We start from the raw sequence: 72,089 nt of genomic DNA on the forward strand, positions 1-72,089 counted from the left end.
ATTAGCATTTCGGCGTTACACAAACCGCACAATAAAATAGAAAACAGTCATTACCTTTCACCATCTTCTTTGTTGGCACTCCTAGATGTCCCATAAACACTATTGGGTCTTTATTTCGATTAAATCGGGCCATATAAAGCCAAGATATCGTTATATGTAGACTGTGTGATAAACGAAAAAAACAGCGATTTCACAACGTAACGTCATTTTTTAAAATTCAAAAAGTAGACGATAAACTTTCACAAAACACTTCGAAATACGTTTGTAATGCTACTTTAGGTATTAGTAAACGTTAATAAGCGATAAAAATCATCCATAGGCGATGTAGAAATCATTAGCTGTCGTCTTGGAAAAAATTTCAGGAGAGAGCTCTTCCGGAATGATCTGGGCGGAGACCGGAGGTAAGTGGTGCCCCTCTTTCGGTTCAACCAAGAATCAAAGATGATTCAATTCACAAGACTCTAGACAACATGGGGATGCTGTGGGAGTTGAATGCTCGGTCTTATCTAATTCGGCTCACTGTTAACAATTGCTGGAAGTGGCGCAAGGATATTTATTTCCATTTTCTGTGATCAGGTTTTCCTGCGCTTTCCGATGTAACGCACGTTATGTAATAGCCACAGTCGTGATTTAACCAGTTTTAAAAACGTCCGAGGGTTTCCTATCCACACATTCTAACCATATGAACGTACTATATTCCTGGCATGAGTAGCAGGGCGCTGAAATGTTGCGCGATTTTTAACAAAATGTTCAAAAAAGTAGAGGGTCGACTGAAGAGGTTAACAAGGACAACAGGTCTTTCCATCATTGTATGATTTTTTTGGTGTGCAAATTAACTCAAGCTTACGGACAAGGTCAAATGTGATATAGCGAAGCACCTGAGTGAGTTGGGTGCGCAATTATGCAGGTACTTTCCCGAAACGGACGACAAACTGGATTCGTTATCCCTTTCCTTTTCAAAGCGGATTCGTTATCCCTTTCATGCCCTGCCTCCAGTCCACATACCATTATCTGAATAAGAGAGCCTCATCGAAATTGCAACAAGCGGTTATGTGAAAATTGAATTTAATCAGAAGCCACTGCTAAATTTCTGGGTTGGGCTCAAAGTATCCTGCATTGGCAAATCGTGCTGTTAACTTCACTAGGGTAGGGGGCAGCATTCAGAATTTTGGATGAAAAGGGTGCCCAAATTAAACTGCCTGCTACTCAGGCCCATAAGCTAGGATATGCATTTAATTAATGGATTTGGATAGAACTCTAAAGTTTCCAAAACTGTTAAAATAATGACTGAGGACTAATATGGCAGGCAAAAACCTGAGGTAAGTCCAACCAGGAAGTACTATTATTTTGAAAGGCTGTTTTTCCATTGAAAGCCTATCCACCATTCAAAGACTTAAAACCCAGTTCACAATCTCTATGGCTTCCTCAACATGTGACCAGTCTTTAGGCATTGTTTCAGGCTTTTACTCTGAAAAATGAGGGAGATACACCGCTTTCAATGAGAGGACAGTGGACATTTCCATCCATGAACCAAGCACGTGATCGGGAGCGCGCATTTCTTGTTTACCTTTTCCATTGACGAAGCTTTTGTCCGGTTGAAATATTATTCAATATTTATGACAAAAACAACCTGAGGATTGATTTTAAACATCATTTGACATGTTTCCACTATCTTTTATTGTACTTTGACTTTTCGTCTTGGGTTTTGAGAGCGCGCATTGTGCCTTTGGATTTCTGAACAAAACGCACCAACGGAGGTATTTGGACATGAAGATTAACTTTATCGAACAAAACAAACATTTGTTGTCTAACATGGAGACCTGGGAGTGCCACCAGATGAAGATCAAAGGTAAGTGATTAATTTTAATGCAATTTACTGGCTGCAGTCGAGGTGGGACGCTCTCTGTACCAGAGAGGTTAAGACACTGATGCCCTTTGCAACCACTTACCTACGTGAGAGTGGATTCTCGGCCCTCACTAACATGAAAAATAAATACAGGCACAAACTGTGTGGAAAATTATTTAAGACTGACTCTCTCCAATACAACATTGCAAAGATATTTGTTCATCAAAAATGAAAGGATGGACATAAGGTTTTATATGTAAGATGGTTAAATAAAGAGCCAAATTATTTTATTATTACTACATTATTATTTGTGCCTTGGTCCTATAAGAGCTCTTTGTCACTTCCCACGAGACGGGTTTTTGTTTAATAAATGTATTGTATAGTGTGTTCGGTAGGCTTACAATGATGGCAAAAAAAAAAAAACACTTGAGAGGGTGCTGACCCTGGTGCTAGTGGGGGTACGCAGCTGGAAATTGAATATTTGACAGGGTACGGGATTATAAAAAGTTTGGGAACCACTGGTACAAACCAATCAATTATGAGACTGGTGAAATCCAGCCATTTACTAGACACTGAGTACTAAAACATTAGGTGTTAATGTTTTGTTTGGTATATTCATTGGCTTTGTCATAGGTATATTTTAAAGAAAAATATTGATACGTTAAGCTCTAACACTTTTTATCTGCAAAAATGACAAATTAATTAGTGGGTGACGGGGATTTTAGTTAGTGGGGCAGTAGATGCCCAGTTACCCTTATGACTCAGCTCAGTAGTCTACATACACCATATACATAATTTACACAGTGATGTCAGGTCAGACAGTTCCAGCTCAGAGAGGCACAGATCATGATTTAGAATGTAAATTGAATGCGTTTATACAACAAATGTTAGTGCAGCGAATATCATTGAACAGTTTCAAACTAAAACATATTAATGTATCATATCGAAGCCCATGTACAGTGGGGCAAAAAAGTATTTAGTCAGCCACCAATTGTGCAAGTTCTCCCACTTAAAAATATGAGAGAGAAAAGCCTGTAATTTATCGTAGGTACACTTCAACTATGACCGACAAAATGAGGAATTTTTTTTTCCTGAAAATTACATTTTAGGATTGAATGAATTTGCAAATGGATGGTGGAAAATAAGTATTTGGTCAACAAAAGTTTCTCAATACTTTGTTATATACCCTTTGTTGGCAATGACCGAGGTCAAACATTATCTGTAAGTCTTCACACTGTTGCTGGTATTTTGGCCCATTCCTCCATGCAGATCTCTAGAACAGTGATGTTTTGGGGCGGTTGCTGGGCAACACGGACTTTCAACTCCCTCCAAAGATTTTTTATGGGGTTGAGATCTGGAGACTGGCTAGGCCACTCCAGGACCTTGAAATGCTTCTAACAAAGCCACTCCTTCGTTGCCCGGGCGGTGTGTTTGGGATCATTGTCATGCTGAAAGACCCAGCCATGTTTCATCTTCAATGCTCTTGCTGATGGAAGGAGGTTCACTCAAAATGTCACGATACATGGCCCCATTCATTCTTTCCTTTACACGGATCAGTCGTACTGGTCCCTTTGCAGAAAAACAGCCCCAAAGCACGATGTTTCCACCCCCATGCTTCACAGTAGGTATGGTGTTCTTTGGATGCAACTCAGCATTCTTTGTCCTCCAAACACGAGTTGAGTTACCAAAAAGTTATATTTAGGTTTCATCTGACATTCTCCCAATCTTCTTCTGGATCATCCAAATACTCTCTAGCAAACTTCAGACGGCCTGGACATGTACTGGCTTAAGCAGGGGGACACGTCTGGCACTGCAGGATTTGAGTCCCTGGTGGCGTAGTGTGTTACTGATGGTAGGCTTTGTTTTTATTTTATTTATTTTATTTCACCTTTATTTAACCAGGTAAGCAAGTTGAGAACAAGTTCTCATTTACAATTGCGACCTGGCCAAGATAAAGCAAAGCAGTTCGACACATACAACGACACAGAGTTACACATGGAGTAAAACAAACATACAGTCAATAATACAGTAAAAAAAAACAAGTCTATATACAATGTGAGCAAATTAGGTGAGAAGGGAGGTAAAGGCAAAAAAGGCCATGGTGGCAAAGTAAATACAATATAGCAAGTAAAACACTGGAATGGTAGTATTGCAATGGAAGAATGTGCAAAGTAGAAATAAAAATAATGGGGTGCAAAGGAGCAAAATAAATAAATAAATTAAATACAGTTAGGAAAGAGGTAGTTGTTTGGGCTAAATTATAGGTGGGCTATGTACAGGTGCAGTAATCTGTAAGATGCTCTGACAGTTGGTGTTTAAAGCTAGTGAGGGAGATAAGTGTTTCCAATTTAAGAGATTTTTGTAGTTCGTTCCAGTCATTGGCAGCAGAGAACTGGAAGGAGAGGCGGCCAAAGAAAGAATTGGTTTTGGGGGTGACTAGAGAGATATACCTGCTGGAGCGTGTGCTACAGGTGGGAGATGCTATGGTGACCAGCGAGCTGAGATAAGGGGGACTTTACCTAGCAGGGTCTTGTAGATGACATGGAGCCAGTGGGTTTGGCGACGAGTATGAAGCGAGGGCCAGCCAACGAGAGCGTACAGGTCGCAATGGTGGGTAGTATATGGGGCTTTGGTGACAAAACGGATAGCACTGTGATAGACTGCATCCAATTTGTTGAGTAGGGTATTGGAGGCTATTTTGTAAATGACATCGCCAAAGTCGAGGATTGGTAGGATGGTCAATTTTACAAGGGTATGTTTGGCAGCATGAGTGAAGGATGCTTTGTTGCGAAATAGGAAGCCAATTCTAGATTTAACTTTGGATTGGAGATGTTTGATATGGGTCTGGAAGGAGAGTTTACAGTCTAACCAGACACCTAAGTATTTGTAGTTGTCCACGTATTCTAAGTCAGAGCCGTCCAGAGTAGTGATGTTGGACAGGCGGGTAGGTGCAGGTAGCGATCGGTTGAAGAGCATGCATTTAGTTTTACTTGTATTTAAGAGCAATTGGAGGCCACGGAAGGAGAGTTGTATGGCATTGAAGCTTGCCTGGAGGGTTGTTAACACAGTGTCCAAAGAAGGGCCGGAAGTATACAGAATGGTGTCGTCTGCGTAGAGGTGGATCAGAGACTCACCAGCAGCAAGAGCAACATCATTGATGTATACAGAGAAGAGAGTCGGTCCAAGAATTGAACCCTGTGGCACCCCCATAGAGACTGCCAGAGGTCCGGACAGCAGACCCTCCGATTTGACACACTGAACTCTATCAGAGAAGTAGTTGGTGAACCAGGCGAGGCAATCATTTGAGAAACCAAGGCTGTCGAGTCTGCCGATAAGGATGTGGTGGTTGACAGAGTCGAAAGCCTTGGCCAGATCAATGAATACGGCTGCACAGTAATGTTTCTTATCGATGGCGGTTAAGATATCGTTTAGGACCTTGAGCGTGGCTGAGGTGCACCCATGACCAGCTCTGAAACCAGATTGCATAGCAGAGAAGGTATGGTGAGATTGAAATGGTCGGTAATCTGTTTGTTGACTTGGCTTTCAAGACCTTAGAAAGGCATGGTAGGATAGATATAGGTCTGTAGCAGTTTGGGTCAAGAGTGTCCCCCTTTGAAGAGGGGGATGACCGCAGCTGCTTTCCAATCTTTGGGAATCTCAGATGACAAGAAAGAGAGGTTGAACAGGCTAGTAATAGGGGTGGCAACAATTTCGGCAGATAATTTTAGAAAGAAAGGGTCCAGATTGTCTAGCCCGGCTGATTTGTAGGGGTCCAGATTTTTCAGCTCTTTCAGAACTTCAGCTGAATGGATTTGGGAGAAGGAGAAATGGGGAAGGCTTGGGCGAGTTGCTGTTGGGGGTGCAGTGCTGTTGACCGGGGTAGGAGTTGCCAGGTGGAAAGCATGGCCAGCCGTAGAAAAATGCTTATTGAAATTCTCAATTATGGTGGATTTATCAGTGGTGACAGTGTTTCCTATCTTCAGTGCAGTGGGCAGCTGGGAGGAGGTGTTCTTATTCTCCATGGACTTTACAGTGTCCCAGAACTTTTTAGAGTTAGTGTTGCAGGAAGCAAATTTCTGCTTGAAAAAGCTAGCCTTGGCTTTTCTAACTGCCTGTGTATAACGGTTTCTAGCTTCCCTGAACAGCTGCATATCACGGGGCTGTTCGATGCTAATGCAGAACGCCGTAGGATGTTTTTGTGTTGGTTAAGGGCAGTCAGGTCTGGGGAGAACCAAGGGCTATATCTGTTCCTGGTTCTAATTTTCTTGAATGGGGCATGTTTATTTAACATTGTTAGGAAGGCATTTTTAAAAATATCCAGGCATCCTCTACTGACGGGATGAGATCAATATCCTTCCAGGATACCCCGGCCAGGTCGATTAGAAAGGCCTGCTCGCTGAAGTGTTTCAGGGAGCGTTTTACAGTGATGAGTGGAGGTCGTTTGACCGCTGACCCATTACGGATGCAGGCAATGAGGCAGTGATCGCTGAGATCTTGGTTGAAGACAGCAGAGGTGTATTTAGAGGGGAAGTTGGTTAGGATGATATCTATGAGGGTGCCCGTGTTTAAGGCTTTGGGGGTACCTGGTAGGTTCATTGATAATTTGTGTGAGATTGAGGGCATCAAGTTTAGATTGTAGGATGGCTGGGGTGTTAAGCATGTTCCAGTTTAGGTCGCCTAGCAGCACGAGCTCTGAAGATAGATGGGGGCAATCAGTTCACATATGGTGTCCAGAGCACAGCTGGGAGCAGAGGGTGGTCTATAGCAGGCGGCAACGGTGAGAGACTTGTTTTTAGAGAGGTGGATTTTTAAAAGTAGAAGTTCAAATTGTTTGGGTATAGACCTGGATAGTAGGACAGAACTCTGCAGGCTATCTTTGCAGTAGATTGCAACACCGCCCCTTTAGCAGTTCTATCTTGTCTGAAAATGTTGTAGTTTGGAATTAAAATTTCTGAATTTTTGGTGGTCTTCCTAAGCCAGGATTCAGACACAGCTAGAACATCCGGGTTGGCAGAGTGTGCTAAAGCAGTGAAAAGAACAAACTTAGGGAGGAGGCTTCTAATGTTAACATGCATGAAACCAAGGCTATTACGGTTACAGAAGTCATCAAAAGAGAGCGCCTGGGGAATAGGAGTGGAGCTAGGCACTGCAGGGCCTGGATTCACCTCTACATCGCCAGAGGAACATAGGAGGAGAAGAATAAGGGTACGGCTAAAAGCAATAAGAATTGGTCGTCTAGAACGTCTGGAACAGAGAGTAAAAAGGAGGTTTCTGGGGGCGATAAAATAGCATCAAGGTATAATGTACAGACAAAGGTATGGTAGGATGTGAGTACAGTGGAGGTAAACCTAGGTATTGAGTGATGAAGAGAGAGATATTGTCTCTAGAAACATCATTGAAACCAGGAGATGTCATTGCATGTGTGGGTGGTGGAAATAATAAGTTGGATAAGGTATAGTGAGCAGGACTAGAGGCTCTACAGTGAAATAAGCCAATAAACACTAACCAGAACAGCAATGGACAAGACATATTGACATTAAGGAGAGGCATCCTTAGTCGAGTGATCAAAAGGGTCCAGGGAGTGGAGAGGTTGGTTTGGGGTCACGGCGATTTAGACAGCTAGCCAGGACATCGGTAGCAAGCTAGCATAGGATGGAGGTCTGTTGTTAGCCACCTCTTGCGTTCCGTCAGTAGATTAGTGGAGTTCCGTGTTGTAGAGGGGATTAGTCCAAATCACACAACAACAAAAAAATAAAAACAATAGATATAGTTATAGAGGCCCAAGAAGAAACATGTTAATAATAAAAATAAATAAATTGTCCGATTGTCTATTCTGAGAGCATCCGGTAAGACAGCTAACGGTTAGCAGGCCGCAGATGGGCATTCAGGTAACGTCGCGACGGAGGAGCCAGCCGGATCTCCTTCGGGTAGATAACGTCGGCAGTCCAGTTGTGAGGGCCCGGAGGGGCTCCGGTAGGCAGTAAAACGGGTCCGGATAGGTGACTGCAGCCCAGGAGTGATTGACGGAGCTCAGGAGTGGTTGACGGAGCTCGCTAGCTCCGGAGTAATTGATGTTTGCTCCGGAATCGACGAAAGCAGATAGACACACGGATAGCAGCCAGCTAGCTGTGAGATCCGGGAGTGAATGTCCAGAGAGCAGTTGAAGTCCAGGGACATGGAGAGAAAAAAAATCGGTCCGGTATGTTCCGTTCCGAGCCGCGCTGCGCCGTACAAAACTGGCGATAGATTTTCGAGTTAAAGGATAGCTAATGACCACAAACCGTGGTTAGCTGAATACGAACGAGTTGCCAGTAAAGAAGCTAACTAGCTTCTGGCTAGCTTCTTGGAGGATTGCAGATTTGATTGCAGATTTGAGGTAAATAATACGTATTTGTACATATCAATTGGTGAGGCAGGTTGCAGGAGAGTGTATTGAAGATGAGTTGATGGAAAATAAAAATAAAATGTATGTGAAAAAAAGTTGTAAATATATATATATACACGACACGACAAGACGAGGACAAAAGACGTCTGAACTGCTATGCCATCTTGTTACTTTGGTCCCAGCTCTCTGCAGGTCATTCACTAGGTCCCCCCGTGTGGTTCTGGGATTTTTGCTCACCGCTCATCATTTTGACCCCACAGGTTGCATGGAGCCCCAGATAGAGGGAGATTATCAGTGGTCTTGTATGTCTTCCATTTCCTAATAATTGCTCCCACAGTTGATTTCTTCAAACCAAGCTGCTTACTTATTGCAGATTCAGTCTTCCCAGCCTGGTGCAGGTCTACAATTTTGTTTCTGGTGTCCTTTGACAGCTCTTTGGTCTTGGCCATAGTGGAGTTTGGAGTGTGACTGTTTGAGGTTTTGGACAAGTGTCTTTTATACTGATAACAAGTTCAAATAGGTGCCATTAATACAGGTAACGAGTGGAGGACAGAGGAGCCTCTTAAAGAAGAAGTTACAGGTCTGTGAGAGCCAGAAATCTTGCTTGTTTGTAGGTGACCAAATACTTATTTTCCACCATAATTTGCAAATAAATTCATTAAAAATCCTACAATGTGATTTCCTGGATATTTTTCTCATTTGGTCTGTCATAGTTGAAGTGTACCTACGATGAAAATGACAGGCCTCTCATCTTTTTAAGTGGGAGAACTTGCACAATTGGTGGCTGACTAAATACTTTTTTGCCCAACTGTATCTAGATATGTGTTGAATTGTCTTGAAAGGAAAAGATGCACATCCCTAATGTTTCACTTCCCTATTGCACTGGATAATACCAAGGCCTCAAACTGTGGTTTTCAAGTCTTTCAGACAGCTTAGGTTTTGGTGCCGTCAAAGTGACAACTCAGCATACATTGAGAAAGGGTACAATAGAAGATTTAAAGCTGGAATATTACAACGAAGAAGTTACTTCAAACAAACTATTTCTTTCCCCTCCGACATCATTTTATGCTTTTGTTATTTTTTTTTTTAACCATGATGCTGGACCTGGACCTTCCTCCGCATCCTCAACTAAATAAAAACAATAACAAAGGCGCTGGGGCCTAAACAGTGGCACTGTTTCACCTTATGCAGATTCCTGCATTAAAGGTATGGTTTATTTCAAAAAGTGAACTATCCCTTTAAGTCAGGTGTGATGTAACATTCTCCCAGCTGTCAGTGCATACAGTACAGTACGCAACTGACCTCTTACATGTGTTCATGAGAATGAGTGTTCATTTCGACAAGTGGTCTTTACACAGTTGAACACAAAGTGATACGTCAGAGGAATAGAGGGTAAACTCAAGTCAACACAATTAACACAGCTGTTATGCAACAAGATACAATTATATTTTTATTTGTGGAAAACTTTAGTATGACTCAGCGTTAGCTTAGCATCAATGTTCAAAAGAAGACGAGAGCTCATTTCAATGCAGGGCTAGTCTGCTATGTATCCCTGTACACTTGAAGGCATAGTGTGTGTACTCCAGAATGATTGAGTGTTGATTCAGGTAAAGACTTAGTTGAGACTGACTGCTCTTTTTTGTCTGCAGGGACTCTATGGTTCCGCCGGCTTCCTTTTGGCCGAGAGACACGTCGGCCATGGTACTCATTAAACGAAAAAGCCAAATCATTATGGATCACTTGTTCCCCATCCACCAGTGGAGGCTGGGGCTTCATCCCATACGGCATTCTATCCCCTACATTGTGCATTACTTTTGACCAGTGCCCTATGGGCATTGGTCAAAAGTAGTGCACGAATAGACTAAATAGGGTATGATTTCGAACGCAGCCTGGGTGATGAGTGTCAAAGGGAGACCCCCGCCCTTCCCGATCCTACCGAGCCAGTGTGCAGCAGCCGTGGGCTATCATTAGCAGATGACAAAGGCCATTAGGAGTCTTACTCTACAGGCCCGGAGTGGATCTGACAAGCTCACTTTAGCCTTGGCCCACATCGCCAGCACTAGCAAACCACTCATATATATATATATATATATAGCCACCAGGACTAAACCAGTCAGTACTAGGCCAGTCTGGTAGTAACCTAGCTTAACATCTGAAAACACACTGTCCAATATACACACACACGGCCACACAGACTACACCAGCCATTAAGTATAGTTGCCGTATTGCCTTGATATATTAGTATTTTCTTATGCTAATTTCAACATGTTTAAGTCCTATGGAGAACCACTAAAATGCATGAGAAACAAGAGCTTCAAACAATCAGATGACAACCAATTTACAACTCAACCCACACACATGTCTGCAGTCAACCATATATATAGCTGTTTTTATATTGAATAATCAGTACTATTTTAGTTCCCTACGATGAAATAGTAATCAACTGAAATTACAAATGTTAAACAAGCATATCCCCTGTCCCGTTTGAGCTTAAATTGTTGTCACTAATTGGCCCAAATGGGGGGACTGCATCATTCCTGGGGGACAGAGTATGTGAGAGAAGCAGAGCTGTAGTGGAGCAAGATTCCCCAAAGGCTGGAGCGTCGGCCTTTCTCGCCCACTCCAATTTTACTCCAGTAGCACTCACTTCAGAAGCTTAGGGCCTGCCTGCCCCAGTATGCATTTGAAGTCTACTTGTGTGCTGCTAATAGTCCCTTGCTTTAGCTACTGTCAGAGTTCGCTAAATAGTTTCATAAAAAAATGAATAAACAGGGGCTAAGTCAAGGTGACTTACAAAAATCCGGACCAAGAGCAAGAGAGGGAGTGCAGTAAGGTAGTGTCCACTGTTGTGTAAGGCTTGGATGCCACCTGCTGGTATGGTGCTAAACTGTTAGGTTATAGACCGGATGCCATTGTTCTATGCGTGGGATATAGCAGTTGTTACATGCTAGCTATATGAAACTAAAGAACTTTGTGGAATCTGAAAAGACACTTATCCCAAAAGTATGGTGTACTTACTACACATGCACATGCTAAAATAAAGAAATTAGGTGGGTAAAAAAAACAAAGTGTGTCATTGTAGCAAAGCATTTATAAACTAAAACTGGTCTCTTAAAATGTTTTGTTAATTTTTCTATTTTTTCTATATTTTTCTATTATCTATGCAATAGGCTATAATTTATTTAGGCTCAATAGGCCTGGCATATTCCCACGTTCAAGGAGCTTTCCATTTTGATTGGGTTATTTTACCTAAAAACCTTAAGGCCTACCTATGGAAAAATGAAAAAATACACAACTCTGCATCTCTGCCCAGTCTGGCATAAAGGGTGTTTAGGAATCCCCAGTTGCTCTGTAAGCGTGGAGAGGATATTCTCCGCAGCTAGCGGCTCTCCAGGCACCATAGTATGAGCCTGAAGCCACAGACTGGCCATACTTGGGTTTTTAAAAATGAATTCAAAGGCACTAAGTAATTTGTATTTACTTCTAAGTAAGCCACAGCCTATATGCACAATTTATAGACTATAATGATTTAATACAACGAAACATTTTAAATCAAATCAAATGTATTTGTCACATACACATGGTTAGCAGATGTTAATGCGAGTGTAGCGAAATGCTTCTGCTTCTAGTTCCGACAATGCAGTAATAACCAACGAGTAATCTAACCTAATAATTCCAAAACTACTACCTTATACACACACAAGTGTAAAGGGATAAAGAATATGTACATAAAGATATATGAATGAGTGATGGTACAGAACAGCATAGGCAAGATGCAGTAGATGGTATCGAGTACAGTATATACATATGAGATGAGTAATGTAGGGTATGTAAACAAAGTAGCTTAGTTTAAAGTGGCTTTGTCCCTACCAGCCTATTGTGTGACCCTCACAAATGCTTTACAATGTATTTGTAGGCTATAGCCTTGAAATATTTGAAATAATATAACTTAAGTAATTACTTTGTTCTTTAAGGCTCCTGACCTATTTAGGGTGTTTTTATGCTGTTTAATATGACATGTAGCCTATTTGAAATTATGTTCTTACATTTACCTTTTCATGTCTATTCAAATACTTTTCGCTCAAATCCATATGGTTTGGTTTCAATACTACAGAAATAGATTGGTGTGGGTTAAATTGTGATGTTAATGAATTTGGAGCAGGAGTTTTTTTTTCTGTGAGCCTGGAGCGGTGTTTAGCTGAGCGGTAGGAAAAGACATGGAGTACCACTCCATGAGCGATGAGCGGGATTCCCAACTGCTCAACTCTGCTCACATACTCTGGTGGGGGAGGACATATTTACCGTTGCCTTGTTCTCACTGCCTTTTAGCGTCTCTTTCTAGCTAATTTGATTAATTATACCAGTGCAAAAAATGTTTTATTATTGCCATATTTTTATATGCCGCCTTTAGAACTTCGTTTGATGACAGTCGTTGAATTCAATCATACAGAACAGGTCTGTTTTATATGATTCAATTCCATTTGAATGGGGACAGCTTTTGCAATGACTAGCTGTCATTCAGACATAAATTGTACGCTTGTCAATCTTTGTCAAACATGTTTCTACCACAGTAATTACATTACTGATCTGTATATCTACAGTAGGATTTCTAGCGCCAACGAATAGGGAGAAACTTTAAAGGGTGCGTAGCTCTGGCCCTGTCATTGTTGGAATATACGGACTGGAGTAACAGGGAAGCGCACAGTTTAACTATTTTACACTGGAATCGTGATTTTAATGAACAAATTTTGGAGTTTAAGTTTAAGGAATAGACTTTGGTTTATTGTAAGCATATATTCAAAGACAATTGTGTGGCATTGTATTGCTCAACATTTTTGTGCCTCAGGCCTAACTCAGCAGGAGGTGGATCTGGAGGGGACTGCGCAGAAGGGAAACCATGAACAGACAACCCCACCCCTTAAACTGGAGAAAGACCTTCTCTTTTTGAGAATAAAATTCCACATTAGTGGGTGTCATAAATGTTTTCCGATTTCTATTCCAAAAAAATGTTCATACTTTATACTGTGAGGCTGCCTGAGAGACAGGCCCTTTTCAACATCAACAGCTGTCATCATAGGCAGCTCTATGGTGAGACACATCTTGGTCCCCAAGGCAAAAACCCTGTGTTACCCAGGAGCACGAGTACAGGACATAACAAGGCTGCTTCCGACTGTTCTACCACAGATTCCGGGAGCTGAAACTGTCGTAGTCCATGTGGGGTCCAACGACATCAGGAGGGCTAGCTTGGAACATTTGAAAATGGATTTTAAAATAACAGATTTTAGCATTAAAAAGACTCAACAAAATAAAACAGCCAATTATTTCAGGTCCAGGACAATTGTTGGGTCGCAGGTGTGAAAGATTCAGTAGATTGCTGGCCTTACACATCTGGCTAAAATATTACAATAGCTCTGCTGGAGTCACTTTTATTGATAACTTTGACCCCTTCTGGAAACAGAAGATACTCTGTGAATGACGGAGTCCATCCAAATCATCTTGGCTCCTGGACTCTGTCCACGCAACTTCAAGGCTGTGTTGAAACAATGACTGGTAAATGTTCCAAGACCAGCCCAGTTAATCCCTACCATTGTGACAATGAGTCGTCATAATGCTGCATGAAAAATACATGATCTTAGGAGCATTGACAAACACAATGTAAGTAATTTAATTTAAGTATCCCTAATTGCACCGAATACATCTATTTATCCTACAGTAAGCAGGAGTCGGAAGTAGGAATACCACTTCATGCAGCTCACCCTGCACCATCAGTCAGCTCCAGTGTAGATAACATGAGTAAGTCTACATCTGAAAAGCCTCCCAGTAAGGCATTAAAAACAATCAAGCAACAAGTGCTAAAAATAGCCCATATTAACATATGTAGCCTAAGAAACAAAGTCCATGAAGTAAATACTTGCTTGTAACAGATGACATTCATATTCTGACTCTCTAAAACTCACTTAGAAATTACTTTAGACAAGTGGTAGCAATACATGGTTATAACATCTACCGAAAATACAAAAATGCCAACAGAGGTGTTGCTGTCGATATTCTGAACCCCATTCCTGTAAAGCTTAGACATGATCTAATGTTAAATACTGTTTAAGTAATATGGCTACAGGTTCATCTGCCTCACCAAAAGCCCATTCTTGTGGAAAGCTGCTATAGACCACCAAGTGCTAACAGTCAGTCTCTCGATAATATGTGTGAAATGAAATGCATGTGATATCAACAGAGAAGTATATTTTCTGGGTGATTTAAATATTGACTGGTTATCAAGCTATCCACTCAGGAAAAAAATTATAACTGTCACCAGTGCCTGCACCCTGGATCAGGGTGCTGGCACCATTTTCTGGTCTGTGGTGTGTAATGAGGAGCAACCAGATGCTGCACTTGACGTATTTATGAAACTACTTATTCCAGTTACTAATAAGCACCCGTTAAGAAAATGACTAAAAACGTTAATTCACTTGGATTGATGAGGAATTGAAAAATTGTATGGTTGAGGGATTGGGCAAAAGGTGTGGCAATTAAATCTGGCAGCCCAACTGATTGGCAAATGTACTGCAAATTAAGAAATCATGTGACTAAACTAAATAAAAATAAACCACACTATGAAACAAATACATTATATAAAGAATTATAGTAAAAAGCTTTTGGGCACCTTAAATTACATTTTGAAAAAAATCCAACTCAGCTCCTTCATTCATTGAATCAGAAGGCTATATTATCACAAATCCCACTGATATTGCAAACTACTTTAATGAATTTTCATTGGCAAGATAAGCAAACTTAGGGATGACATGCCAGCAACAAACGCTGACACTACACATCCAAGTATATTGGACCAAATTATGAAAGACAAGAATTGTACATTTGAATTCTGTAAAGTCAGTGTGGAAGAGGTGAACAAATTATTGTTGTCTATCAACAATGACAAGCCACCGGGGTCTGACAATCTGGATGGAAAATTACTGAGGATAAAAGCAGATGATATTGCCACTCCTATTTGCCACATCTTCAATTTAAGCCTACTAGAGAGCATGTGCCCTCAGGCCTTGAGGGAAGCTAAAGTCATTCCGCTACCCAAGAATAGTAAAGCCCCCTTTACTGGCTCAAATAGCCGACCAATCAGCTTGTTATCAACCCTTAATAAACATCTGGAAAAAATTGTGTTTCACCAGATACAATGCTATTTTACAATAAACAAATTGACAGAATTTCAGCATGCTTATAGGAAAGGACACTAAACAAGCACAGCACTTACACAAATGACTGATGGGCTGAGAGAAATTGATGATAAAATTATTTTGGGGGCTGTCTTGTTCGACTTCAGTGCAGCTTTTGACATTATCGATCATAGTCTGCTGCTGGAAAAACGTATATAGTATGTCTTTACACCCTCTGCTATAATGTGGATGAAGAGTTACTTGTCTAAAAGAACACAGAGTGTTCTTTAATTGAAGCCTCTCAATATAATCCAGTTCGAATCAGGAATTCCCCAGGGTAGCTGTTTAGGCCCCTTGCTTTTTAAATTTTTTACTAACGACTTTAAATAAAGCCAGAGTGTCAATGATTGAGGATGACTCAACACCATACGTCAGCTACTACAATGACGGAAATGACTGCAACACTCAAAGAGCTGCAGTTAGTTTCAGAGTGGGTGGCAAGGAATAAGTTAGCCCAAATATTTCTAAAACTAAAAGCATTGTATTCGGAATGAAACTCACTAAACCCTAAACCTCAACTAAATCTTGTAATAGAAATGGAAATATAGCAAGTTGAGATGAATAAACTGCTTGGGGTTTCACTAGATTGTGGTCAAAACATATTGATGCAGTAGTGGCTAAGATAGGGAGAAGTCTGTCTATAACAAAGCGATGCTCTGCCTTAACACTATCAACAAGGCAGGTCCTACAGGCCCTAGTTTTGTCACGCCTTGACTACTGTTCAGTCGTGTGGTCAGGATCCACAAATAAAAGGACTTAGGGAAATTTCAATTGGCTCAGAACAGGGCAGCATGGCTGGCCCTGGGATGTACACAGAGAGCTAAAATTAATATTATGCATGTCAATCTTTCCTGGCTGAATGTGGAGGAGAGATTGACTTCATGACTACTTTTATGAGAGGTATTGACATCTTGAATTCACCGAGCTGTCTGTCTAAACTTCTGGCAAACAGCTCAGACACCCATGCATACCCCACAAGACATGTCACAAGAGGTCTCTTCGCAGTCCAAGTCCAGGACAGACTATGGGAGGAACAATGTACTCCATGACTACATGGAACTCTATTCCACATCAAGTAACTGACGCAAGCAGTAAAAAAATGTTTTTTTTAAAAGATAGGAAAAAAACACCTTATTGGCACACACACACGATAACATACACATGGATTTACTACTGTAGATGTGGCAGTGGTGGAGTAGGGGCCTGAGGGCACATAGTGTGTTGTGAAATCTGTGAATGTACTGTAATGTTCTTAATTTTATAAACTGCCTTAATGTTGCTGGACCCCAGAAAGAGTTACCATTGCTTTGGCAGCAGATAATGAGGATCCATAATAAATACCTACTGTAAAATATGGTGGTGTATCTGATGTAATGGGGCTATTTAGCTTACACTGGTCCTGGTACCTTGTTAAGGTGAACGACATCATGAACTTTACCCAGTACCAGGATCTTTAGCCAAAAACCTGGTTGCCTCTGCCAGGAGGCTGAAACTTGGTCGGATACAATAACCCCTAGCTAGCAAGCGAAGGGACTGTACGTTACTTATGAGGGATACCTGGAGAAAATTTGACCTCTAAAATGAAAATGGATGGCCGTCCTTACAGTAAAATATATTTTCCCGACCTTCCCTGAACGTAAAAAAAAAAAAAACTATACCCAAAATAATTATTAAAACATCAAGTGGATAGCAGAGGACATGCCTACCATTTACCCTCACTCCTAGGACAGATCAGGGCTGGGTTTCCCAAAAGCATCGTAACTCATCTTAATTCATTGACACTAAATGGACAGAAGATTATTTTAGTGCTACGATGCTTTCGGAAAACCCAACCCAGAGCCTTAGATATGCAGTTTTAGTAACTGTTCTTCGTTTTGTAAGCATTACATGGCAAAATAGCCAGAAGGTTGTTGACTCGCAGACAACCGTGGTACAAGGGTTGGGGTGAAAAGATATCCATTATAATAAGAGCACTGCACGCATCTTACTTGCGTTGAGAAACAATTACCTTTTATTAAACACATTCCATGCAATCCTACTTGACTTGAGACAAGCAGAATCTTTTTGAATATCACAACAGTGCATGACAACGAATGAACACATGTAGCAACAGAGACATTTTGATATCTATACAGGCTATTGTTAAAAAGGATAGTCTACATTTGGAACAGTGCTAAAGTGGTCTAGGAACTGTAAAATGTAGCGCACCAGAACCAGTTACAACTGAAGTATCTGATCAACTATGAATTAGAGAAAAATTACTTTGTTGTTTAACACAGCAGCCACATATCATCTGTAAGTCCTATATGCACTTGTAGCTCCTCATTTGGGAATCTAATTTTTATATTTATTGTATTTTATTTTATTCTATGATATTGTTGTTAAAAAACAGATTTGTGTTGACTGTTAATAGGGCACAGGAAATTAAGAGCATCTGCTTGGCTAAACTAACAAACTAGGCATGCATAGCTCACCGCATTATCCTCAAACCAAAGATTGGCCAAACTCATGTTTCTAAAAGTTACTGGCATTGTAGAATGACTATTGCCTAAAGGAATTTTGTGTTTCATGATTTAATTCATTTTATACAGCCTAAATGGGAAATGTATAGGCATGTTGTTGAAGTGGTGGTGCTGATGTGTTGTTAAAATGCTGAGCGCTCTTGCTAGCCTGTAGCGTGTCACAAATGATTCACAATTTATTTCTTAAATGGCAGGTTATAGCCTTGAAATAATATAGCCTAAATAATTCATTTTGTTCCTTCTTAGGCTACCTGGCTTGCTCCTAACTGATTTAGTGTCAGTATTTGGTTAAATTTTTTATTTAACTAGGCAAGTCAGTTAAGAACAAATTCCTATTTACAATGATGGCCTACCCCAGCCAAACCCGGACAACGCTATAGCCTGTTAAAATAGCCTGTTGAAATGTCGATCGACAATTGATAGTTAGAATAACACACTCGCCATGCAAAGTCATTTTTTTGTCTCAGCTATAGAAGTTTGAAACGTAGCCTCTGAATGTCCGAAACAAACCAAAGATATCCCATATGCATCAGAGTCGCGTCTTTCCCCTGCATTTTACAGCTTGTTTCTAGCATAAAATCTGGGTGCTACACATTGGTAGTGAGGAGGAGTTGCTTGCCAGCTACCTACAGAGTCCATAAGGAGAGGCTGAGGACGTCAGGGACAACGAGGTGTGCTGATAGCTGCAGACCTGACATCCCTGGCTGTGACCTAGATGTTCCCACCTCCCTAACCACTCAAATAATTTTACCTCCAGTCTTGCCTCAACTCCCAGATGTTTTGATTTCATAAAAATGTTTGTGTCTCAATTTAAATGTGTTTCTTGTGTGTTACTGTAATCGAGCTTGTCGCTGCCATAGCACACATGAAACAAAATTAAATAAACCATTATCATCGTCATAAAGTGGATTACTTTTGACTGCTCAAAAGTATTGCACTATAAGGAAAAAGGCACCTTTTCAGACACATTGTAGTTTTTACCCTGGTGTGGTTCCCATGTGCATTAGAATTTATTTTCACAATAACTGAAAATAACCTTGATGCTCAGATGGAGTGAAATGTGGGTGGGTGGGTGGCCTTTCCTTATGGGCCCTGGTCAAAAGAAGTAGGGAAAAGGTGGCCAACTGAGACACACCCTAGGTCTCTGGACCTGGGAGATTAATAGTGGAGTCCCGTCATGGCAGGCTAGCCAGGTCATTCACTTACAGTTACAGCTTGGTAAAGGAAACCGTGCTCCAGCAACACAATACTGTAGCCTTGGATTCAAATGTCAATGAGGGGTAAAGTACTGTTTACTTACATAGGCTGTAAATACACAATATGCACTACCGTTCAAAAGTTTCGGGTCACTTAGAAACACCAGTCTCAACGTCAACAGCGAAGAGGAGACTCCGGAATGCTGGCCTTCTATGCAGAGTTCCTCTGTCCAGCGTCTGTTCTATGGCCCATCTTTTATTGGCCAGTCTGATATATGGCTTTTTATTTGCAACTCCGCCTAGAAGGCCAGCATCCCGGAATCGCCTATTCACTGTTGACGTTGAGACGGGTATTTTGAAGAGGACTATTTAATGAAGCTGCTAGTTGAGGACTTGTGAGGTGTCTGTTTCTCATTTTTACACCGGGGCCTCCCGCCGCTCTTTCTATTCTGATTAGTCCGTTTGCACTGTTCTGTGAAGGGAGTAGTACAGAGCGTTGTATGAGTTTTGGCAATTTCTCGCATGGAATAGCCTTAATTTTTCAGAACACGAATAGACTGATGAGTTTCAGAAGAAAATTTTGTTTCTGGCCATTTTGAGCCTGTAATCGCATCCACAAATGCTGATGCTCCACCTACTCAACCTGTCTAAAGGCCAGTTGGGTTAATATAATTGCAAAGAGGTTCTCTAATGATCAATTAGACTTTTAAAATGATAGACTTGGATTAGCAAATACAATGTGCCATTGGAACACAGGAGTGATGGTTACTGATAATGGGCCTCTGTACACCGTTGTAGATATACAATAAATAAAATACATCTGCAGTTAAGCTACAATCGTAATTTACAACATTAACAATGTCTACACTGTATTTCTGATGTTATGTTAATGGACACATTTTTTTTGCTTTTCTTTCAAAACAAGGACATTTAACTGACCCCAAACATTTTAATGGTGTAGGTTTACTATAGGCTGAACTATTCACTTTTCAAAGAGGTAAACAGGGTTCATACCTGTCAGGGAGGTCTTCAGAATTAAAAGAATCCTAGTTGAAAATCAATGGCACATTGATTTCTTGAATTGGGATTTAAATTAATCTCCTAAATTGACTGCATTGAAAAGGAGTGAGTGCTTTTGTGAATTATGCAGCGAACTCTTGGTGTAAATGGTTTAGATATTTTGGTGTCTTTACACCAATTCAGTGCCTTTTGAGATGTGTAACTTGCTAAAAAAAAGAAAAGTAAAAAGATTTCACCCAACTGTAACATTGTCATAAAGAGCACATGTAATCTTCATAAACACATTTTTTACATCTCAAATGGTTAAATAAAACAAAAGGATATAGTAAGTGCCTATTAACCCTTTACACTCTTGGGAATTGGCCTATATGGATAGGGATAAATGTAGATGCAACATAAGATTTAAAAAATTACAAAGGTTTGAGTGGGAAGACTAACTTGTGTCTCCAAGCGGTCACACAGCTCTCCAAAGTGTCAAAATCAAACCGAATGTTATTTGTCACATGCGCCGAATGCAAATGGTGTAGACTACCATGAAATGCTTGCTTACGAGCCCATCCCAGAAATACAGTTTAAAAATAAAATAGTATTACGAGGAATAAAATACACAATGGAGCTATATACAGGGAGGACCAGATCAATGGGCAGAGGTACTTGAGGTAGATATGTACAAAAAGGCAGGGTAGAGTGACTAGGCATCAGGATGGATTATTTAAAATACTCTTTGAAGAGGTAGAGTTTCAGGTGCTTTTGGAAGATGGGCAGGGACTCTGCTGTCCTAGCATCAAAGTGAAGCTGATTCCACCATTGGGGTGTCAGGACAGAGAATAGTTTAGACTGGGCTGAGCGGGAGCTGCCATCCCATAGGGGCGGGAGGGCCAATAGACCAGAGATGGCAGAACGGATTGCTCAGGTTGGGGTGTAGGGTTTGAGCAAAGCCTGAAGGTAGGGAGGGGTAGTTCCTCTTGCTGCTCCATAGGAAAGCACAATGGTCTTGTAGTGGATGTGGGCTTCCACTACAAGAGGTGCAGGGTTAAATGTGAGAACTTGGGAAGGTTGAAAATCCGGCAAGCTGCAACATTCTGGAAAAGTTGCAAGAGTTTAAATGACAAGCAGGGAGCCCAGCCAAAAGCAAATTTAAAAAAGTCCAGATGAGAGATGACAAGTGCCTGGATTAGGACCTGAGCCACTTCCTTTGTGAGGTACTTTCATACTCTATGGCTGTTGTAGATCATAAACCTGCAGGAGTGAGTCACTGCTTTGATGTTTGCAGAGAACGAGCCCTGTTCTTTAAGCTCGCAATGAGTCACTCAGCCATGGAGCAGGAGGGGAGGGACAAGCCGTCCGGGAGGAAAGGGGACAGCACGAGTCACAGGATGCACGAGTCACAGTGCTAGTAAGGTTTTTTGCCTTAGAGGTTGCTCCTGCTGGGAAGTTATTTGTTTGTTTTTGGCAATTTTAATTGAAAACCATCACAGGTTCGAAGAGGCAGAATCAGGAGAAAGTAGGGAGGATTTAGCAGAAGGGAGAGATGATAGAATGGAAGAGGAGCGAGTAGTAGGAGAGAGAGCAAAGATAGGGTTAGCTATGGTTGGAGGAAAGGGAGAAAAAAAAGGAAAGAAAGTCGTGATCAGAGACCTGGAGGGGGTTGCCGTGAGAGTAGTAGGCGAACAGCCTCTAAAGATGAGGTCAAGCATATCGCCTGCCTTGTGAGTTGGAGGATTGGGAAAGGGTAGGTCAAAAGACGCATACCACTAGAGGGATATCTTCAGCCACCAACTTACCATCCTGAGACAAGGCCAAGTATAGCCCACAAAGATCTCCGCCATGGCACAACCAAAGAGGGGGTGCCAACCCAGACAGGAAGATCATGTCAGTGACTCAACCCACTCAAGTGATGCACCCCTCCTAGGGACGGGCATGAAAGAGCACCAGTAAGCCAGTAACTCAGCCCCTGTAATAGGGTTAGAGGAAGAGAGAGGGGAACCGGCCAGGCAGAGACAGCAAGGGCAGTTCGTTGCTCCAGAGCCATTCCGTTCACCTTCACACTCCTGGGCCAGACTACACTCAAATCATATGACCCACTGAAGAGATGAGTCTTCAGTAAAGACTTAAAGGTTGAGACCGAGTCTGCGTCTCTCACATGTGTAGGCAGACCATTCCATAATGATAAATCATTCGTGGCAGTTTGGTTTCTCCTCTGAAGCAAATGGAAAAATACACGCAGCTGGAGATTACGCAATAATTTCAACGGAGGACACCAAGCGAGCACCTGGTAAATGTAGTCTCTTATGGTCAATCTTCCAATGATATGCCTACAAATACGTCACAATTCTGCAGACACCTTGGGGAAACGACAGAAAGTGTAAGCTCATTCCTAGCGCATTCACAGCCTTATAAAGGAGACATTGGAACACAGCGCCTTCAGAATCTGGGGCATTTCCTGTTTGAAATTTCATCTTGGTTTCGCCTGTAGCATCAGTTCTGTGGCACTCACAGACAATATCTTTGCAGTTTTGGAAACGTCAGAGTGTTTTCTATCCAAGGCTGTCAATTATATGCATAGTCGAGCATCTTTTCGTGACAAAATATCTTATTTAAAACGGGAATGTTTTTTCATCCCAAAATGTTAATAGCGCCCCCTAATGCTTAACTTTAAATTACGATAGATAAATGGCTGGTTCTTTTTTCCTGACACCATAGTGTCATGTACTTTGACGTGAAGCAGTCAAATTAGCGCTCTATTTTTGTCTTTAAACCCAATCAAATGGCCTTAACTCAATAAGCGTTGAGGCCTCGATGCCATCTTTTTTGGGGCTAACAGCCCATTGGCCCAAACCTATGCTCAGCAAGTTTCGTCTTCGAAGTCTTTTCCCTCTAGGAGAAATGGCCATGTCTTGATTGGTGATGTTTTGTACATTTGCAATAAGATTCCATTCGCCATCTGGTGGAATTTACCGGGACAGTGGAAAAATGACCAACATCTGAACATTTTATAAAACGGAAACCGAATGTCCGAGAGACTTCATTCGATGACTTCCTGGAAGATCTGGCCCTGGTGCCTTCGACAAATTTTTACAAACATTCGCAGACGTCTAGTAAGGGACCATACATTTGCAATATGAAGTTTCTCATCGATCATAAGGTAAATGCCAAAATGAAAAATGAAATAAAAATATTAAAATAAATAAAATAAAATAACACTAACAAGGCTATATACAGGGGGTACCGGTACAGAGTCAATGTGCAGGGGCACAGGCACAGGCACAGGCACAGGTTAGTTGAGGTAATTTAGGTAATATGTACATGTAGGTACAGGTAAAGTGACTATGCATGGATAATAATTCTTCAGAAATTACTTTGTAAAAGCAACAAAATAACTAGGGCTTCCCAAAAGTTCGAGAAATGTTTATTGAATTCTCCATGTGCTCTTTGTTATTGTACGTATAACGTGATTTGACTTATTTTTATCTGTGGCCATTGACCTTGAGTCTTCTTGGATGGGCACTTCTAATATAACTCTTTGGCAGCACCCACAGAGCTTGAATATTCAAGCTCTCCCCATAGATTTTTCGGTGATGTGGTGTCCCCATGAGTGACAGAAAACTGTACCAATCACGGCGCAAGTAGGGAATATTATCAACCACTACATTCCGTATTTTATGCTGGCTGCCCCACCACCACAGAAAGCACTGAGCTAGGCTGAAACACCTGCATTTGGATGCTGCCTTACTCCTAAAATCAGAAGAGAGACATTGTTTGTATGTGGCTTCATTAACTATTTTGTTTTTTACATTGTTTGCAAACTGATATGTGACAGGTATTAATGACAAAATAACATGCAAAACAGTAGCGACCACCTGCCCTGAATTATTGGTCGACACTGCAAGTGTCCATGCTTTTATTAATAAATTACTTATTTTAAAACTGTGGTACACTGGGGATTGATTGCTGTATTCCCATCTCTGAAAACTCCTCCAGAACTCTCCCTCTATACCTGATTGCATCCCAAATGGCACCCTATTGTGCACTACTTTTGACCACAGACCAATATGGGTACTGGTCAAAAGCAGTGCACGACCAGTTGTGGATAAATGTGTCATACTTGAGTAAAAGTAAAGATACCTTAATAGAAAATGATTTAAGTAAAAGTGAAAGTTTTTGGTTTTTAAATATACTTAAGTATCAAAAGTAAAGGGATTTTCTGAATTGCACTTAGGTATCAAAGTAAAAGCAAAATTCCTTATTTTTAGCAAACCTGACGGTCCAATAATTTTTTTATTTTGACGGATAGCCAGGGGCACACGCCAACACTCAGAAATAATTTACAAATATTGGTGTTTAGTGGGTCCGCCAGATTAAAGGCAGTACGGATGACCAGGGATGTTCTCAAATGTTAGCTGAACCTGAACATAGACAAAGTTTAATTCAAGATTGAGACATCACCAAGTCAACAATAGGCTACTATTTCCTGTCTGTTTTACAAATCTGTGATTGTAATATTCAACATAGCAACATTGTCAATTGCCAACATCAATGCTTTCAGAAGCATCCTTAATAGGGAGCTTGTATTACCTATAAAGGAACCAAAACCACACGATCCAGCAGAAGTGGCCTCTGCTGCTCTAGCTGTCTACCTTGCAGTTTGAGCCTGCCTCGGCGCCTGACTTTCCAACTGTTAATGTAATTTAATTATGCCAATGTGCTTTCATTAATTGAAAATCCTTAATCTATTTTATGAGAATTTGTAAGATTCTTGTTTGCATAAAATAGACGCAGACCAGTCTTTCAATAATAGGTAACAGAATTTATTCTCGGAGCGCGCTCCCACTTAACCACGAACAACAGTTTATATACAGATCATGACGTCATTTCATTGCTTTAACAGAATCCCCTCCTCTCGACCGGGACAAAGTGAGGTGAAAAGTTCATTCTAACTTACTAACACACTCCCAGGTAACTTTTGACCCCTCAACATTATCGATCACCACTGAGCTGACCGTAGCTATTGTATTTGTAGTAGTGTATTACGTTGCAGTAGCTAATTAGTTGGTGACATTGTAGCTAGCTACATTTTTGGACTGGTCATGGTTGTTGTCAAAGTTTCTCCATTAATGTCAGCTAATGCTAATGTTAGCTAGCTTTCTTAGCTAACTGTTAGAGCAAAGGTAGCTAGCTAAGTCAATACGTTTAGGGTCTAGCCTATGTGATATTAGGTAGCTAATTGAGCTAGCTAGTGTTTTTGTTTGTAAAACATCAGTAGTCTAGCTAAGACTAGGGAAGAAAGTGCCAGCTAAGAGTCACAGTTAGCTAAGCTAGCTATTTAATGTTAGCTATCTGGCTATGTCCAGTGAGTCACAAAGGACTCAAGCGACCCCAACTAGTCTCGAGCGTAGATGGCAAAGAGAGCTCCAAGATTTAATGATGATGATAATGGTTTATTTCATTTCATGTGTACAATGGCAGCTAAATGCTGAATTACAGTAACACATACAATATTTATTTTTTGCATGGTCCCAGTGGTTCTGTGTAAAGTTAGCTACCTGAATTATTTGGATCTTTTGAGAAACGTTTTTTTGAGAAACTATTAATGGTTCACCCTGTACAGTCAATGGGTCAATCAGCTGCTGTCTTCATTGAAAAGTGCATCTATAAAAAAAGAAAATAAACTACACAGTAGGTATAATCACAGAAAATATAATAATGACCCGAGGTCTTTGTGGCCCGTCCCTGACTGAGAGTCTTGAAATTCTGTGCATGTCCTCTTCTCACAAGGAATACTCTGTGACAGGTTAAAGGAAATAGCCTGTTATACATTAAAAAGTATTAGTAAGTGCATAGTATGTGAGGATCTTAAAACATCTAAGGTTAAAAAGATCATGCATTCAGTATTAGTTGATAGAGATTGATAACATTCATATAATTGTGTTAAAAAGTCATAAATCCGTCAAGCGCACAAGGGGTACGAATTGTAAGAGGAATGTGTAAACGTTATATTGATTACTTTATTTTGTGGTGCCAAATGGAAGGGTAAAAATGTTAATCTGTGATCTACTAAATGCTCTTAATCAATGAGCCTAAAATCGATTGCTCTGGTCTCCACCCAAGTTCCCGGGGAAACCGCTGTCTTTCCTCATTGCACTAAAATGTCTCATTGAGGAAACAATACCGTATCACTCTCGTGATTATTTCTCCCCTTTTTCAGGTACGTTATTGATGATAAAGAGAGTAATTTAAATGTAATAATTGAGCAAGAGAACAAGTACATTAGAGTGTCTAGTTTGAGAAACAGACGCCTCACAAGTTCTCAACAGTTAATAGTACCCACAAAACACCAGTCTCAAAGTCAACAGTGATGAGGTGACTCCGGGATGCTGGCCTTCTAGGCATAGTTCCTCTGTCCAGTGTCTGTGTTTTTTTGCCCATCTTAATCTTTTATTTTTATTGGCCAGTCTGAGATATGGCTTTTTCTTTGCAACTCTGCCTAGAAGGCCAGCATCCTGTGTTTGTATATGGAATGTTTGGGTCTTTGGGTTTCAACCCTATTTATTTGATGCGTCAATTAGGACGTGAATATGACTGCAAGTCACAAGTTCATAATTTTTTGTTTTTACACATTGATTTCACTATCACTCTGTATGCAGAGCGGGCTCTAGCCTTTTGGGAATGGAGAGAATTTTAAGTTTTAAAGTTCATTTACACATTTTGCCATGGGGCGTAGAGAAAATGTTGCTGTTGTAAAAGCCCAGTGCGGTCAAAAATAAGATTTTTCTATGTTTTATATGTATTAGAAGTTGGAATAATACTGTGAAATTGAGAACTTTACGTGTAAGAGCTGTTTGAAAAGACCACCTGAAATTTCAGCCTGTTTGGTGGGATGGAGTTTTGGCCTTTTATGGTGACATCACCATGCTGTAAATTAGTTAATAGTCAAATAAGAGTTCCAAAACCTCTCTGCCAATAACAGCAAATTATCAGTTTTCCCCTTCCCACTCAGACCACTCCAAGACAGTCCTAGTGTAATTATCAGTTTTCCCCTTCCCACTCAGACCACTCCAAGACAGTCCTAGTGTAATTATCAGTTTTCCCCTTCCCATTCAGACCACTCCAAGACAGTCCTAGTGTAATTCTTGCTTGAGAAATGGTTCTTTACTAAGAATCTATATTTATTTGTTTGCCATTTTCATTTGAAACATTCACAATAAGGTAATTAATTAATTTAATTGTTACCTAGAAATTAATTGATATTGAGAAAAACAGTTGCATTGTGACCTTTTAAAGCAAGTTTTCTGCAATTCTCAAAATTTTACCATGGGGAGGAGAGAAAATTGTGAAATTTTAAAATACATTTCATGCAATTCAACCAATTTTGCTATGGGGTGGCGAGACATTTTTGCAGTTTTAAAGCTAATTTTCTGCAATTCTACACATTTTGTAATGACTTGTTAATATGATATCTGAGTGAGAATGACTAACAAAATCAATAAGGGCCCCATTGACGTCAGGGCCCCTGGACGGGTACCCTCCGTATCCAGTCGGTATTCGGCCATGATTGCTACTAGTTTAGATAGGTGGCTAGATCTAAAAATCTACAAATTGGTAGCTGACATAGCTGACTGAGTGACTGTCAGTGACTGACATAACAAGAGAAAAACTGCTGATGCATAACCAAATTTCGAAATTGCACCTGGTGTATTCTACTATTCTTACTGTCAATATTAAGTTGAGACCCTCGACAAATATATATATTTTTGGGGGCCGCTAGCAGCTGGGGGACTAAGGGACTGCTTATGTAGCTTATGCCCGGAACTGCCTGCAATATTCATATGTGTCAACATATTGAATTGTAGTTGGTTGCATTCTACCGTCATGTCATACTGCGCTATGATTGGTTAAGACCAACCAGGTCGTGAAGTGATTTCAGTTGATCATGGCCGGAGACACATTAACATACGAGTTATAGCTAGCAAATAAAGAGCTTTGTTTTATAAAGATTCTGTTGTACTGCATTTTATTATTTTGTACAAAGCGTGCAAAACAAGACACCACCCTATGTCATGTAAAAAATGTCCCAGCGTGAAAAATGTCCCAATCGTTCTGATTGTGTTGTGATTGTGACATCATGTTGTAAAAAATGTCACTGAGAGAAAATGTTCTCAGTCAATAATTGTACATGCATCTGTGTGGATGGCGAAGCTCTTGCAGATGTTTCTCTCACACCCCATAGCCCTTGATTTAGCTAACCAGTATAATTAGCTGTAAACTGGTCGAGGTGGCTTGTTCTCAGAGGTGTGCAGTTCTAACTTGTTTGTATAGCTAGATAACTAATTAACTAACAATTAAATATATGCACTCTCATTCGAAAACATTGCGCCCATGTCTTTGCCATCACAAAAAAAATCTCTCCTCACATCAATCATCAGCACTTTGACGAGCGAGTCAGGGTATTTACATTGTGTATTTATATGCTAACCTCACACCTCAATAAGATTCTGATTGGTCAGGCTCAATACTCCTGGCCACCATTGACTGGCGGATGTGTGAAGCAAATTCACATGCCCACAGAACAGTTTTTTGAGGTTGAGGAACATCAGAACAACAGAGAAACATCGACAAGAGCTCAGCCATGCACATAAAGAGATGCTTGTGCAATTATTGAATTGGGAGAAATTTTACAGCATTATGTCACAATCAGAACACAATCAGAACGACTGGGAACTATTTCATGCTGAGAAGATTTTGACATGACTCCCTGCTTGTATGTCATATGTCACAGCATTTCACAGTTGGACGGCATAGTGAAGGAAAAGCAGCCAACAAGTGTTCAGCATATGTGGGAACTCCTTTAAGACTGTTGGAAAGGTGAAGCTGGTTGAAGGAATGCCAAGAGTGTGCAAAGGGTGGCTACTTTGAAGAATCTCAAATATAAAATATATTTGATTTGTTTAACACTTTTCTGGTTACTACATGATTCCATATGTGTTATTTCATAGTTTTGATGTCTTCACTATTATTCTACAATGTAGAAAATAAAGGAAAACCCTTGAATGAGAAGATGTGTCCAAACATTTGACTGGTACTGTAGGTATGCTATATGATGCTTGTAAAGTTGTCTAGCTCACCTGCTGTTGCCGCACATGGCAGACACACTTCCCCAAGCTCAGGGACAGTGCTAGTTAGAAAGAAATCTAGCTAGTTGATGGATGCAAACAATGTCTCCCCAAAAAACAAAGCAAATTACATTATCCATTTCAGTAGCTATAGTTAGCTAGCTAACTATCTAGCTAGACGTCATCATTTAAAATACCCCTAATTTTGTATTTGGTTGATGGTTGGACCCGATCCAGTCAAGCCATACGAGCCAGAATAAGCTAGCTAGCTAGCGGTCTGCGAGCTAGCTAGCAGCTATAAAGTTAGCTTGGTTTGAAATGGAAAAGCGTTGTGGTAGCTATTGATTAAGAAGAATAGCAGCTGCTTTAAAAGTGGGATGCACTGGTGAGCATTACATCCCGAGGGGTTTGTGTTGATGGTACTGAGATTGTGACAGCCGGTTAAATGGCATCCCTTGACAAGGCAAGAACAAGATGTATGTCAGGAGAAGTGCAGTATTATCATAAGGAGACTTGTACTTGGAATACAAATCAGGAATGGAAGGAAAAAGAGAGGCAGTGGAGGTCTAAGAGAGAGAGAGGGATGAAGAGGGTGAGCTTGAGTTGGTTAAAAATGTCAGGAAAAGGGGAGATGGTTTGTTAAAGAAGAATGGTAGAAAGTGTAAGCCAGAGTGAGTTGAAGGCAGGAGGAGAAATGGAAGTGAATGAGGGCGAAGTATCGGAGATGGTAGGTGTGGTGAAGCTCTCGGAGCCCGAGGCCTGCGCCGAGGTTCAGAATAAAGATGAGCCTGTGACAGTAGGAGTGAAGTTTTTGGAAAAAGTGGACCCTTGCCATTTGGGCTCATCCATTTGTGGTTTCAGGGAGGGTGAAAACAGAGTTGGGTGCTGTGGATTCTGTGAGGGTAACCAGAAGTGTTCTTGTGATAATTGTTTGTATTTCTGCTGGTCAGAGTGAGCAGGCGCTCCATATTAAATGAAAGGGGGCAAGAGATGTGAATTGTTTTGCTCTCAAGAAAAGGGTGCCATTGAAAGTGGTGATTACTTGGGTAGCAGTAAATGTGAAGCTGACTAACTGAAGGGGAAGATTCCCGGTGTTTGTGATGCTTGTCCTTTTGTGGGATGCAAACAGGGTGGCGTGAGTGGAGAAACAGAAGAGTCATTGTCTGTTTTGTGTTTTGATGTTGTCTTTGCTCGACAAAGTGATGTTAGGATATATACAGTCGCTTGAGAAAGTATTCACCCCCTTGGCATTTCTGGGGAGTTTGTATCATTTGATTTACACTTTGAAGATGCAAAATATTTTTTATTGTGAAACAAACAAGAAATAAGACAAAAAACAGAAGACTTGAGCGTGCATAACTATTCATCCCCCTCAAAGCCGATACTTTGTAGAGCCACTTTTTGCTCTTGGGGTATGTCTCTATAAGCGTGGCACATCTAGCCACTGGGATTTTTGCCCATTCTTCAAGACAACTGCTCCAGCTCTTTCAAGTTGGATGGGTTCCACTGGTGTACAGCAATCTTTAAGTCATACAACAGATAGATTCTCAATTGGATTGAGATTTGGGCATTGACCAGGCCAAAACAATCTAAGACATTTAAATGTTTCCCCTTAAACCACTCAAGTGTTACTTCACCAGTATGCTTAGGGTCATTGTCCTGCTGGAAGGTGAACCTCCATCCCAGTCTCAAATCTATTTAGCACCATCCATCATTCCTTAAATTCGGACCAGTTTCCCAGTCCATGCCGATGAAAAACACCCCCACAACATGATGCTGCCACCACCATGCTTCACTGTGGGGATGGTGTTCTCGGCGTGATGAGAGGTGTTGGTTTTGCGCTAGACATAGCATTTTCATTGATGGCCAAAAAGCTCAATTTTAGTTGCATCTGACCAGAGTACCTTCTTCCATATGTTTGGGGAGACTCCCACATGCCTTTTGGCGAACACTTAACGGGTTTGCTTATTTTTTTCTTTAAGCAATGGCTTTTTTTCTGGCCACTCTTCCGTAAATCCCAGCTCTGTGGAGAGTACGGCTTAAAGTGGTCCTATGGACAGATACTCCAATCTCTGCTGTGGAGCTTTGCAGCTCCTTCAGGGTTATCTTTGGTCTCTTTGTTGCCTCTCTGATTAATACCCTACATGCCTGGGCTGTGAGTTGTGGTGGGTGGCCCTCTCTTGGCAGGTTTGTTGTGGTGCCATAATATTTCTTTTTTTTATATAATGGATTTAATGGTGCTCCGTGGGATGTTCAAAGTTTCTGATATTTTTCTATAACCCAACCCTGATCTGTACTTCTCCACATCTTTGTCCCTGACCTGTTTGGAGAGCTCCTTGGTCTTCATAGTGCTGGTTTCTTGGCGGTGCCACTTTCTTAGTGGTGTTGTAGACTCTGGGGCCTTTCAGAACAGGTGTACATATACTGAGATCATGTGACAGATCATGTGACACTTAGATTGCACACAGGTAGACTTTTTAAAAACGAATTATGTGACTTCTGAAGGTAATTAGTTGTACCATAACTTATTTTAGGGGCTTCATAGCAAAGGGGTGAATACATATACACCCACCACTTTTCAGTTTTTTTTTTTAACAAGTAGTTGTTTAATTTCACTTCACTGATTTGGACTGTTTTGTGTATGTCCATTACATGAAATCCAAATAAAAATCCATTTAAATTACAGGTTGTAATGCAACAAAATAGGAAAAACGGCAAGGGGGTGAATACTTTTGCAAGGCACTGTACGTTATCTTGTATGAGCTTTTGTGCTGTTATTATGTTGTTACAGGTGTCAAGCTTAGGGGCATGTTGGCAGCAGTGTGTAGGAGGGAGGTTCCTAGGTGTGAGAAGTCAAATCAAATGTTATTTGTGTGAAGAAGGACATGAGACAAAGGAATGTGTAGCATTAGGGGAAGTAGTGGTATGTGTTAATTGTAGGGGTGCCCATGGGGCTGGGGATCAGAAATGTCCCGTGCGAGTGAGGCAGGTTGAGGTTTCCAGCGTTAGAGTAGTGCAGAAGATGTTATATGCTGAGGCAGCGAAGAAAGTAGAGGACGATGGGTCAAGGGGGAGGGATCCTGAGATAAGTGGTGTGAGTAGTAGATCTGTACCAGTACAGAGGGATACACCAACAAGTGATATGTGTTTCAGTAAGATTGAATTTTTGGCATTTCTAGCAATGGTTATCAACTGTACTGCAGGGATGGAATGTAAGTCGCAGCAAATAGAGGTTGTGGTGGCAGCTGCAGAGAGGTATTTGGGTGTGCAAAACTTAACATCAGAAGAATTACAGGGTGTAGTGTCCCATCCTTTCAGGCTGTTGGCCTGAAGTAGTACGAAATAGATTTAAATAGTGTTTTTTAATATATTTTTTTGTGAGTGTAGTGTGAGTGTAGTGTTAGATGGTAGAGTAATTGATTGATTATTTTTATTATTAATTTTTTCAAGCAAAGTCTAAGGGAGTTATACTCCAGTCTAGTAGGTGGCGGTAATGCAACATGTATTGCATGCCAACTGCCTCATCGAAGAAGAAGATGAAGATGAGCCCCGAGTAGGAATTCCGCGTTGGATGACCGTTCAAATCGATTTTTCCATGTCAGACACTCGATTTTTTTCTCAGTTCCCAGTTGTTTGAACGGACTGATGTCGAGATGTCCAAATTCCCCGTTTCGAGTTCCTAGTGTATTTCATCGCAGCTGTCGGGAATGTCAGATGTTGTCATAGCTAGTTTGAATGTTGATTCATAATTCCACATAAGATTGAAAGGTTAAATTATAAAAGATGCCGAGGGTCCCAGCAGTCCTTGAATATGAAACACTGACCGAGGTAAGAAGATAAACAACATCATTCGGAAACTAGGCTAACTGGTTTATCTTGATAGCTAACGTTAGCTACTGTAATTAGCTATATATGCTAACTATAACACTAACGTAAGCAAAGATACTCATATCTCTGACAAACTACATAGGACGACCGTTGTAGGGCTAAGCAAAAGTTAGTTAGCCAACTACTAACATTAGCTAGCTAACTTTACTTTGTGACAAGGTATTTAACTAGCTAAGTTAGCTAGTTAGCCAGTTATGCATTTATCTGAGGCTGCACTTTCAGGAATAGGTAGCCAGCCTAGCTGAACAATCTGCTATCGTGTTTAAATTGAGGAGTTGCCAGCTGGCTACTATAATGAACAGGTGCAACTATCCAGACATTGCTAGCGAACGTTGGTAGCTTCATAGCTTCCCTTCACTGACAACACAGTTTGACTAGCTAGCTTGCAAGCAATGCTTCGTTTTCAAGCCATGGAACAGTTTGTTAGCCACTCTCAATGCTTTACAGCTGTGCTTTGCCTCTTGAGTGTTCTGACTTCTAAAAAATGGTTTATAATGTCATTGTTTCTAGTACTCTGTACTGTCAACGTGGGGTGATGCAGAGAGGAAGAGGCGAATATATATATTTTTATATAGATCATCTTTGGATGAAGTAGCTCGCTAACTAACCAATAATTGGAATGCCACACTCAGCGTTGAAGTGCCTAAACAGTACTGCAGTCAGTAAACAAATCCACATGCCTCTTGATGTCTAAAATAACTGGAGGAGTGTATTGAATCGATCATTGTTTTATTGTCTATTACACACTGAAAAGATAATGGCTAGGGTGCCAATAGTGATTACATGTTCCCTCTCCCTCTCTCTTTTCATTATTTTCAGTGTAAATACAGCTTCCCTGTTGAGGTTGTCAGTGATATCAAGAATGTTACAGCGACTTATGGAGACCTGCGTATGTATGTGGACTTCTACTGTAAGTTCACAGCTTATAAACCTGTATCACCACTTGTCTTTTACTTAACCTAACCTATGTTGATCCTATGTCACTGTTAGGTGTGTCGTTGGTGTCACTATTTTTGGTCATGACACCTTAGGTCACCAGCGAAGTGGATTAGAAAGGTTTGCTGTGCTAAGCAAAGATGTAGTGGTCATGACACCTTAGGTCACCAGCGAAGTGGATTAGAAAGGTTTGCTAAGCAAAGATGTAGTGGTCATGACACCTTAGGTCACCAGCGAAGTGGATTAGAAAGGTTTGCTGTGCTAAGCAAAGATGTATGGTCATGACACCTTAGGTCACCAGCGAAGTGGATTAGAAAGGTTTGCTAAGCAAAGATGTAGTGGTCATGACACCTTAGGTCACCAGCGAAGTGGATTAGAAAGGTTTGCTAAGCAAAGATGTAGTGGTCATGACACCTTAGGTCACCAGCGAAGTGGATTAGAAAGGTTTGCTAAGCAAAGATGTAGTGGTCATGACACCTTAGGTCACCAGCGAAGTGGATTAGAAAGGTTTGCTGTGCTAAGCAAAGATGTATGGTCATGACACCTTAGGTCACCAGCGAAGTGGATTAGAAAGGTTTGCTAAGCAAATATGTAGTGGTCATGACACCTTAGGTCACCAGCGAAGTGGATTAGAAAGGTTTGCTAAGCAAAGATGTAGTGGTCATGACACCTTAGGTCACCAGCGAAGTGGATTAGAAAGGTTTGCTAAGCAAAGATGTAGTGGTCATGACACCTTAGGTCACCAGCGAAGTGGATTAGAAAGGTTTGCTAAGCAAAGATGTAGTGGTCATGACACCTTAGGTCACCAGCGAAGTGGATTAGAAAGGTTTGCTAAGCAAAGATGTAGTGGTCATGACAACTTAGGTCACCAGCGAAGTGGATTAGAAAGGTTTGCTGTGCTAAGCAAAGATGTAGTGGTCATGACACCTTAGGTCACCAGCGAAGTGGATTAGAAAGGTTTGCTGTGCTAAGCAAAGATGTAGTGGTCATGACACCTTAGGTCACCAGCGAAGTGGATTAGAAAGGTTTGCTGTGCTAAGCAAAGATGTAGTGGTCATGACACCTTAGGTCACCAGCGAAGTGGATTAGAAAGGTTTGCTGTGCTAAGCAAAGATGTAGTGGTCATGACACCTTAGGTCACCAGCGAAGTGGATTAGAAAGGTTTGCTGTGCTAAGATGTATGGTCAGATTGTTGTTTTGAGGGTTGTTTCTGGACCAGACCAGCTTGAGTGCCCTGTCTGCCTTAAATGATGCAGAATGCTAACATGATATTTATGTTTCAAGCGCAGGTTTCCCCAATAAGGAAAAGAAGAAGTTAGTTTATTTGGCTGGTACTATTCCAGTTCCACATGACGGTAAGCACACTATCATAATAATACTAATAATAACTAGTTTTCGTACCTTGCCACATTGATAACATATTCACCATTCCCTATGTAAGTTCTTATTGAAGTGACCCTAATTCGTCCTCCAATCAGGTAACACATATAATATCCCAGTGTGCATCTGGCTCCATGAGACTCACCCCCAGAGCACGGCCGCGGTGCTATGTGTGTCCCTCCATCTCCATGTTGATCAACCCCAGGTGCCCATATGTTGAGGCCAGTGGGCAGGTGCTCCTCGACTGCCTCAATAACTGGAAGAGCGTAAGTCGACAACAATGCAACAATGTGATTTTGATAGTGCTTGGTGAATGTTTTGTTGATTTTTTAAAATTGGTTTTATTGTTAGAGTAGTGGTTAGAAAATGGAGAGAGAGAGAGGCCGTGTGTGTAGCATGCATGGGTTGAGTGGAGGGGCATGAAGAGGGGTGGTACTTTAGCACCATCATAATCAATCTACTTTTCTAGTTTGTTTGAACTGCGTCTACCTTTTGATTGGCAGGGGCTGGCCAACCTGTCATTGCTCGTCTCAGAAATGAGGTCTGCATTTCAAAAGGAAACGCCCCTCTTTGCCATGCACCCAGTCAGAGTTCAGATGCTACCTACTGCAGCACACTCCAGTGCATATGCAGAGTCTTCGGACCCTGGCAGGTAAATTGAGAAGGGTGCTCATTCCTTGAATAATGGACATACAGTGGCAAGAAAAAGTATGCAAACCCTTTGAAATTACCTGGATTTCTGCATAAATTGGTCATCAATTTTGACCTGATCTTCATCCAAGTCACAACAATAGACATAATGTGCTTAAACTAATAACACACAAATTATTGTCCATATTGAATACATCATTTAAACATTCACAGTGTCGGTTGGAAAAAGTATGTGAACCTCTAGGCTAATTACTTCTCCAAAGCTAATTGGAGTCAAGAGTCAGCTGACCTGGAGTCCAATCAATGAGACTAGATTGGAGATGATGGTTAGGTCTGCCTTGCCCTATAAAAAAACTCAAAAAATGTGAGTTTGCTATTCACAATCAGCATTGCCTGATGTGAACCATACCTCGAACAAAAGAGATCTCAAAAGACCTAAGATTAAGAATGGTTGACTTGCATAAAGCTGGAAAGGGTTACAAAACTATCTTTAAAAGCCTCAATGTTCATCAGCCCACGGTAAGACATTTTGTCTATAAATGGAGAAAGTTCAGCACAGAAATCTCTGGAACATGCTAACATCTCTGTTGACGAGTCTACGATACATGAAACACTAAACAAGAATGGTGTTCATGGGAGGACACCACAGAAGAAGTCATTGCTGTCCAACAAAAACATTGCTGCACGTCTGAAGTTTGCAAAAGTGCACCTGAAGTTTGCAAAAGTGCATGTTCCACAGCGCTACTGGCAAAATATTATGTGGACGGATGAAACTACAGTTGAGTTGTTTGGAAGGAACACACAACACTGTGGAGAAAAAAAAGGCACAGCACACCAACATGAACCTCATCTCAACTGTAAAGTATGGTGGCGGGATTGGGTTTGGGGCAGCTTCGCTGCCTGAGGGCCTGGAGAGCTTGCTATCATCGACAGAAAAATCAATTCCAAGTTTAGCAAGACATTTTGCAGGAGAATGTAAGGCTATCTGTCTGCCAATTTAAGCTCAACAGAAGTTGGGTGATGCAACAGGACAACAACACAGAAGTAAATCAACAACAGAATGGCTTCAACAGAAGAAAATTCACCTTCTGGAGTGGCCCAATCAGAGTCCTGACCTCAACCTGATTTGAGATGTTGTGGCATGACCTCAAGAGAGCAGTTCACACCAGACATCCAAAGAATATTGCTGAACTGAAACAGTTTTGTAAAGCTGAATGGTCCAAAATTCCTCCTAACCGTTGTGCAGGTCTGATCCACAACTACAGAAAACGTTTGGTTGAGGTTATTGCTGTCAAAGGAGGGTCAACCAGTTATTAAATCCAAGCGTTCACATACTTTTCCCACCATGGACTGTAAATGTTCAGTAAAGACACACCGTGTATAATTGTTTGTTATTAGTTTAACAGACTGTTTGTTGTGAAGATATATACAGTACCAGTCAAAAGTTAAGACAATTACACATTCAAGGGTTTTTCTTTATTTTTAATATTTTCTAGAATAATAGTGAAGACATCAAAACTAACACTTATTGAATCATGTAGTAACCAAAAAAAGTGTTAAACATCTAAATATATTTTCTTCAAACTAGCCACCTTTTGCCTTGATGCTTTGCACACTCTTGGCATTCTCTCAACCAGCTTCACCTGGAATGCTTTTCCAACAGTCTTGAAGGAGTTCCCAAATTATTAGCACTTGTTGGCTGCTTTTCCTTCACTCTGCGGCTTAACTCATCCCAAACCATCTCAATTGGGTTGAGGTCGGGTGATTGTGGAGGCCAGGTCATCTGATGCAGCACTCATCACTCTCCTTCTTGGTCAAATAGCCCTAACACAAGCTGGAAGTGTGTTGGGTCATTGTCCTGTTGAAAAGCAGATCATAGTCCCAGATGGGAAGGCGTATCGCTGTGGTAGCCATGCTTGTTAAGTGTGCCTTGAATTCTAAATAAATCACAGACAGTGTCACCAGAAAAGGACCATCACACCTCCTCCATGCTTCATGGTGGGAACTATGCATGCGGAGATCATCCGTTTACCTTCTCTGCGTCTCACAAAGACACAGCGGTTGGAACCAAACATCTCATTTGGACAGATTTCCACCGGTCTAATGTCCATTGCTCGTGTTTCTTGGCCCAGGAGAATCTCTTCTTCTTATTGGTGTCCTTTAGTTTTGGTTTCTTTGCAGCAATTTGACCATGAAGGCTTGATTCACGAGGTCTCCTCTGAACAGCTGATGTTGAGATGTGTCAGTTACTTGAACTCTGAAACATTTTTTGGGGCTGCAATTTCTGAGGCTGGTAACTCGAATGAACCTATCCATCCTCTGCAGCAGAGGTAACTCTGGGTCTTCCTTTCCTGTGGCGGTCCTCATGAGAGCCAGTTTCATCATAACGGTTGATGGTTTTTGCGACTGCAGTTGAAGAAACGTTCAATGTTCTTAACATTTTCCTCATTGACTGACCTTCAATGTCCTAATTTGAGCTGTTTTTGCCATAATATGGGCTTGGTATTTTACCAAATAGGGCTGTCTTCTGTATACCACCCCTACCTTTTCACAACACAACTGATTGGCTCAAATGCATTAAGAAGGAAAGAAATTCCACAAATTAACTTTTTAACAAGGCACACCTGTTAATTGAAATGCAGTTCAGGTACTAAATCAGCTGGTTTAGACTATGTCAAAAGTGTGCAAAGCTTTCATGAAGGCAAAGGGTTGCTACTTTGAAGAATATAAAATATATTTTGATTTGTTTAAACCTTTTTTGTTTAAAGTGAAATTGTTTCATTTTCAGTTGTTAGTAACCCTTCGTGCTTTGAGTTTGTATTGTACTGTGTCTCCCTCTTAGCTGGCCTCAACCAAGCAGCTCTACCCCGAGAGCCAGGCGCTCCTCAATGTCCCCGACGCCACTACCTAGAGCAATAGGTGGGTGTTCTCCGAATTCTGTACCGTATCTTAGAAATGCATTCCCTAACATTCCCTGCTTTTTAAAGTTTGTTCGATGTTTTCAAACTTAAAAAGGGGTCTAATGTCAAGGTGAGTCAACATCCCCTGGCCATCTGTTTTGTAGAGCCAACTATCTGCCACAATCTAAAATAAATGGAAAAGGTAAGCTGTATTTACACAATCGGGGCATAACATTTACTTTTTGGTCCACCAGCCACAGTGGCAGGTAGATTCCCCCCCCCCCCAAAAAAAAACTTACCTCTGAAATTACATCAACAAAACGCAAAGATTAACGGATGAGCAATTTTTGTAATGTTTCTAAAACAATAAATGTATTACTAGTAAGAACTCATGTGGTATATTGTTTCATTTCATTTTTTTAAACCAAAATATAGATGAGACAAATGTTCACCTGCCCCATTAAGGGTGGGAGGTTACCGTGGTAGCACGACTCCAGTCATGTTTGTGCCTGTGTGATTGAGTCTGATTTGTAGAGGCTTGTCTAGTCTTCCCTAGCCGTTGAAATTCAAACAGAAAAACAACCTAGCTTGTGAGCAAAACAATATAAATAGCCAAGAAACAAGGACAAAGTCTGATTTCAGTAGACTTTCGTTTAAAGTAAATTAGACCAAGTTTTATTCCTGTGCGCAGCGCTTCTTAAAATGTATGTTTCACTCAGCTCTTCACGTGAGCACAGCCCCCAGCCAGGCAGTGCAAAGTGGAATTGGCTATATAGGATTAGTAGTTATTTTGTGCTATGAAACAAAACGGCAGAAATACTTTGAAAACAGCTACTGCAGCATTTATTTTACTATTAAATGTGATTACACGTAAGTTTTTTTTTCTCACAAATGTGAGTGAAATGCTCGCACTATGGAGCCCTGACCACCCACCAATGTGGCTGGTGAAATAGACATCTTTACCAGCCAATGCCAAAATCTACCTGCATTTGGCAGGTGGTGGTTGTTAATTTTAGGCCCTCTACACAATCAATAGCTAACCGGCCAACCCACTTCTACTCCTTCTCACTGCTCTTCCCTCACCCTAATTTATAATGACTTCTAGTAAATTGTCAACCTTTTGCTTTCATTTCCTCACTAACAGTGTATTATCAATTCTCCTAGTTCCGCCCAAGAGTTTAAAGTCCAGCCAATCGGGGCCTCTCAGAGAGTCTGCGACTGGTGTGAGGCGGTCCTACACAGAGGAGTTACTGGATATGGGGATAAACTTTGGAGTGCCAGGTGGAGTCCAGTTTCCATTCTCCTCCACCAACCCCTTCATCACTACTGCCTCTGGTAGGACCCAGTATATAAACATTTGGTGCTGGTTTCCTAGTCCTGCAATATCAAGCATGTTCAATGTAGATTCTCTATTGGAAGTTCTTCTTAGTCCAGGACTAGTCTTAACCAGTCTAATAAGGTACTGTTGGAAAGTACTACTAAGCTACATTTGGTATCTCTAAGTAGTATTTTTGTAAAGCAATGGGGATATCTAAACTAACAAAATGCTGCATAGTGCAGGTTTGATGGTGAGCATGCCATAGTGTGTATTTAAAGTTTGGTATTGATCGCATTGTGATACATAATGAAAATTATTTTGTGCTTTGATTATCTGCCATTTCATTTTCTCATTCCACAGCGCCAAATAACACTCCTGTTAGTTCTGAGGACATGAACAACCTATTCAAGAGCCTACAGCTGGAAAATGTTGTCAATGTGTACCAGCTTGGTACTAAAGAAAGAGGTGAGTGGAAAACTGAATCCCTAAAGTGTTAAAAAATTTGATGGATTGAGGTTTGATTCACATGGCTGGGGGACTGGTCCGGTGGCAGCCGGCTCACCAAGAGGTATTGAGGTGTTCAGCTACACCAGAGTGTAGCAATTCACCTACAGTCAATATTCCCTCTAAGCTGTTCATGCGCAGCTTGGCAGCTCCACCAGGAGTTCCGCACAGAAAAAATGCCAATCTGCACAGAGATGCACAAGAATAAACTTCACTGAACTTTTTGCCCATTTTTTGTTTTTTTTATCAAATCAAATTTTCCCCTTTAATGTGGGATTTGTGATCGAATCAAAAAAAGATCAGCAACAGGCCAAACCAAATTTAACTATCCAATATTTAGTCTGTTTTAAAGGGGCAGTGCTGTATTCTGAGACTTGACTATGCTAAGAAGCCAATAGGCAGATGGGTAGCCTACATTTCATTCACCTATTTGGCCCATTGTGTTTGACCTTTTTTTGTTTGTGTTTTTTGGACAACAATTTAAAAAGCTTAATGTCAAGCCCTGCATAATGTTTTTAAGTCCTACATTGAGCAGCATATATTGGCTACTGGCTGGATCATAGAAATCAATAGCTTGTGAAAATGTTTTGGGATACATTTGCTCCATTGGTTATGTTGGTAAGCCACTCTGAGAGTGTAGATTGAAACTATGAAACATGAAACTAAAACAAATTCACTGGGCAAATTTTCTGGAGTGGAAACTTTGAGCATTCTGTGCAACTTCCGGTACGCATTTACATTGAACACTGAGGCTGTACCCGCTTTATGTTTTAGCCCGTCTGCAAGTTTATTTTGAGCATAACATCTCCACTGACTCAAACTCAGTTGAGAACACATTTGCGACATGTTGTACACATACATACAGAGTACACTTGTTACTTGTCTACACAGAATGAAAACCAGAAGTGTTTCGGCCCTTGCAGGGCACTGAATAAAATAATTAAATGAAATGACGCTTATCTTTCCCATTCATTTGTGAATAACTGCCCACCGATTGCAAGGCAATGGAGGTGATCGAGGTGGTGGTGACTACCCCTCAATCCCCACTGCAGTCACGCCCCTAGTGGACAACCAGCATCGTATCCTGGTGAGCCAGCTGCCACCGGACCAGTCCCCCAGCCGTGTGAAGAACAAGCTCACCCTCTACTTCCAGCGCAGGAGCAACGGTGGGGGAGAGGTGCTGGATGTGACCTACCCTTACCCCCCAACCCAGCACGACCAGGCCCTGGTCAGCTTCCGCAGTCCCAGAGGTGAGTAAGAAAGGGGCTGGGGGGGTAAGAGAGAGCATATACTGTAGATGTGAAGGGCTTAACATGCAAACACTACCATGGAGTTACAGCCTGAAAATGTATATTGTAGACTTTTTAAAATTTATATTATGCACATGGTATGGGAGAGTGTATATACAGTACATCAGGGTAATTTTCATTAGGCACCAAATGGAAGAAAATAGACTGAAACAAGAAGGCACTAATGATAAATAGTTTTTCTATTGTTATTTTGGATCTGCTTTCAGATGCAGAGCAGGTGCTCTTACAGGCAGACCGAATCTTTACTGTGAATGAGCGGCCTTTCCGTATACAGCTCAAGAGGATCAACAGTGTTCAGGTAAGAGTGGGCTTAACCCCCAACCAGTTTTTTTTTTTTTCTGTGTGTATGTGTCTGTCTGTCCATGTGTGCTGCAGGGTTTGTGTGCATATTGTATAAGTGTGGGCCTTCCATGATTTAAAAAAAATAAAGACTCCAAAAAGAGCAACTTCCGTTTCAACAGTGGACTCTAAAGTACTACTCTACACTCTTCATATATATGCAAGTCTCTTTCTCTTTCGTCAGATTACGGTGCCGCCCGGCGTCTCCGGCGACAAGGCGGCCATCTTCCATAGCCTGCTGTCACTTGAGGGGCGGAGCTTCAGCCAGGCCGACGTGGAGGAGGCGGTACAGTCGTGCCGGGACCTTCCCTCGGCCCTCAAGTACCTGTCCCATGAATGCCCCATCTGCCGCGAGCAGGTGTCCTTCAGCAAGGTGGGTGAGAGACTGGGACCCCATTCAAATACTGTCAACATGGATCCTTCTTTGCCTGCATTCTTTGAAGTAATCACTGGTCCACTATTGTTGGGCAGGTTAAAGTAGGGTTGCCCTAGTCTCCTGCAGTCTTTATTGGAATATGGCAGCTCCCGATTGCACCGCTGTTTACTTGATATCTACCCACTCATGCACATTTTTTAAAAGGCATGCTGCAAGACATTCCACCAGAGTTTGTGTGGGAACAAGGTTTTAGCGCACTACGAGGTTTAGAAGAGTAAAATGTCTCTATCGTGCTCCACCCCTCTCGATCTTTCTCTCTCCCTCACTCCCTCACTCCGTGTCCCTCTACAGATCATTACTATGACCCATTGCCTGTGTGCCTTCTGCGAGAGCTGCTTCAAGGCCTACTTCTCCCAGGCCATCAAGGAGAAGAGCATCGTCCATGTGGTGTGTCCCATGTGTGGCCAGCCCGACGTGCGTCAGAGCGAGGGAGGCGTGGAGGAGGCCTTGGACTACTTCAGCCTTCTGGACACACAGGTCAGGCGCCAGTAGCTTCCCGGTAGTAGTAGACATGGCTTCGATGTAGTGTTCAGACCTTACCACTGTATAGACAGGATGGACCTTTCTACCTAGCTCTGTTTCAATTGAAATGTTTGGTTAAAAATTCCATTAACATTCGGTTTTGTTAGTGGAAGGGGATGTCGACGCTAAACTGGTTCCAAATAGCTAACTGCCATCTCCTACATCTACTGCAAATCATTTTAATATAATTTTGTCTTCTGTAAAATAGGGACCTTGTAAGGACAAATTATTCAGAAGGAGGCAGGCAAGAAGAGGTGCAAATGGGTGTTGGCTTTATTTACATTGCGCTGGTGATGACAGTGATACATTAACAAGTTGATATATTTACAATCTTCTGACTTTTAATTGTCAGTATTCAAAAGGAAAAAGCCTCCTATCATGTAAAACCTGTCTTAACTAGAAAAGCACAGGTGAAGTCTACTAGGCCCAGATGCAGCCTCCCCATTGATTAACCAAAATCAAGCTGAACAAGAACGTAACCCAAACAGGCACCTAAATAAGCCACACCTATCCTGGCACGCAGGCCAGATACTTCTGTTCACACAACATGGAGAAACCAGACATGTGCTCCAAACAAGACAATAAAGAAATTGACAGAACTGGTTAATGCAATGGAAATAACAAAGTTTATTCCTCTTTGGTGTAGCATAGTTTGCGCGCTCTCCAAACAACAAATCCACTTCAAGAATGAGAACGGTATGAATCTAATAATATATATTTTGTAACTGAACAGAAATGACTGTAACCAAGCATTCTAGCTAACTGGGACATGGTGATGAGTGACTGTAGCCTACATTTACTACTGGTGCTAAATTTGATATTAAGTGGGGAATTGATAAACGTGTAACAAAGGGCAAACAATCCACACAATGAAACAATACGTGCGGATTTGCAGGAGTCAGTGAGCACATTCATGGAGAGAGATGCACCAGTCTCACGTTCAGTTTCTGATAAACGCTGGTAAACCTGGACTAAAAAGCACATTCAAGGGAAGTTCTCCATAGAGCAGGGGTCTTCAACCTTGTCTTTCCCAAGCAAACCGGCGATCCGGGGACCCCATTATACGTTAGAATTATCAGGTGAATTATAATGTCAAGGAGAAGTAATCAAAAAAAATTTAATTAATAGATTTAGTAGATAGTGTTTCACTATTTTGACCTCTCCACATTAGAATTGGAAGAGAAAGTGTGAACTCTTAACATAACCTATTAGCTAGAAAAAGGTAATGCCAAACACATTTTCGCTCAGAGCAGCTGTTTAGCTGTCCAAGTCAATAAAGCTTACCAGCAGCAGTTATTGCACTGGTAGCCTATTCACGGCTGCTTTTACAAAGCCTATGTCACATACTCCAGTGAGTGTAATTGGCTCCAATGAGTGTAATTTGCTCAATACTAGGAGTTGAGAAATAAAGTTGGCATCATTAGAAAGAAGATAGTCTCTTTCCTACTGTAGGTATGTCATAAAAAAAGAGATATTTTGCTAGCAACATTCATAAAACCTTTCAAATACAAATATAATTTTTTCCGTAGCCCCGGTTGAATACCCCTGCCATAGAGCATAAATCCCTTTTAGCCCAGGAGTTGGCTTAATCTGTGGGGTGCCAGGTAGCCTAGTGGTTAGAGTGTTGGACTAGTAACCGAAAGGTTGAAAGTTCAAATCCCCGAGCTGATGCGGTACAAATCTGTCTTTCTGCCCCTGAACAAGGCAGTTAACCCACTGCTCCTAGGCCGTCATTGAAAATAAGAATTTGTTCTTAACTGACTTGCCTAGCTAAATAAAAAGGTCAAATGCATTTTTAAAAATTGTGATACAGTGGATTATTAGTGAAATAATCCATCTGTGAACAATTGTTGGAATAATGACTTGTTAAATAAAGGTTAAATAATAATCATCATCTGGGTCTGGGAAACTGGTGCTGAAAGGCGAGAGGAATTTACAGTTTAACATCCTATCTACATTGTTTTCTCTTGCCAGATCAGGCACTACCTAGATCCTCAGATCCACGAGTTGTTCCAGAGGAAGCTGAGAGACCGAGCCTTGCAGGAGATGCCTAACTTCCGCTGGTGTGCCCACGTAAGACATCTCACTCATCGTTCTGGTTCTCCTGCTTGTCTCTTCGTCTCTCTTTTTCTTTGTCTCCACCTCTGTGTTTTTAATAGTATCTCTCTCTCTCTCATTCTCCTCGTATTTCTTTCACCCTCGTTCCCTCCCCTTCAATTCAAAACCCTGCGATCTAAGCTTCAATACCCCACTAGATAAGACATGTTGGTGAAGTTGCACCTTTAGACAGTGGCAGTTCTTTCAACTGGAACATCCAGGTGCTTACGAATGTCAGTTTGTGTGCAATGTTCTAGTGCTCCTTTGGCCTTCTACACGAGGCTGACCAGCTGAGAATGGACTGTCCTAGTTGTAGGAAGAGCACCTGCTCCCAATGCAAGACTGCAGTAAGTAATGTATTCATGTACACTCACATTCAAATTGTTGGAAAGCCTTGTATCTACCTTCTGACAACTTTTTGATACACCAGTGGGCTCCACAACACCAGGGTCTTTCCTGTGAGAAGTTCAGAGAGTGGCAACTCCACAATAACCCAGAGTACCAGACCGCAAAACTGGAGAATCTCCTCAGCAGGAATAAAATAGGTACACACACACCTCCTACTTTCATTATTTTGTTTATTTGAACCCTCGGTTTATGATGCACACAGTTGTATAGGTCTGCTAACTGTTAGCCTATCTGAATCAAATCAAATCAGAGTTATTTATATAGCCCTTTGTACATCAGCTGATATCTCAAAGTGCTGTACAGAAACCCAGCCTAAAACCCCAAACAGCAAGCAATGCAGGTGTAGAAGCACGGTTTGTGTCACGACTGTGTAATTGAGTTGTCACTATTAAAGACGTCTTTTTGTATTATTATTGTAACGGTGTTATGTAGTCTTTTTTTAATGTTCAGATTAAACATCTTATGTCCCTGAATCAAAATTGGATGAGGCACATGCAATATTTTGAATTTCTGTCTCGGTGAGAAAGACATTTAACTGCATATATTATTTGTCTCGTTTCAGAATGTCCAAAATGCAAGTTTGTGTTCTACCTTTCCAAGGGAGGCTGTCTCCATTTCAAATGCACCCAATGCCAGCACGAGTTCTGTGGCGGCTGTAATAGGCCCTTCAAATTAGGCGTAGTAAGTCTCCTAGTTGAATCTGAGCTGACACTTTAGCATTCATTTAAAGGAGAATTCCAGTCAAAGTAGATTTAAGTTGTATTATCTTATGTCTATAATTTTTCTTAACCCAGGCACACTAGTCTCTAGTCAAAATGAGTAGCAGAACACTAGGAAATGCAATCCTATAACATGCTTAAAGCCACGCTCTCAGATACATATTCGTACCAATTTAAAAAAACAACAACATTTAAACGGTCTGGATGAGGCAACAACACTCTAGATCTAAAAATGTACTATCCCTCTAATAAATTACTTCTTCAGGGGTGTGACTTCTCAGCTGAGTGTGGGTCCAAGGGGTTACACGCCCACCACCCCAGGGACTGCCTGTACCACCTGAGGGACTGGAACGTGCCCAGACTACACAGGCTGCTTCAGGTATCCTACACTACCAATCCTACACTACCTACAGTTGAAGTCGGAAGTTTACATACAATTAGGTTGGAGCTATTACAACTCGTTTTTCAACCAATCCACAAATTTCTTGTTAACAAACTATAGGTTTGGCAAGTCGGTTAGGACACTACTTTGTGCATGCATTTTTCCAACAATTGTTTAACTTAGAATTCACTGTATCACAATTCCAGTGGGTCAGAAGTTTACATTCACTAAGTTGACTGTGCCTTTAAACAGCTTGGAAAATTCCAGAAAATTATGTCATAGCTTCTGAGGCTATATGACATTATTTGAGTCAATTGGAGGTGTACCTGTGGATGTATTTCCAGGCCTACCTTCAAACTCAGTGCCTCTTTGCTTGACATGGGAAAATCAAAAGATATCAGCCAAGACCTCCACAAGTCTGGTTCATCCTTGGGAGCAATTTCCAAACGCCTGAAGGTACCACATTCATCTGTACAAACAATAGTATGCCAGTATAAACACCATGGGACCACGCAGCCGTCATACCGCAAGAGATGAACGTACTTTTGTGCGAAAGTGCAAATCAATCCCAGAACAACAGCAAAGGACCTTGTGGAGATGCTGGAGGAAACGGGCACAAAAGTATCTATATCCACAGTAAAACGAGTTCTATATCGACATATGAAAGGCCGCTCAGCAAGGAAGAAGCCACTGCTCCAAAACCGCCATAAAGTGAGACTACGGTTTGCAACTGCACATGGTGACAAAGATTGTACTTTTTGGAGAAATGTCCTCTGGTCTGATGATAAAATAGAACTGTTTGGGCATAATGACCATTGTTATGTTTGGAGGAAAAAGGGGGATTCTTGCAAGCCAAAGAACACCATCCCAACCGTGAAGCATGGGGGTGGCAGCATCATGTTGTGGGTGTGCTTTAATGCTGGAGGGACTGGTGCACTTCAAAAAATAGATGGCATCATGAGGATGGAAAATTATGTGGATATATTGAAGCAACATGTCAAGACATCAGTCAGGAAGTTAAAGCTTGGTCGCAAATGGGTCTTCCAAATGGACAATGACCCCAAGCATACTTACAAAGTTGTGGCAAAATGGCTTAAGGACAACAAAGTCAAGGTATTGGAGTGGCCATCACAAAGCCCTGACCTCAATCATATAGAAAATTTGTAGGCAGAACTGAAAAAGTGTGCGAGCAAGGAGTCCTACAAACCTGACTCAGTTACACCAGCTCTGTCAGTAGGAATGGGCCAAAATTCACCCAACTTATTATGTTTTTTTAAATTTATTTAACTAGGCAAGTCAGTTAAGAACAAATTCTTATTTACAATGACGGCCTAGGATCAGTGGGTTAACTGAACGACAGATTTGTACCTTGTCAGCTCGGGGATTTGAACTTGCAACCTTCCGGTTACTAGTCCAACACTCTAACCACTAGGCTACCCTTATTGTGGGAAGCTTGTGGAAGGCTACCTGAAAAGTTTGACCCAAGTTAAACAATTTAAAGGCAATGCTACCAAATACTAATTGAGTGTGTAAACTTTTGACCCACTGGGAATGTGATGAAAGAAATAAAAGCTGAAATAAATCATTCTCTCTACTATTATTCTGACATTTCACATTCATAAACTGAGGTGGTGATCCTGACTAACCTAAAACAGGGCATTTTAACTAGGATTAAATGTCAGGAATTGTGAAACTGAGTTTAAATGTATTTGGCTAAGGTGTATGTAAACTTCTGACTTCAACTGTAAATTTACCCATCATGCTATCTGCCATAATAATCTCTGACGAAAGATGGAGAACATGAACCTTTGTGCTGAGAGAGAATTGCAATTTATCATGTATCTGAACGAAACTATCAATACACCCTCTTCCAGCTTTACGGAGTGTCCCTCGCTGGCATGGTCAAATCCAAAGTGGGCTCTACAGGAACAAACTCACAAGGTAAATTACAAGCCAACAAGGGGTTTTACTTTACAAATATTTATGTTCGAATCTACCGGTAATAGTTAAATGCTTCAGTCTGATTCTGATTGAAGCTTGTTTCACATCATTTGTTTCTATCTTTTTGTAATCATTTTGTTCATCAAAATTGTTCCTGCTTCAAATGTATTTACTCTTACTTGTAGTATTCACAGTTAATGTGATTGCCGCTGTTGTTTTTGAAACATTTCTATTCCCATTTGTCAGGTGTATGTGCAGTGCTGGAGCACAGAGAGATGGGTGGAGACGGGCCTTGTGGTCTACCAACTCTCCCAGAGTACAGTGGCTACTGCATGTAAGAGACACCAAGTTTCTTCCTTCTATGAACTTTTTACTGGCCACTGTGCTTCTACTTACTCTGTGGGGTCTAAGGCTTGGTTTACTGTAAAGCACTTTGTGACAACTGCTAATGTAAAAAGGGTTACATTTGATTCCCTAGTTTACACTATAAAGAGTGTCTAGTGGAGCTGATTAACCGGAGTCATGCGGATCCAGCTGTTCTGTTCGATGTGGCCGAGATGTTGGCAGAGTTACAGCGGTGGCACATTCCTGTTCCACAGAAGAACCTTCAGGATCCTGAGGCACTCTATGTACAGCACCTTAGACAGGTGAGCCGCAGGGGGAGACTACCCACAAGGCTTTTTACACTGTCATAGGACAGTGTTTCTCGTCCTCTGGGTCCCTTGGTTGATGCTGGCCAGGGCCTGATATGGTTTTGGTAACACTGATTTAGTCAGTTCCCAAGCGTTAATTTGCTTCCATAGCTCGCTGGTCCCTGGGAGATTATGTATTATTTAAAGAGCTTTTTTTTCTTTTAACACTAGCACAACGGATGCAACTCATGAAGGGCGTAATGATCATTAGGCTTGTTGACTAATATAATCTGGTGTGCTTGTTCTGGATTTTAACATGCATACGTGGAGTAGTTAGGACTGGGTTGATTCCAGAACTGGTCCGGGAAACACTGCCGTAATGCTATGTGTGTGTCCCCTCTCCCGGTCCCTCAGACCCTGACTAGGAAGGTTAGCCTGAGGGACAACAAGCTACCCCCTGTGAAGGTGAAAGATGACCTTTGCCCCCTACCCTCATCGAGCGCTGCGGGACCACGCTGGTCTTCTGCTCAGAGAAACACACCAACGCGCTTCCATGACGACTCCCAATTGCTGCTCTTGCTCAACGACTAAGGCCATGTAAAATACTTGGCCTCACCTGGGCTGGGTTCCTTAGGGCACATGATGGCAAATGCTCTTACATGTTTTGCTACGGAGAAAAAAATGTGTTTCTTAATGGATAAGGCCAGGTTCCTTGCGTCAGTCCGTTTTCTTCCGTTTGGTGCCTAGTGAATACCACCCAGGCTTGTGTTAAGTAGGGAGAAAACATTTTTAAATTAAGTGAAACTGGGGAAGGGACTACCCGGTCTTGTCCAATGAGAGAAACACATTTGTTTTCCGTTGCAATTTTTTGTTCTTGCGTGTCCTAATAAACATGATCCAGGGGTTTATTTAACTTCAACCCTCTGTCATAATGGCTATGTAACACTGGCCTAATAATGACATAGAAATAGCACCATAAACCGTCCATAGAAGGCAGGGACAAGGTAAATTGGTCCTTTGAGGAGCTTTGTTGCACATTGCTGCTCTAGATCTAGCTATGCTGTGGCCAGGATTCAATCAAAAGTGCATTGAGATCACGGTAAACGCAGTGGATGTCAACTCGAGCGTAAAGTGCAGTGCACTTTTGATTTGAAATAACAACCGGATCTGGTACATTTAGATTTAGTTTGTTTTCATGTTATTTTAATTTGTTTGATGTTTATTCTTAATAAACATGTAGATACAAAAATATAAACGCAACATGCAACAATATCAAAGATTCTATTGAGTTACACTTAATATAATGTAATCAGTCAATTTAAATCATTTTGTTAGTTCCTAATCTATGGATTTCACATGACTGGGAATACAGATATGCATCGGTTGGTCATAGATTCCGAAAAAAGTGTGGATCAGGAAAAACAGCTAGTGGATCAGAAAACCATTCTGTATCTGGTGTGAGTTGATCAGGCTGTCTCGCTCCTCTTCAATGGCTGTGCGAAGTTGCTGGATATTGGCGGGAACTGGAACACGCTGTTGTGTACATGTCAATCCAGAGCATCCCAAACATGCTCAGTGAGTATGCAGGCCATGGAAGAACTGTGCATTATCATGCTGAAATGTGAGGTAATTGTGGTGCCATTCTTCCGCCACCATGAGCCTCAGGTTCTGATCAGGTTATATCTGTGCGTTCAAATTGCCATTGATTAAAAAGCAATTGTGTTCATTGTCCGCAGCATATGCCTGCCCATACCATAACCCCACCACCACCATGGGGCACTCTGTTCACAATGTTGACAGCAAACCTCTCAACCACATGAAGAGCAGTGTGCCAGTGGCCATCGACGGTGAGGATTGCCCACTGAAGTCAGTTACGACGCCGAACTGCAGTCAGGTCAAAATGACAAGCACACAGATGAGCTTCCCTGAGATGGTTTCTGATAGTTTGTGCAGAAATCCTTTGGTTGTGCAAACCCAAAGTTTTATCAGCTGTCCGGGTGGCTCGTCTCAGAAAATCCCGCAGGTGAGAAAGCCGGATGTGGAGGTTCTGGACTGACGTGGTTACACATGGTCTGTGTTTTTTAGGCCGGTTGGATGTACTGCCAAATTCTGTAAAATAACGTTGGAGACCGCTTATGCTTATTTCTCTGGCCACATCTCTGGTGGACATTCCTGCAGTCAGTATGTGAATTGCATGCTCCCTCAATTTGAGACATCTGTGACAAAACTGCACATTTTAGTGGATTTTTATTGTCCCCAGTACAAGGTGCAGCTGTGTAAATGATCATGTTGTTTAATCAGCTTCTTGATATGCCACACCTCAGGTGGATGGATTATCTTGACAAATGAGAAATCTCACTAACAGGGATGTAAACAAATTTGTGCACAAAATTTGAGAGAAATTATCTTTTTGTACGAATTGAACATTTCTGGGAAATTTTATTTCAGCTCATGAAACATGAGACCAACACTTTACATGTTGCGTTTTATATTTGTTAAAGTATATTTTTAAAAGCACTTAGTTCACATAAAATAAACGGTACAGTCCCTATAGACAGTATACAATAGATAAGTAAACTAATCTAAATTGCAGGCTGTAAGGCAACAAAAAGTGAAAAGTGTGTAATTTGGGTGTGTACTCTCTGTACTGCAGTACAGTTTTATTTTTGTTGTAGTCCTCTAGTTCTCACTTCTCAGGATATCTCAAACAAACTTCCAAAATGTATTCTTCTTGTATGTTCTTGAGACATACATTTCTTCTGCTATGACCAGCATGTGAATTATTTATACTTTAACACTGAAATATTGTTGAATGAACGGAACTTGATGTAACACTTAACTTTAAAGCCGACAGGTATAATTCATTAAGATGCGGGTGAAATGGGTTGTAAACTTGTTATTGATTTTATTCAGAGCTCCATTAGCTTTTGCCAAGCAGCAGCTATTCTATCTGGGGTCAACAAACACTGATACACTGATGGACAAGGACAGTCAAACTAATTTAAAATACAAAAATAAATAATAGTAGTACAAACATTTGTGTGTCCCCTCAGTCTTAGCCCTTAACCGTTGCTTAATAATTTGAAGGTAATTTTTGCTGTTTGAGTAATTGGAGATGGAAGAGAGTTCCGTGCGATCATGGCACTGTATTATACTGTTATATTATACTATACTATGTATTATTACTGTGCGTTGCCGCGAGTTCGTTTTGGACTTGGGGACTGTGAAGAAACCACTGGTGGCATGTGTTGTGGGGTATGTATGGGTCTATGAGCTGAATGTTATTTGATTGTGCAGATCTGGAATTTTCATTACAGTAGTACTTCCCATAACTAGAAGAGAAGCAGATAATCTCTTGTCTACCAGGAAAGACTGGCATGCATGATGTTGATAGTTTAGTTCTGTATGTGCAGCTAAGGGAAAGGTGTGCTGCTCTGTTCTGAGCCAGCTGCAGCTTTGCTAGGTCTTTCTTTGCTGCACTTGAACATGTTACCAGACAGTAATCAAGATTGGACAAGACCAGAGCCTGAACTAGTACAGTTGATTTTTGTGTCAAAACACAGAATCTTTTGATAACAGACATACCCCTCCCCATCTTCACAGGAACTTTGTCAATATGACTTGACCATGGTAATTGACCATCCAACGTTATATCTAGGAGTAAGTCGGAAGTTTACATACACCTTAGCCAAATACATTTAAACTCAGTTTTTCACAATTCCTGACATTTAATCCTAGTAAAAATTCCCTGTTTTAGGTCAATTAGGATTACCACCTCAGTTTAAAAATGTGAAATGGCAGAATAATAGTAGAGTGATTTATTTCAGCTTTTATTTCTTTCATCACATTCCAAGTGGGTCAGAAGTTTATATACACCTAATTGGTATTTGGTAGCATTGCCTTTAAATTGTTTAACTTGGGTCAAACTTTTCAGGTAGCCTTCCACAAGCTTCCCACAATAAATTGAATGGATTTTGGCCCATTCCTCCTGACAGAGCTGGTGTAACTGAGTCAGGTTTGTAGGCCTCCTTGCTCGGACATGCTTTTTTCTGTTCTGGCCACACATTTCTATAGGATTGAGGGCATGGTTTGTGGCCACTCCAATACCTTGACTTTGTTGTCCTTAAGCCATTTTGCCACAACTTTGTAAGTATGCATGGGGTCATTGTCCATTTGGAAGACCCATTTGCAACCAAGCTTTAACTTTCAGACTGATGTATTGAATTGTTGCTTCAATATATCCACTTAATTTTCCAACCTCATGATGCCATCTATTTTGTGAAGTGCTCCAGTCCCTCCTGCAGCAAAGCACCCCCACAACATGAAGCACGGGGGTGGCAGCATCATGTTTGGGATGGTGTTCTTTGCCTTGCAAGCCTCCCCCTTTTTCCTCGAAACATAACGATGGTCATTATGGCCAAACAGTTCTATTTTTGTTTCATCGGACCAGAGGACATTCAAAAAGTACAATCTTTGTCCCCATGTGCAGTTGCAAACCGTAGTCTGGCTTTTTTATGGCGGTTTTGGAGCAGTGGCTTCTTCCTTGCTGAGCGGCCTTTCAGGTTATGTCGATATAGGAATCGTTTTACTGTCGATATATTTGTACCCTTTTCCTCCAGCATCTTCACAAGGTCCTTTGCTGCTGTTCTGGGATTGATTTGCACTTTTCGCACCAAAGTTCGCATCTCCTTCCTGAGCGGTCCCATGGTGTTTGTACTTGCGTACTATTGTACAGATGAATGTGGTACCTTCAGGCATTTGGAAATTGCTCCCAATGATGAGACTTGTGGAGGTCTACAATTTTTTTTTCTGAGATCTTGGTTGGTTTCTTTTGATTTTCCCATGATGTCAAGCAAAGACGCACTGAGTTTGAAGGTAGGTCTTGAAATACATCCACAGGTACACCTCCAACTGAGTCAAATGATGACAATCAGAAGCTTCTAAAGCCATGACATTTTCTGTAAACTTCTGACCCACTGGAATTGTGATACAGGGAATTATAAGTGAACTAATCTGTAAACAATTGTTGGAAAAAATTATCTGTGACATTCACAAAGTAGATGTCCTAACCGACTTGCCAAGACTATAGTTTGTTAACAAGAAATGTGGTTGAAAAACGAGTTTTAATGACTACAACCTCGGTGTATGTAAACTTCCGACTTCAACTGTAGCTTCCTCAACTTGCTCAATGGTCACACCGTTTATACTAAACTCCAGTTGGGGTTTATGTCTTTGAGAATGTTTTGAACCAAATACAATGCTTTTAGTTTTAGATGTATTTAAGACCAGTTTATTATTAATCCTCCATTCGGATATATATATTTTTTATTTAACTAGGCAAGTCAGTTAAGAACAAATGCTTATTTACAATGACGGCCCACCGTGGCCAAACCCAGACGACGCTGGGACAATTGTGCGCCGCCCTGTGCGACTCCCAATCCTGGACAGATGTGATACAGCCTGGATTCGAACCAGGGACTCTAGTGACGCCTCTTGCGCTGGGATGCAGTACCTTTGACAGCTACGCCACAATGGAGTTGTAACTCTTTATTTATTTCAGTGAGTTCACTGGTTTTGGGTTCTATCGGATAAATAACTCTCCGAGCATGTGATAAAGCCATAGCTAGCGTGTTTCCTAATTAACAATTTATGATCAGTAACATCAAAGGCTGCACTGAAATCTAATAATACAGCTCCAACTATCTTATTATCCATTTATTTTTAACCAATCATCTGTCATTTGAGTCCGTGCAGTACAAGTTGAGTGCCCTTCTCTCCATCAGTTTACTAAGAACAGGTAGCAAACTGATTTGGTGGCTGTTTGAGCAAGCAACGGGTGCTTTACTATTTTTAGGCAGTGGAATTACTTTAGCTTCCTTCCACGCATGTGGACACACTCCTTTTAGGCTTTGGTTAAACATATAGCAAATAGGGGTGTCATTACAGTCTACCATTCTCAATAGTTTCCCATCAAGGTTGTTTATACCTGGCGGCTTTTCATTATTGATGGATAACAATAGCTTTTCCATTTCTCCCACACAAACTTGACCAAATTCAAAACGGCAAACCTTCTCTTTCATTAGATTTAACCAATTTAAAAATAAAAATAAATTAAAAAATGTATTATGGTTTACTGTTCAATGTTGTCATTTAAACTGTTGATGTTTTCCACTTTACTAGTGAAATAGTAATTGAAATGTTTGGCAATATCGAAAGGCTTTGTTATAAACGACCCATCAACTTCAATGATCGATGGATATTAATTGGGTTTCTTGCCCATGATGTCATTTTAGGTCATCCAAAATCTTTCAATTGTGTTTTGTAATTTATCTTGGTTTGGTAATACACAACATTTCAACCTATCAGCTGAGCATTCTGACTTGTTAGACATCTTTTTTTGCATAATTTCTTTAAACCATAACATTTTTCAGTTCATCAATCCAGAGGGCCCTAACAGTTCTCACAGGCAATTTCTTAATAGGTGCATGTTTGTCAGCAATTGGCATGAATCATTTTATTTCCAGTGCTGCATCTGGATTCACTTCCTCATACACATCAGACCAACATAAATGTTTTATATCTTCAACAAAAGAGTCCTGAGAGAATATGATCTCTTCAATTTCTTTATACTCCGCTTTTGGCACTTTGACGTTCCTTGTTATTGCCACAATGTTATGGTCACTACAGCCAATGGGATCTGATCATGCTTTTGGAGCAACGCTCTGCAGCATTAGTGAAGATATGATCAATACAGGTGGATGTCACATTTACATTTACATTTAAGTCATTTAGCAGACGCTCTTATCCAGAGCGACTTACAAATTGGTGCATTCACCTTATGACATCCAGTGGAACAGTAGTGCATCTAAATCTTTTAAGGGGGAGGGGGGGTGAGAGGGATTACTTTATCCTATCCTAGGTATTCCTTAAAGAGGTGGGGTTTCAGGTGTCACAGATCCTACACTATTGGTATGCACTGTAGTTGGTTGAGTGATAACCTGGGTCATATTACAGGCATGATTGACTCCATTTATAATGTATTTTCCCTATCGCAATTTATGCTGTTGGCTTTGGTACATCGTTAAATTCAAGTAAAGTACAGAACTGTATTATGCAAGTAGATATAAAAAGCTACTCAATACTCAACTTATCCAGTAGGGTGCAAAGGTTATTGTATATTGTTCTATCCGGACCTTTCACACTCCTGAATAAGCCATTTTTTTCCAGCTGCATTAAACCATGATTTTATTTTTTTACTCATAAGTTCACTATGCTATGCAATAAAGCTATTCACTACTTATTGGTATGGTATGTAGTAATGAGTATCTGATTCCCTAAGGTTTGCAAATTTAAGTTACGCAATTTGTTTCTACTGTAATGGCACAATGTAGGTTGAAGTTGCCCCTAGACGCTGATCTTGGGTCAGTTTTGCATTTCCCCCACCTAGGGTTAAGATTAATTGGGGAAGGGGAATCTGATATTAGATCTGTACCTAAGGGAAATATCACCCCGGAGCATTTTTGTTGTGCGTGAAAATGATCAGGGAAGAGGACAGTGTGATGTTGCATCAATTTAACAGCTTGTCCTGGTACCTTCTTGTTCAGGAAAAGTACTACTGACTTTAGTAATAAACATATTTTTCTACTGACTGACTGTCTCTGTCTGGGTTCTTGGGGGAAATTATAGCCTCGTTTATACCTAGTGCTAACATGTCCTGACCTTGTCCACATGACCAGGGATGTTCTCTTGATAAGTGTGTGAATTGGACCATTTTCTTGTCCTGCTAAGCATTCAAAATATAACATACGTGTGGGTGTCAGAGAAAATGTATGGAAGAAGTACATTGTTCTTTAGGAATGTATACTGAACAAAAATATAAACGGAACATGCAACTATTAAAGATTTTACTGAGTTACAGTTTAAGGAAATTAGTCAATTTAAATAAATTCAGTAGGCCTTAATCTATGGATTTCACATCACTTGGAATACAGATATGCTTCTGTTGCTTACATACCTTTAAAAAAAAAAGGTAGGGACGTGAATAAAAAACAAAAAACACTCAGTAGCTGGTGTGGCCACCATTTGCCTGAGTTGATGAGGCTGTTGATTGTGACCTGTGGAATGTTGTCCCACTCCTCTTCAATGGCTGTGCGAAGTTGCTGGATATTGGCGGGAGCTGGAACAAGCTGTAGTACACGTCGATCCAGAGCATCCCAAACATCCTCAATGGGTGTCATGTCTGGTGAGTATGCAGGTCATCGAAGAACTGTGACAATTTCAGCTTCCAGGAATTGTGTACAGATCCTTGTGGCATGGGGCCGCGCATTATCATACTGAAACATGAGGTGATGGTGGTGGATGAATGGCATGAAAATGGGTCTCAGGATCTAGTCATGTTATCTCTGTATTCAAATTGGCATCAATAAAATGCAATTGTGTCCAAAGTTTATGCCTGCCTGCCCATACCATAACCCCACCGCCACCATGGGGCACTCGATTCACAATGTTGACATCAGCAAACCGCTCGCCCACACGACGCCATACACATGGTCTGCGGTTGTGAGGCTGGTTCGAAATACTGCCAAATGATCTAAAACGACGTTGGTAGAGAAATACAAATGTAATTATCTGGCAACAGCTCTGGTGGATATTCTTGCAGTCAGTATGCCAACTGCGCGGTCCCTCAACTTAAGACATCTGTGGTATTGTGTTGTGTGACAAACTCCACATTTTAGAGGCCAAACTCCATCCACCTGACAGGTGCACCTGTGTAATGATCATTCCTTTAATTAGCTTCTTGATATGCTTTTGTTCACTCTCTTGGCTCTGTAGGTGCATCATCTCATAGATGGTTAAAGACGTCAATCTCTTTGTATTTTTTTGGTATTTATTATGGATCCCCATTAGCCTGCTGCCAAAGCAGCAGCTACTCTTCCTGGGGTCCAGCAAAATTAAGGCAGTTTATACCATTTTAAAAACATTACAATGCATTCACAGATTTCACAACACACTGCGTCCCCTCAGGCCCCTACTCTACCACTACCACATATCTACAGTACTAAATCCATGTGCATGTATAGTGCGTATGTTATCGTGTGTGTATATATGCATGTGTCTGTGCCAATGTTTGTGTTGCTTTTCCATAAGGGTTTTTTAAAATCTAATTTGACTGCTTGTGTCAGTTGCTTGATGTGGAATAGAGTTCCATGTGGTCATGGCTCTACGTAGTACTGTGTGCCTCCCATAGTCTGTTCTGGACATGGGGACTGTGAAGAGACCTCTTGCGGCATGTCTTGTGGGGTATGCATGGGTGTCTGAGCTGTGATCCAGTAGTTTAGACAGACAGCTCGGTGCATTCAAAATGTCAATACCTCTCATAACTAAAAGTACTGGTGAAGTCAATCTCTCCTCCACTTTCACCCAGAAGAGATTGACATATTAATATGAGCTCTCTGTGTACATCCAAGGGCCAGCTGTGCTGCCCTGTTCTGAGCCAATTGCAAGTCCTTTTTTATGGCACCTGACCATACGACTGAACAGTAGTCAAGGTGCGACAAAACTAGGGCCTGTAGGACCTGCCTTGTTGATAGTGTTGTTAAGGCAGAGCATTGCTTTATTATAGACAGACTTCTCCCCATCTTAGCTACTACTGCATCTATTTATTTTGACCATGAGAGTTTACAATCTAGGGCTACACCAAGCAGTTTAGTCATCTGAACTTGCTCAATTTCCACTTTATTTACTGCAAGATTTAGTTGAGGTTTACGATTTAGTGAGTGTTTTGTCCCAAATACAATGCTTTTAGTTTTAGAAATATTTAGGGCCATCTTATTCCTTGCCACCCACTCTGAAACTAACAGCAGCTCTTTGTTGAGTGTTGCAGTCATTTCAGTCCTTGACAGTTTTCAAGCCCTGAAACTTTCTACGAGCATCAGAGCTGTTGTAGTGGGATTCAATTTTAGTTCTGTATTGACACTTTGCCTGTGATGGCTCATCGAAGGTTGTATCGGGATTTGTTATGAGTGTCCAAATTAGTGTCCAACTCCTTGAAAGCAGCAGCTCTAGCCTTTAGCTCAATGCAGATTAATGTAGCCGGTGACTGATGTGGTAAACTCATCAATGTTATCGGATGAATCCCGGAACATATTCCAATCTGTGCTAGCGAAGCAAGCCTGTAGCTTAGCATCCGCTTCATCGGACCACTTCCATATTGAACGCGTCAATGGTACTTCCTGTTTGACCAAAGGACAGATGTCCACTGGTCTAATGTCCATTGATATGTTTCTTGGCCCAAGCAGGTCTCTTCTTCTTATTGGTGTCCTCTAGTAGTGGTGTCTTTGCAGTAATTCGACCATGAAGGCCTGATTCACCAAGTCTCCTCTGAACAGTTGATGTTTAGATGTGTCTTTTACTTGAACTCTGTGAAGCGTTTATTTGGGCTGCAATCTGAGGTGCAGTTAACTCTAACTTATCCTCTGCAGCAGAGGTAACTCTGGGTCTTCCTGTCCTGTGGCGGTCCTCATGATAGCCAGTTTCATCATAGCGCTTGATGGTTTTTGCGACTGCACTTGAAGAAACCTTCAATGTTTAGAAAATGTTTTGTATTGACTGACCTTCATGTCTTAATAGCTTTGGATAGAAAACACTTTGAAGTTTGTAGAAATGTGAAAATAATGTATGAGACTATAACACAGTTGATATGGCAGGCGAAAATCCAAAGAAAAACCAACCAGAATTTTTTTTTTTTTTTTAGCTCCCAGGCTCTTGTAATGGAAAGCTATGGGTTCTATGTAATTCTAGCTCCCAGATTGCAATTCCTATGGCTTCCAATAGATGTCAACGGTCTTTGTTCATTGTTTCAGGCTTGTTTCTTCAAAAACTAGCAAGAATTTGAAGTTTTTGTACAAAGAGTCCCTGTACAATATCAGTCTGTCGTCGCGCCACGAAGAGGACACGCGCTTACTAATTTTACTTTTCTATTGAACATACTTCTTTCCGTATGACATTATAGTTTATTTACATTTTAGGATACCTGAGGATTAAATAGAAACAGTTTCTAGATCACCTGTACTCTACACACAGAGACGCATACAGAGCTCTCCCTCGCCCTCCTATTGGTAAATCCGACCACAACTCTATCCTCCTGATTCCTGCTTACAAGCGAAAATTAAAGCAGGAGGGCTTCCTATAAAAAAGTGTTCATATGAAGAAGATGCTAAACCTACAGGACTGTTTTTCTATCACAGACTGGAACATGTTCCGGGATTCTTCCGATGGCATTGAGGGGTACACCACATCAGTCACTGGCTTTATCAATAAGTGCATTGAGGACGTCATCCCCACAGTGACTGTACGTACATACCCCAACCAGGAGCCATGGATTACAAGCAACATTTGCACTGAGCTGAAGGGTAGAGCTGCCGCTTTCAAGGTGCAGGACTCTAACCTGGAAGCTTACAAGATATCCTGCTATGCCCTGTGACGAACCATCAAACAGGCATAGCATCAATACAGGGCTAAGATTGAATCATACTACACTAGCTCCGACGCTCGTCATGTGGCAGGGCTTGCAAAATATTACAGACTACAAAGGGAAGCACAGCCGCGAGCTGCTCAGTGACACGAGCCTACCAGACAAGATAAATGACGTCTATGCTCGTTTCGAGGCAAGCAACACTGAGGCATGCATGAGAGCATCAGCTGTTCCGGACGAATGTGTTCGCGCTCTCCGTTGCTGACGTGAGTTAGACCTTTAAACAGGTCAACATACTGCGGGGCCAGATGGATTACCAGGACGTGTGCTCCGGGCATGTGCTGACCAACTGGCAGTTGTCTTCACTGACATTTTCAATATGTCCCTGATTGAGTCTGTAATACCAATATGTTTCAAGCAGACCACCATAGTCCCTGTGCCCAAGAAAACAAAGGCAACCTGCCTAAATGACTACAGACCCATAGCACTCACGTCCATAGCCATGAAGTGCTTTGAAAGGTTGGTCATGGCTCACATCAACACCATTATCCCAGAATCCCTAGACCCACTCCAATTTGCATATCGCCCAAACAGATCCACAGATGATGCAATCTCTATTGCACTCCACACTGCCCTTTCCCACCTGGACAAAAGGAACACTTATGTGAGAATGCTATTCATTGACTACAGCCCAGCGTTCAGCACCATAGTACCCTCAAAGCTCATCACTAAGCTAAGGATCCTGGGACTAAACACCTCCCTCTGCAACTGGATCCTGGACTTCCTGACGGGCCACCCCAGGTGGTGAGGGTAGGTAGCAACACATCTGCCATGCTGATCCTCAACACTGGAGCTCCCCAGGAGTGAGTGCTCAGTCCACTCCTGTACTCCCTGTTCACTCACAACTGCATGGCCAGGCACAACGCCAACACCATCATTCAGTTTGCAGACGACACAACAGTGGTAGGCCTGATCACCAACGAGACAACCTATAGGGAGGAGGTCAGAGACCTGGCCGAGTGGTGCCAGAATAACAATCTATCCCTCAACGTAACCAAGACTAAGGAGATGTTTGTGGACTACAGGAAGAGGAGCACCGAGCACGCCCCCATTCTCATCGACAGGGCTGTAGTGGAGCAGGTTGAGAGCTTCAAGTTCCTTGGTGTCCACACCATCAACAAACTAGAATGGTCCAAACACACCAAGACAGTCATGAAGAGGGCACGACAAAGCCTATTCCCCCTCAGGAAACTAAATCGATTTGGCATGGGTTCCTGAGTTCCTCAGCTGCAACATCGAGAGCATGACAACCTGACTGTTTGCATCACTGCCTGGTACTGCAATTGCTCGATCTCTGACCACAAGGCACTACAGAGGATAGTGCGTACGGCCCAGTACATCACTGGGGCTGAGCTAACTGCCATCTAGGACCTCTACACCAGGCGGTGTCAGAGAAAGGCCCTAGCCACCCCAGTCATACACTGTTCTCTTTACATTTACATTTAAGTCATTTAGCAGACGCTCTTATCCAGAGCGACTTACAAATTGGTGCGTTCACCTTAAGACATCCAGTGGAACAGCCACTTTACAATAGTGCATCTAAATCTTTTAAGGGGGGGGGGTGAGAAGGATTACTTTATCCTATCCTAGGTATTCCTGAAAGAGGTGGGGTTTCAGGTGTCTCCGGAAGGTGGTGATTGACTCCGCTGTCCTGGCGTCGTGAGGGAGTTTGTTCCACCATTGGGGGGCCAGAGCAGCGAACAGTTTTGACTGGGCTGCACGGGAACTGTACTTCCTCAGTGGTAGGGAGGCGAGCAGGCCAGAGGTGGATGAACGCAGTGCCCTTGTTTGGGTGTAGGGCCTGATCAGAGCCTGGAGGTACTGAGGTGCCGTTCCCCTCACAGCTCCGTAGGCAAGCACCATGGTCTTGTAGCGGATGCGAGCTTCAACTGGAAGCCAGTGGAGAGAGCGGAGGAGCGGGGTGACGTGAGAGAACTTGGGAAGGTTGAACACCAGACGGGCTGCGGCGTTCTGGATGAGTTGTAGGGGTTTAATGGCACAGGCAGGGAGCCCAGCCAACAGCGAGTTGCAGTAATCCAGACGGGAGATGACAAGTGCCTGGATTAGGACCTGCGCTGCTTCCTGTGTGAGGCAGGGTCGTACTCTGCGGATGTTGTAGAGCATGAACCTACAAGAACGGGCCACCGCCTTGATGTTAGTTGAGAACGACAGCACACAGCACGGCAAGCGGTACTGGAGCACCAAGTCGAGGTCCAAAACAGAGTAAGATTTTCAAAAGTAAGTGATTTATTTAATCTCTTTGTGATTTCATGAAAAATATGTTGTGGTGCGCCGTCCTCAAACAATCTCATGGTATTCTTTCGCTTCATAAATCGGACAACACAGTTAGATTAACAATAATTTAAGCTTTTAAACTATATATATGTTCATACATTTTAATATTACGATTATTTATTTGAATTGCGCGCCCTACAATTTCACCGGATGTTGTCGACAGGTATCAAGCTAGCGGGGTGCCTAGCCTTAAGAAGTTTTTAAAGTAATGATGGACTGTGGTTTCTCTTTGCTTATTTGGCTGTTTTTTATTATTTAATTTAATTTTTTGTCACTTTTTTCTCCCCAATTTCGTGGTATCCAATTGGTAGTAGTTACAGTCTTATCTCATCGCTGCAACTCTCGCACGGACTCGGGAGAGGCGAAGGTCGAGATGCGTCCTCCGAAACACAACCCAACCTGCTTCTTGACACAATGCACATCCAACCCGGAAGCCAGCCGCACCAATATGTCGGAGGAAACACTGTACACCTGACAACCTGGTCAGCGTGCACTGCGCCTGGCCTGACACAGGAGTCGCTAGTGCGCGATGAGACAAGGATATCCCTGCTGGCCAAACCCTCCCTAACCTGGACGACGCTGGGACAATTGTGGGCCTTCCGGTCGCGGCCGGCTGCGATGCAGTGCCTTAGACCACTGTGCCACCCGGGAGGCTATATGGGCTGTTCTTGTCATAATTTGGACTTGGTATTTTATCAGATAGGACTGTCTTCTGTATACCACCCCTACCTTGTCACAACACAACTGATTTGCTCAAACGCATTAAGGAGGATAGAAATTCCACTAATTAACCTCTTCAACCTATGGGGGCGCTATGTCATTATTGGATAAAAAAGACGTGCCCGTTTTAAGCGCAATATTTTGTCACGAAAAGATGCTCGACTATGCATATAATTGGCAGATTTGGAAAGAAAACACTCTGACGTTTTCAAAACTGCAAAGATATTATCTGTGAGTGCCACGGAACTTTTTGAATTTGAATTTTTGAATTTTTGAAGCTCTGTTTTTCTATCGTCTCCTTATATGGCTGTGAATGTGCCGTGAACGAGCTTATGCTCTCTGCCGTTCGTCCAAGATGTCTGCAGCATTGTGACGTATTTGTAGGCATATCATTGGAAGATTGACCATAAGAGACTACATTTACCAGGGGTCCGCCCGGTGTCCTGTGTCTAAATTATTGCGTAATCTCTAGGTCCTTGTGCGTTCCATTTCTTCAGAAGAGAAAGTCACCTGCCATGAAGGATTTATCATCGATAGATATGTGAAAAACACCTTGAGGATTGATTCTAAACATCGTTTGCCATGTTTCTGTCGATATTATGGAGTTAATTTGGAAAAAAGTTTGCGTTTTAATGACTTAATATTTTTTTTTTTTTTTTTGTTCTTACCCAAACGTGATGAAGAAAACGGAGCGATTTGTCAACACAAATAATCTTTTTGGAAAAACTGAACATTTGCTATCTAACTGAGAGTCTCCTCATTGAAAACATCTGAAGTTCTTCAAGGGTAAATTATTTTATTTAAATGTTTTTCTGGTTTTTGTGAAAATGTTGCTGAATGTCAGGCATAATACTATGCTAGGCTATCAATAGTGTTACACAAATGCTTGTTTTGCAATGGTTGAGAAGCATATTTTTGAAAATCTGAGATGACAGTGTTGTTAACAAAAGGCTAAGCTTGAGCGCAAATAGATTTATTTCATTTCATTTGCGATTTTCATGAATGTTAACGTTGCGTTATGCTAATGAGCTTGCGGATAGATTTACACAATCCTGGATACAGGTTTCTTTCGTAGCTAAACGTGACGCAGAAAATGGAGCGATTTGTCCTAAACAAATAATATTTTTGTAAAAACTGAACATCTAACTGAGAGTCTCCTCATTGAAAACATCTGTTCTTCAAAGGTAAATGATTTTATTTGAATGTTTTTCTGGTTTTTGTGAAAATGTTGCCTGCTGAATGCTAACGCTAAATGCTACGCTAAATGCTACGCTAGCTATCAATAGTGTTACACAAATGCTTGTTTTGCAATGGTTGAGAAGCATATTTTGAAAATCTGAGATGACAGTGTTGTTAACAAAAATCTAAGCTTGAGAGCTAGCATATCGATTTAATTTCTTTTGCGATTTTCATGAATAGTTAACGTTGCGTTATGGTAATGAGCTTGAGGCTGTATTCACGATCCCGGATCCGGGATGGCTCGTCGCAACAGGTTAACTTTTAAAAAGCCACATTTGTTAATTGAAATGCATTCCAGGTGGCTACCTCATGAAGCTGGTTGAGAGAATACCAAGAGTGTGCAAAGCTGTCATCAAGGCGAAGGGTGGCTACTTTGAAGAATCTCAAATATAAAATATACTTTGATTTGTTTAACACTTTTTGGTTACTACATGTTTCCATATGTGTCATTTCATCGTTTTTCATGTCTTCACTATTATTCTATAATGTAGAAATAAAGAAAAACCCTTGAATGAGTATGTGTATCCAAACTTTTGACTAGTACTGTATATTATTCTTCTGGCTTTATCTAGCTCTATTTGTGATATTTTACCTTGCATCGCTAGCTTGCTAGGCAATCAATCTTCTGATGACATCTGCGATGTTGTAACCATCGGTAACCATAACGATGACCATCGGATTACGTGTTTGTTCATTTGCATGTGACAGTATCCACTGTTAAACACAAAAACAATGTTTCAAGTAAGAATTAGGCATGTCTGATGCCAGAAAATAAAACAATTTATTGCTAATCTTATTTTATTTTAGCAAAAAAAGTAGCGTGTAGTTCCAGTAGTTAGCTTCACCGCTACATGGGGAAAAAAGTACTACTACTGAATACACTACCTAGATTTGAATTTCGTCAACTACCACCGAGCTACTGCAGAATGTCGTTAAATTGCTAGTTGGACTACTTGCCAACACTGTGTGGAAACAAAGAGGTTTCTGCCTGCACAACTTTTCATGACACGACCAGGAATTGGGTCTGTATTCAAGGACAATATGAATAGATGGTCATGGCAGTGAATTCAGAGAGACAGAGTACTGTGCTATTGAACTCAGAGGGCAGAATAATATATGAGTGATACAGAACTGAAGAACTAACTACTGTACCTTTTTGGTCGGACACCTGAAGGGGCTGTCCATTACCTTCCTTTCCTTGCTGTGGACACCTTGTCATCTATGCAGCTGTACACCACCCCAAACTCAAGCAGAAGAACACAGAGATAAAGTGTGTTGCAGTGGCAATCTGAGCAGGGATTCCCTTCCCTTATACACTGTGAATGAGGAAAGGGTGCACAATAAGATAAATCATTTTTTTTGTTGTATTTGACAACCAGAATGATTTTGCAGATTTTTGAGTGCAAAACTTTGCTATTTTAAATTAAGTATGAAGAATGAAAAGTCACATGAGTTCTCTGGGTTAAGTACAAACCATTTTTCGTCGACTGCAAAGCCAATAGACATGGCAACGAATTGATAACTGTGAGAGCCAGGGATTTTAGAAACACAGGGTTTCCTTTCAGTCACTCAACTCGGTACAACACAGCTATAGGGAGTTCGGGGGATAGCACTCTATACTGAAGTACATTAAAATCAAGGCCAGCAATTCCTTCAAGTCTTCCGCTCTTCACATCCAGTTGAGTTGAAAAATCTATCAAGCTTTACGCTAACTTAACTGTCCCACTTAAGGAGGGCTTGCTCATCGTTCTGGACATTATGTTAAATCTTGGTAACTGGTTTTGTGACCTTCCTGCTGAATCTGTTAGTTATTCTTATGCCTTTTAAGCCTGGCTAACTGGCTGAGTAAGACGGCTAACGCAACCAAAATGATGAAGGCTAACAAGCTGGGTTCGGGTTCAAGACCATACCCAGATAATGGTGAGCCCTTGGAAAATGTGTGCAATTCCTATGGCTACCTCTCATGGGTGGCTGAGTTAGGGGTCCCGGGGATGAATTGAGGCTTTGGTCGGGTCAAATGTCTTGTTTGCCTGGGCTGAGGCATGCGAAAGCTGCCGTAGCTAAACCCGGTTGCTGTGCGCTTGAAGGGAGAGGGCAACCGGGTCGATTATATTATAGCTCCCAGCTGCCTGTGCATGCTTCTGTTATGCACCATTTACCTCTGTTCCCAGACTTGGTTGATGATCCGGTCTCATGTAGATCTGATCAGGCTAGCTAAACAGTGCTGCATAGCGTGCTAGCCAGGTTAGCTGACTGCCACTGGCAATTCCTGCCTCCCATGGGTGTTTGTGTAGCTCTCTCGTTTAGCATATGTAGCGTTCAGTCGCTTGCTTATTCTATACGTACTGTGCTACGATCAGAGAGATTTTTGAGACCGAAGGGAGAAATGTTTTCTTTGGCTAGCTCTTTGCTGGCAGCGGGGCTTGGCTAATGCTAGCCTGCAGGGATAATGCCAGGCAGCTGGCTACTGGCTTAGCAAGACTGAGAAGCCGCATGGCTGATGCCAGCTAGCATGTGATACTTTGTATGGTACTTTGACTACAGCCGACCGGGGTACTACGTTGACCATTGTTGCTGATGGGGGTCACCTTGGGGTCATGATAGGGGCTGCACCAAATGATTGCTGTATTATAATAATTGATTATGCTTATGTTGTATTAATAGAAGGGGACGGGCTATAAGACCCTAGGGTCCTGGACAACAGATTAGCAATATATGCATTATAAGGTTTAATACCGTTCCATAGTTATTTTCTAGTCTCTGCCTCTTATAAGAAACGGTCTGAGAGATGTGTGAGCTATTGCAGTCAAAACAGGGTGTCTGTGAGAAAGCGCCTCAAGGCTAAAAGAGATACATAGACACAGACCCCTGCAGGGGAGTAAAGAGATAAATGACAAGTCAGACATACCACTGTAAGCCACACGGGAATGAAAAATGATGGCTGATTCCTGAAAAAAACAATGGACAATTGTTTGCACCTGCAAGTTTGTATAACTGTATATGCATGGGCTTGGTCTCATGAGTAGAAGGTGTTGACATAGGCAGTTACATCACTAGGCGTTGACATATTAAAGCAACTTTGACTTTTTTTATTTTGCAGAAACATGTGTGCTGTGTTTCCGTTGTCAACTTCTGTCTGTCTAATAAAGGTTTGATTGATTTACTTAACCATTAACCTGTTGTGACGAGCAATCCCGTATCCGGGAGCGTAATTATAGCCTCAAGCTCATTACCATAACGCAACGTTAACTATTCATGAAAATCGCAAATGAAATGAAATAAATATATTGGCTCACAAGCTTAGCCTTTTGTTAACAACACTGTCATCTCAGATTTTCAAAAAATGCTTTTCAACCATAGCTACACAAGCATTTGTGTAAGAGTATTGATAGCTAGCATAGCATTAAGCCTAGCATTCAGCAGGCAACATTTTCACAAAAACAAGAAAAGCATTCAAATAAAATCATTTACCTTTGAAGAACTTCGGATGTTTTCAATGAGGAGACTCTCAGTTAGATAGCAAATGTTCAGTTTTTCCCAAAATATTATTTGTGTAGGAGAAATCGCTCCGTTTTGTTCATCACGTTTGGCTGAGAAAACCCCCCTGAAAATTCAGTCATTAAAACGCTAACTTTTTTCCAAATTAACTCCATAATATCGACAGAAACATGGCAAACGTTGTTTAGAATCAATCCTCAAGGTGTTTTTCACATATCTATTCGATGATAAGTCACTCGTGGCAGTTTGGTTTCTCCTCGGAACCATCCATGACTAAGCATTCTTAGTGTCAGTTATATATAAGAAACAGCATTGTCTGTAAAGGTTAGACTCTTGGTCCAACACTCAAGGGTGTTGGGTCGATCAGCCCCATTATTGCAATAATTAATCAATATTGAATAAAGATGATTTTTTGAAGAAATGTCTCTCAATTAAAATATTCCACCACACCCCCCAAGCATCTGGCCAATCGGGGTACGTTGCTGGTAGCCAAAGCCCATAAACCCGGAGTGGACCATACTTCAGGCAAACGTTGGCACTTAAACACAAGTTCCACGGTGTCAAGAGTGTTGTGTCGGCCGCGACCGGGAGGTCCGTGGGGCGACGCACTATTGGCCTAGCGTTGTCCGGGTTAGGGAGGGCTTGGTCGGTAGGGATGTCCTTGTCTCATCGCGCACCAGCGACTCCTGTGGCGGGCCGGGCGCAGTGCGCGCTAACCAAGGTTGCCAGGTGCACGGTGTACCCTCCGACACATTGGTGCGGCTGGCTTCTGGGTTGGATGTGCGCTGTGTTAAGAAGCAGTACGGCTGGTTGGGTTGTGTATCGGAGGACGCATGACTTTCAACCTTCGTCTCTCTCGAGCCCGTACGGGAGTTGTATTACACAGTTTCCCTCCCTCATCAATCTACACACAATACTCCATAATGACAAAGCAAAAACGTGATTTTAGAAATTTTTGCTAATTTATTAAAAATGGAAATATCACATTTACATAAGTACTCAGACCCTTTACTCAGTACTTTGTTGAAGCACCTTTGGTAGTGATTACAATCTCGAGTCTTCTTGGGTATGATGCTACATGCTTAACACATCTGTATTTGGAGAGTTTCTCCCAATCTTCTCTGCAGATCCTCTCAAGCTCTGTCAGGTTGAATGGAGAGCGTTGCTACACAGCCTTTTGGCAAACACCAAGCTGGCTGTCATGTGCCTTTTATTGAGGAGAGGCTTCCGTCTGGTCACTCTGCCATAAAGGCCTGATTGGTGGAGTGCTGTAGAGATGGTTGTCCTTCTGGAAGGTTCTCCCATATCCACAGAGGAACTCTGGAGCTCTGTCACAGTGACCATTGGGTTCGTGGTCACCTCCCTGACCAAGGCCCTTCTCCCCCGATTGCTCAGTTTGGCCGGGCAGTCAGCTCTAAGGAAGTCTTAGTGGTTCCAAACTTCTTCCATTTTAGATTGATGGAGGCTACTGTGTTCTTGGGGACCTTCAATGCTTTTTTGGTACCCTTCCCCAGATCTGTGCCTCAACACAATCCTGCCTGGACAGTTCTTTCCACCTCATGGCTTGGTTTTAGCTCCAACATGCACTGTCAACTGTGGGACCTTATCTAGACAGGTGCGTGATTTTCCAAATCATGTCCAATCAATTGAATTTACCGCAGTTGGACTCCGATCAAGTTGTAGAATCATCAAGGATGATCAATGGAAACAGGATGCACTTGAGCTCAATTTCGAGTCTCATAGCAAAGGGTCGGAATACTTATGTAAATAAGGTATTTCAGATTTTTAAATTTTTTTATCAAAATTCTAGAAACCTGTTTTCCCTTTTTCATTATGGGGCATTGTGTACTCCATTTTAGAATAAGGCTGTAACGTAACAAAATGTGGAAAAAGTCAAGGGGTCTGAATACTTTCCAAATGCACTGTATGTATACACATTGTGGTTGTACTTTATAAAAAGCCTTTTCAAAATCTACTATATTTAACATTTTTCATTGTGTTCTATTGTTTCAAGTACTTGTTTTATATTTTCTCCGATATATCTTCCATGTAAAAATCCTGTCTGATCAGGTTTAATAATATCCGACATCTTTTTATTTTATTTCTATGTGCTATGCATTTTGATTTTTGTGTAAGTGTAAGGTGCCTCCTGTTTTTTTAGACGGGATCTTTAAATTTACAACACAGGTCTTGTTTCAGTAATAGTGAAAACAAACCTTCTTGCTGAGTTCATGATACTTAAACATTTTTTAGGAGTGGTTAAAATACGTTAATAGTGGATCATTGAGTAGGTCAAAAAAGGTTTCATATACGTTAAAAAGTTTGGGGTCACTTAGAAATATCCTTCTTTTTGAAACAAAAGGACATTTTTTGTATAAAAAATATAATAACATCAAATTGATCAGAATTAATGTTGTAAATGACTATTGTAGCTGGAAACAGCAGATTTTGTATGGAATATCTACATAGGCATACAGAGGCCCATTATCAGCAACCATCACTCCTGTGTTCCAATGGCACGTTGTGTTAGCTAATCCAAGTTTATTGTTTTTAGAAAACCCTTTTTCAATTATGTTACCACAGCTGAAAACTGTTGTCCTGATTAAAGAAGCAATAAAACTGGCCTTCTTTAGACTAGCTGAGTATCTGGAACATAAGCATTTGTGTGTTTGATTACATGCTCAAAATGGCCAGAAACAAATAACTTTCTTCTGAAACTCGTCAGTATATTCTTGTTCTGAGAAATGAAGGCTATTCCATGTGAGAAATTGCCAAGAAACTGAAGATCTCATACAACACTGTGTACTACGCCCTTCACAGAACAGAGCAAACGGTCTCAAACCAGAATAGAAAGAGTGGGAGGCCCCGGTGCACAACTGAGCAAGAGGATAAGTACATTAGATTGTATAGTTTGAGGAACAGACGCCTCACAAGTCCTCAACTGGCAGCTTCATTAACACTGTAGGCTGCTGGTGTGTATAAAAAAAAACATCTCGTAGAATTTGATCGGGGTTATTAGTCACAATTTGCAGGAGAGTAGAAAGGTTCATGTTCCCTTAAATAGTTCAAGTAAGCCCCATAACTTCCTCCAGTAGCCTCTAACATCAACCTAACTCCAAACTGCAGTAGTGAGTGA

The 72,089-nt window shown here is 41.4% G+C and overlaps 1 protein-coding gene across 3 annotated transcripts; it reads left to right on the forward strand.

The window, feature by feature from the left end:
* Positions 1 to 32,842: 32,842 nt before the first annotated feature.
* si:dkey-181m9.8 (E3 ubiquitin-protein ligase RNF31) lies at positions 32,843 to 57,317 on the forward strand. 3 transcript variants are annotated; one of them, XM_029642349.2, is made up of 21 exons: positions 32,843 to 33,133; positions 34,013 to 34,103; positions 35,419 to 35,484; positions 35,608 to 35,775; positions 36,013 to 36,161; positions 39,003 to 39,079; positions 40,225 to 40,395; positions 40,739 to 40,843; positions 41,884 to 42,132; positions 42,399 to 42,490; positions 42,716 to 42,904; positions 43,259 to 43,444; positions 45,464 to 45,562; positions 45,844 to 45,933; positions 46,017 to 46,131; positions 46,557 to 46,675; positions 46,979 to 47,092; positions 48,970 to 49,036; positions 49,283 to 49,370; positions 49,515 to 49,683; positions 50,083 to 57,317. In XM_029642349.2, the coding sequence occupies exons 3-21, from the start codon at positions 35,479 to 35,481 to the stop codon at positions 50,257 to 50,259; spliced, it is 2,430 nt and encodes an 809-aa protein (XP_029498209.2). In that variant the 5' UTR covers positions 32,843 to 33,133; positions 34,013 to 34,103; positions 35,419 to 35,478; the 3' UTR covers positions 50,260 to 57,317. The 3 variants fall into 3 exon arrangements, with proteins under 3 accessions (XP_029498209.2, XP_029498210.2, XP_029498211.1); XM_029642350.2 differs by having other exon boundaries at positions 46,035 to 46,131; XM_029642351.2 differs by lacking the exons at positions 32,843 to 33,133; positions 34,013 to 34,103; positions 35,419 to 35,484; positions 36,013 to 36,161 and having other exon boundaries at positions 35,631 to 35,775.
* The last annotated feature ends 14,772 nt before the right edge of the window (positions 57,318 to 72,089 follow it).

The sequence above is a fragment of the Oncorhynchus nerka genome, linkage group LG9b, assembly GCF_034236695.1.
Source record: "Oncorhynchus nerka isolate Pitt River linkage group LG9b, Oner_Uvic_2.0, whole genome shotgun sequence".
Taxonomy (NCBI): Eukaryota; Metazoa; Chordata; class Actinopteri; order Salmoniformes; family Salmonidae; genus Oncorhynchus; species Oncorhynchus nerka.

Excerpts from the sequence above, each read along its gene's own strand:
- si:dkey-181m9.8 (XM_029642349.2), top strand. Across the intron at positions 42,491-42,715 it reads AGAGGATCAACAGTGTTCAG|ATTACGGTGCCGCCCGGCGT; the intron begins GTAAGAGTGGGC and ends CTCTTTCGTCAG. Across the intron at positions 43,445-45,463 it reads TCAGCCTTCTGGACACACAG|ATCAGGCACTACCTAGATCC; the intron begins GTCAGGCGCCAG and ends TTCTCTTGCCAG.